The sequence below is a fragment of the Mastacembelus armatus genome, chromosome 1, assembly GCF_900324485.2.
Source record: "Mastacembelus armatus chromosome 1, fMasArm1.2, whole genome shotgun sequence".
Classification (NCBI taxonomy): Eukaryota; Metazoa; Chordata; class Actinopteri; order Synbranchiformes; family Mastacembelidae; genus Mastacembelus; species Mastacembelus armatus.
This window is the reverse complement of record NC_046633.1, coordinates 20,904,238-20,976,326: the sequence shown is the minus strand read 5'-3', so window position 1 is coordinate 20,976,326 and position 72,089 is coordinate 20,904,238. Positions and strand designations below refer to the sequence as shown.

Sequence of the window (72,089 nt, the reverse complement as noted above, 5' to 3'; positions counted from 1 at the left end):
CTTGCTAGTTCCTGTCAGGACTCTGGCTGCGGCATTCTGGATTAATTGGAGGCTTTTTATTAAGATATTAGGACATCCAGATAGTAATGAGTTACAGTAATCTAGCCTTGAGGAAACAAACGCATGGACTAGTTTTTCTGCATCATTTTGAGACAGGATGTTCCTAATTTTGGAAATGTTGCGCAGGTGAAAGAATGCAGTTCTAGAAATTTGTTTTATGTGTGAGTTAAAGGACATGTCCTGGTCAAAAATAACTCCAAGGTTTTTTACAGTAGTGCTGGAGGCCAGGGCTATGCCATCTAGAGTAGCTATAATTTTAGAAAAGTTATTTCTGAGATTTTTAGGCCCAAATATAATGACTTCTGTTTTCTCCGAGTTTAAAAGTAAAAAGTTACTGGTCATCCAAGCCTTTATGTCAGTTAGACAGGCTTGAAGTCTGGTTAACTGGTTTGTGTTAACAGGTTTAATAGATAGATATAACTGAGTGTCATCCGCATAGCAGTGGTAATTAATAGAGTGCTTCCTAATGATATATCCTAAAGGAAGCATGTACAGGGTGAACAGAATCGGTCCTAGCACAGAACCTTGTGGAACTCCATAACTAACTTTTGTTCGTGTGGAAGGTTCATCATGGACATGAACAAACTGGAATCTGTCCGATAAATAGGATTGGAACCAAACCATTTTCAAACATTTTCAATTTGCTTAACACCACATAAGATTATTTTCCACTCTAATGTAAGACAAATTTTAATATCTCCACCTGTCAGCATACTCAAGTACATGCCCACCTCGCCTCCACCCGCGCTCCCCTTGTTTGCCTGTGTTTGGGTTATCATGGAGTTGAGGCAAACTTGTCATCAACATGCAATGCAAAATGATATAGATACACAAATACAAAATAAAAAATAGTGTGTTGTAATTGTTATATTATTATGGATATAAACCCTTATAATGTGCCATATAGTCAGTTATGGTTTACATGTAAAATTACACATAAATTAATGAGATTTACCCCTGTAAAGTGCTTCCTCAGCATGTGAAACATTTTATTTCCCCTCAAAATCAGGTCTTCACTCCCTTCCTGCTCTGCCTTGTTGCTTTACTTGTGAATTTGGTGTGACTTTCTTGCAACGGTATCCAACTACTATACAAATACTTTGACATAATTATACTGAGGTATATTTAAAGGTTTAGAGCTATTTAGATAACTTATTGATTCTTTTAAAGTAAAAACACTAAACATTTCTGTCCTCTAGGTTCTAAAATATACGAATTCACTGCTTTTCTTATAGTTAATGACATATTGCCCTGTATGATTACTGTGGCTGGTACCTCTGAGCCAGAACTAGGTTTCTATAAGAATAAGAGATCTAGCCATGATAACATTTTCCACTGAAGACTTAAAAGACATACAGGACATGCCAGAGCAAACTGTAAATGTTTAAGAGACATGATCGGGAAGCATATTTCACTTATCTTCAGCACAATTGGCTAAGCATCTTCACTAGCAAAAGGATTAAAAAAATGAGTCACTGATTTTTTTTTTTAGGGAAAACTGAGAGGCACAGATAGTGAACAAATGCTTGCTGTGTTTGCGCCTGTGCTGGAAACCAGGCTAAACACTTGCCCAGAGAGAATCGGGGGTAGGGGGCTCTGCAGGGTTGGCCAAGTGACACTGTAAGAGAGTGTAAAGTGTAAGTGTATGTACAGTACAAAAGACATACAGAAATATATACAGTCTTTTTCTGAAACCAGATTACATTTACTATGTTTTGAAAGCATTTTAAATGCCAGACACTGACCATTAACTTTGTATTAGTCAGCTAATTATTGCAGCTCTAAAGTAGTTTATTGAAACTTCGTTCACAGTAACATTTTTTTTTGTATTTTTCAGTCCTAAAAATAATTCATAGGAATATTATTAATCAGTTCATGTGGTATATATTATACATCATGATCTTCCTGGACAGTAGTAGTGACATTGTTTGCTACTAGTCTGATGCTGTTGACTGAAACGCCACAAAGAAATACTTCTAACCCTCTTCTAATCCAAATCGAGTCTCACAAACATCAGGCTTTTAGTTTATAGTAATGTAAAGCCTGCTATGTTTCATATCTAGTATCACTGCTGTGGTTCACTCTTGTGAAGTTTACTATGTGATTCTTTATACAGCAGCACCAACACAGAAGCAGAGATAATTTCACTGAGAAAATCAAGAATCCCCCACACTCCAAAAACCCACACTTCAATTCACAATTACAAGACCGTATGCAAATGAAGACCCCACAACTGTAAACAGCCGTTGACAATTATTAACACCCTAAAAAGCTTGAGTTAAATGTTGTCATTCACACACCCAACAGTAAACCTAATTCAATTACATATAACAACTCCTAAAAAGGGAATAGAAGACATTACTTTAATGGTTTATAATATCATCTGCAAGGAAACACCCCTATTGACCCAGACGTCACGTCTTATCTAAAATCAAACGATTCTGCTATCTTAGCAAACAAACCATTACTACACCCTGACCTACTTAAATAAAACAAACCATTCGTTTACTACTAAAAAAAAGGTCAGACAAATGTCTTGAACCTGCCACATACACAGACACACATACACTCACCTGCACTCTGTCTCTACCTCCAAACTGGTATTTTTTCAATTCAGTACATATACACTGCCTGGCCAAAAATAGTCACCACCAAAAAAAAGGTCAGACACTCTAATATTTTGTTGGACCACCTTTAGCTTTGATTACGACACGCATTCTGTGTGGCATCGTTTCAATAAGCTTCTTCAATGTCACAAGATTTATTTCAGTGCAGTGTTGCATTCATTTTTCACCAAGATCTTGTATTGATGATGGGAGAGTCGGACCACTGCGCAAATCCTTCTCCAGCACATCCCAAAGCCTCTCAATGGGGTTAAGGTGTGGACTCTGTGGTGGCCAATCCATATGTTAAAATGATGCTCCCTGAACCACTCTTTCACAGTTTGAACCCAATGAATCCTGGCATTGTCATATTGGAATATGATCATGCTATCAGAGAAGAAAAAATCCAAAATCTGGTCATTCAGTATATTCAGGTAGTCAGCTGACCTCATTCTTTGGATACATAATGTTGCTGAACCTAGACCTGACCAACTATTGACTTTTTTTGGCCAGGTAGTGTATAAAGGGCTGTTATAAGGTTTTGAACTGAATTGAATATGTCAAGAAAGAGCAAAGTAAACTACAGGGTGAATCACAATGATGAAAGCACAACCAGGACTAGGTCCAGATCAGTTACAGGTAGTGGTTTTTGTGCCTCCTCCGTCCTGTCAAGTCTAGAAAAGCTGTCAGACAGGCCATTTCAGTTGCTTCTTCATACAGTTACAGACTATGACATTCACAGTCCAAAACTAAACAAACAAACAAAACAACATGCCCAAAATCAATATAAAAGTACAACTATGCTGCAGCAATGAGCTGAAATTCCTTTAACCAGGAAGACGGGTTTATCATAATACTTGTCTGCCCTGATTTTGTTCTCAGTGTCACTCTCATAGGTCATCCTATGCATAAGGAAAGAAAAATGTCATGACAAAGCTGGATTTATGGACCAGCTTTCTTGTGACAGGAGAAATGACAGTGGACAATTTTACTGGGATGTCAAAGGACATACACAAGGATAATGTTAAAAGTTAAAAGAGCAGTGACTGTAAATGTCACTGATGTGGATCAAAACTAGCTCAACAAATTCTGCTGTCAATATTGAGAGTGGCACCACATAAAAGAGCAGCTTACTGGATGCTGAGACTAATGCAATTGTTTCAGAAGCTGAACAAATGATGCAAGCTTTTCTTGTCACAAATTACTAGTGAATATATAGGACAAAGGTGATCATCACTCTAATAATAGTACACAATCATATCATTTAAGTGTGGTTCAACGAAGAAAATACTTAATGTTACAGTTATGATTAAAAAGATAATAAACCACATTTGACACAACAATAACAATAACAATGAACAAACATGAACAAAGCTGAAGTAAGCCATGCTCATACTATAATGGCTCTGCTGTATCTTTAAGATATAAGCATGTTAAAAGAATAAATATATGCACATGTACATTTATTGAGTATTTTACCATTAGGGCCCAACAAGTTATAGACTAGAGGTAAAGTGAAAAACGTGCAATAGGCGAAAAGGTAATGGTAATGGTAAGTTTTACTCAGTATAACTTTGTGCATATGTATGTAAAGTATATATATTATTATTTATTACAGGTATAGTGTGACCTCCCTGTCCAAACTATGCCTACAACAGTTTCCCTCTTGATGTAACTCTTGAGCTTGCGAAGAACATTCACGTGTAGCTCAGTAGCAACATCCAGTTGCATCCTGCGCAGATCACCAGTAGATGAATTCACTAACCTGTGTCATTTGTGCAGGGAGAAGGATGGTGATACTATATGGATAACCAATTGTGTTTTTAAAAAGTCAAAGAGCATTCAAACATTATTGTTAGACTGTGCCATATGTGTAAACACAAGTATGTGTGAGAACATTTTGCGTGTGTGTGTGTGTAAGGGAGAATTTCTGAATAATGTCCCTATAGCCCCCCATATTCCTGGGCTGGTTTAGTTCTGGGTCTGGCGATGGCCGAGGACGCTAAACGGGTAACAGTCAGGGCTTCAGTGGGCCTCCACGCTGCAGCTCGCCTCCTCTCAGACTTCTACCTGGAGTGGTGCCAGCAACGCACGATGGACCTGTGGATGGACGGACTCATCCACAATGGCCATATTCCAGTTTGCCTCCCCCCTTGCCACCATTAAGTGGGTTGTCAGAGCCTTGCCTTGCTTCCCTGGCGCATGAGCAGGTGCTGCTGAAATGCCCAAGTGAAAAAAGTGGTGAAGGGGGTAATTTCCGAAGTGCCATTGGAGGATGTGGCCTATGGCTTCTACTCCCATTATTTCATGGTGCCCAAGAAATCAGGGGAGAAGAGATTCCTTCTCAAATTTATGTGGCCCAACAAATCAAAACTGTCCAGGAGTTTTCACACTCTCATGAAAGCGCAGGTCATGCAGTGCAACTTCTCCAAGTGTGTGGAGATGGGGAGAGGGAGTGCGTTTTGCAATTGTTGCTAGCTCACTCCCAGGAGGAGTCGTGGCTGCAGACCACAGAACATCTGCTCACTGTGGACTTCACGATCAACTAGAAGAAGAGCTTCTCCCAACCTGCTCACATTAGCGTCTACCTTGGTGTGAAATGCCCAAGTGAAAAAAGTGGTGAAGGGGGTAATTTCCGAAGTGCCATTGGAGGATGTGGCCTATGGCTTCTACTCCCATTATTTCATGGTGCCCAAGAAATCAGGCCCAGATATGCCATGCCAGCCCAGATATTCAGTACTCAGGGGAATCCCCATATGATGATGCAGGTGATTTCCCTGGGTAGTTCCACATTGGATTTCGGTGTTCACTGATGCCTCCCTATCTGCCTGAGGAGGAAAATATCTCTCCCGAGTGTTGGGAGGCCAGTGGCCACACAGGGAGGTATCGCACATAAACAAGCTGAAGCTGCTTATGGTGTGGAAAGTGGTGCAGCATTTTGGGTCTGGAAGTTATTCTGATAGCTTGCCCCAGAAAGGAAAAGGTCGTTGAATCAACATTGATATAGTGTTGGGCTTTTATGTTGAATCAACGTTGATGTCATGAGTTGGATTTTCAGTTCCGGTTTTGGTTAGTTTCCTGTTTTCTCCTGTGTGGTTTCGGATAACTTTATTCCTCGTCAGTTCATTAGTGTCACCTGTGTTAATTAGTCTTGGTTTGTCTATATGTATCTCCTGTGTTTCCTTTGTTCACCGTCGGAGCATTAGCGTTGTTTGCAGCAGTGTGAAGAGGCAAGGCAAGTTTATTTATATAGCACAATTCATACACAGAGTAATTCAAAGTGCTTTACAGAAATAAAAGACAAGTTAAAAATACATAAGCAAGAATTACAAGTGAACTTAATATTAGAGGAAACTGAGTGCAGATAAATCACTTTGGATAAAACACTGTCAGTTGTCATATGTTATAGGCCACACTAAAAAGAAAGGTTTTTAGCTTGGACTTAAACATTGCCAGAGATGAGGCTTGTCTAACATCATCAGGAAGACTATTCCAGGTTTTAGCTGCATATAACTGAAACGCTGCTTCTCCCTGTTTAGTCCTGACTCTGGGCACGAGCAGAAGGCCTGTCCCTGATGTTCTCAGAGTTCGAGATGGTTCATATGACATCAACATGTCAGAGGCTGAGTGGCGTTATTGCTTGCCTGCCTGCCTGCCAAGTGTATATTTTGTGCCTGAGCCCTGGATGATCCAGGGAAAAATAAAGCCTGATTGTGTCCTGCACTTGGGTCCTCTCCTCTCCTTCACCACCACACCACCATCCAGTTCCTTAACATGGTGAAACTATGTATGATCAACATTGATACAATGTTTGCTGTGGTGACAACATGTGATTGGGGCTCCAGATGGATGAAGACAGGCCTAGAGAAATACAGAGGTTAATATCACTGACTTTGGGGCAAGATGTCAAGTGTTGGATGTTTAAACCCTGACCCGGGCATTGCCACTATGTGCCCCCAGGGCAAGGTCCTTATGTTTGGGCCGCACCAAAAATCTTGTGGCAACAGTCTGCGCTGTCATTAGTCATTGTCAGTTTTTGCGGAAAAGGCAATAAAGGCAATCTTGAAGGCTCACTTTTTTTTGTTCAAAAACATCAATGTGATTGCGAAGAGTCTGGCAATGAAGGAACCTGGACTAGATCATTTGGATCAAAGTTATTATTCTCTGCTGATGGATTTGATGTTGACATATATGACATATAAGCCTATAGGTTTTGGTAACTACGCATGGGTCTTAGCCCTAAATGTTAATGATCTGAGAAACTTTACTACATGAATTAAAGAACTGGACCTTTTTAACACAAGACTTTTTATAAATGCGATATCAGCATTTTCTCTTTAAATGTATGTATCGGCTTTGTATTGCAACAAGAAGTCAACCTACTAACCAGCTTATTTTATTCCATACTTTCAGAAACTTTTATTTTACTTTATGCTTTAAATGCCTCGCCTTAGACCGCTTGGTACGCGCGTGAACGGACTTCGCGTGTGAACGGAATGCGCACGATCAGCGACGGATATGAAACTAAAACAATAAAACTCCATTCCTCAATAAGCTCTAATATCTGGTGCTTGATCTTTATAGTGCAAAAAGCGTTTTCGACAAATTACGCACAAAACTTTCTGCCACGGATTTCATAGTGTGAGCGCTCCCAGCGCACTTACCACAAATGTCAGATGCTGTTACATTTGACTCTTTTTTTCGTCTTGTTAGTACAACAGGTAAAGCAGTTTCATCAACTTTTGAACAGGAAAGATTATAGAAGGCAGAGAAAACTTTCGTTTCCAAATGATATCCAACTGAAATATTATTCCACGTCCACAGCTTTAAATAGTAAACTAGACCAACATGCATTTCATCGAGGAAATGCGTATGTATATATATATATTTGTGTGTGTGTGTGTGTGTGTGTGTGTTCTTTTCAATTACCTTAATTATTTTCCATTTAAAGAGTGACATTTAAAAGGAAAGAATTATCAGTCTTAAAGTGACACTATGGAATATCATGGAATCTAAACTTCACAGATCCAAATTTTAAAAACCCCAAATTCCCAGAAACGGACCTACGAAATAAACTCCGTTTTCAACTTTAGCAGTACTAGGGTTACTGGTAAACATGATATGTCCACATAAAGGCCTATGGATAAATATAAGCTTTTCTTTTTAGAAGGAAATCCGGATTTACGCTGGACTATAAAAGCTGAGGTCTGGGTGTGCATCACATTAAGTGTTCTGGTTGGCTCCTAGTTCCAAGTCAGCGCTGTCTCAGTCCAGCTCTCTGTTGAACTATTCCTTTACTTGTGTTTTTCTTTGCTTTGCTGTAACAAAATGCCTTTAGTGTTTGAGCTGTGTCCCGGTAGAATGGTCGGGGGGGACCATCCGTGCTTCATCATAGCTGAAATTGGACAAAACCACCAAGGAGACATTGAGATTGCCAAGAAAATGATCAAAATGGCTAAGGTAATATAGAAAGAATGTTTTTTCTCGTCTTGTTTTACCTTAAACCTCCGCACACACGCCACAATGACGCTGCGCCTTTTTCTGAACTCAGTTTAAAAATCAAACAATTTCATATTTCACTCGCCAATTTAACTCCTTCTTCCTCGTCTCTGTCATTCATTTGAATGAAACATATATGTAGTCACTGTGTGTTTGTCGAGGTTAATGCTTGCGTTAATAGTTAAGATGCTTATGCGCTGTTTTATGGACCTATATGATGTGGAAGTGTCCAGTCTTATGTCATAGATCCAATCCGTGATGCATTAATCCCCTGCACACTTGTCAAGATTGAAATGTGAATTTGACACCAAACATTCAGTGAAACCGAATTTTCCGTGAGTCTAAAGCTCTGAAGTTAAAAACACCTACGATGAGCACCAAAGAGTGTGGCATCACAAACAGCTTTCAGCAACGCGAGCAAATTTCGTGCAAATCTTAATGAGGACACGCTACTTGGAACAGAGCTTGGCCTAATAAAACACAGATGACTCGAAACATTCAGAAAGTAGAAATAAGCAGAGATCAGTTATCAGCACAAATAAACCCAACAAAGGTCATGCAGCTTTTAAACAGGGCTTTCCCTTAGAAATCATTAGGTTGGAGGTTTCCACCTTAGCGCACATGGTAAATGCAGATGTCAACAGGCAGAACTCAGTCTAACAGGTGTTGATTCTTGTAAAAAGAGATTTAGGCGTGTTGAAGAAAGTTTTTAATGGAGTTTCGCATGTATCCTCCTGCCTAGAACATACTGATTATGCTAAGCTATGAAGCTACTCCTCACTACACAGAATACTTGTGTAGTGCATTATTTTTATTGTTATTATTACTTGTAGTAGTGATATTACTATTATTGTTGTTGTTGTTGGTAGGAGTAGTAGATTGATTTTTATTTTTGATTTATTTATTTTTATATACATCCATCTTCACAGGACTGTGGCGCAGATTGTGCCAAATTCCAGAAGAGTGAGTTAGAGTACAAATTTAACAAGCGGGCTCTGGAGCGCCCTTACACTTCCAAACACTCATGGGGGAAAACCTACGGCGAACACAAGCGCCATCTAGAGTTCAGCCATGAGCAATACAGGGAGCTGCAGAAATATGCTGAGAAGGTGGGGATCATCTTCACTGCCTCTGGGATGGATGAGGTAAGAAGGATTTTTTTGATGAAGCGTTTATGATGATATATGATGAGCAGAAGAGCTTCACCTTCAATGTTTCTGTCTTAAGATGGCAGTGGAGTTTCTCCATGAGATCAACGTGCCTTTCTTCAAAGTGGCGTCTTTGGACACCAACAACTTCCCCTATTTGGAAAAGACAGCCAAGAAAGGTCAGATGAAACTTTCATAAGTAGAAAAAATGCGTCATGCAAGTTTGTCCCATTGTTTCCGTCTTGTCTGTGTCAGGGCGTCCCATGGTGGTGTCCAGTGGGATGCAGTCCATGGAGACGATGCGTCAGGTCTACAAGACTGTGAAGGCTCATAACAAGAACTTTGCTATCCTGCAGTGCACAAGTGCCTACCCTCTGGAACCTGAACATGTCAACCTCAGAGTAATCACGGTAAATCAATTAAAACAACAACAAAAAGCATTTTATTCTTATACACAAAAGTTGGTATGAAAACAATTAATTTGTTGTCCTCAATCTTAAAACAAGTTGAGTTGTCACATTATTTTACCCAGAAACACAGTTTAAAAAAATGCAAGGGCACTGCATTGGTGAAGATGTGATGCTTCATGTTTAATTTTTATCAATATTGTCAAACTGTAGCTGTAACATGATGAAATCTGAGAATAATTAGATATGAAATATTGTTTAGGATTTTTTTTTTCAAATTCTTGTTTAAATGGCAGATGACATAACTTTTCAACTTTTTTTTTTTCATTTTCATTATCTTGTAGTATACATAAACAGAATTCAGTTAGTTTTTTATATCACACACTTGCCAACAACAGGAATACCAGAAGGAATTTCCCGACATTCCCATTGGATATTCTGGTCACGAGTCTGGGATCAATATTTCGGTGGCGGCCGTAGCTCTGGGGGCAAAAATCATTGAGCGTCATGTAACTTTGGATAAAACATGGAAAGGAAACGACCACTCAGCATCACTGGAGCCCTCTGAGCTCTCAGAGCTGGTTCACTCCATCCGACTGGTGGAGAGGGCACTGGGGAGCAGCCTCAAGCAGATGTTGCCATGTGAAAAGCCATGCCACGATAAGGTTAGATATCTTCTCTCTTCAAGAAAATACTGTAGGGTTTCAAGTTATAATTGTGACGTTTTCATTGTTTTGAAAACCTTTGGCTTGTCTTGTAAAATTATTGACTGTTATTTAAGCTTTTACTATTTTTTAAAATTTCTTTTTCCTTTTCCTCCAGTTGGGTAAGTCCGTAGTGGCCAAGGTGAAGATCCCCAAAGGAACCGTCTTGACTCTGGACATGTTGGCGGTGAAGGTGGCGGAGCCCATTGGTGTCAAGGCCGAAGACATCTTCCAGCTGGTTGGTAAGACTGTGATGAAGGATGTGGAGGAGGACGAGAGCGTCACACCAGACTTGGTGGAAAACTGCAGAAAGAAGGCAAAGTGCTGAGGATGAACTAGAGGATTGAAATTGGGATAAAAATTCAGTTCATTTGACTGAAAATAATTGAGTCTTCTGGAGATTTGGGAAAAGCTCAAGCATCAGATTGTCAAGTGATACATTAACCAGAATAGAAGTTTCTGGTACTGAATCAAGCAGTCTGTTTAATCAAACCAGTCCTTATTTTGACACCAATAATGTCTAATAATCAGAATTTAAGGATGAACAATATTAACATGTACTTCTAAATGTTCAGATGTTGACATCTACTCTGTAGCGGTGAAGCCTCCAAATAAAATGCTGCCCAAAATTCCTATTTGATGTTTTCCTTGTTTTTGCAGTATTGTCTTGGTGTTTAGATGGTGGTGATCACACACAGAAGAACTCTTATTGTCCTGGCAGGGTCGTTACGTATAGTAAATATTTTCTGTATATCAGTTGTAGTGTAATGTTTTAGTTTAAATCATACTGCATTATGACAACATTTAGTATGGAAAATGATGTGTGCATTGATCTACATGTATTTCAGGTGCTTTATTATTTGTTCTGTCCTCAGGTTTAAGTTAATTTGGGGGAAATATGTTCGGGAATTGTTTTCTATGGGATTAAATAATGTAGGAGAATATACACGGGGACATTGTGTAAAGGGAAGCGGAACCTTTGTTTCGACATGTGGGAACGTTTTATTTGTGGCAATCCCATGAGTCGTCCACACTGTAAAATGGTAGAAGCACATCTCTGATGTCCCGGGTCAATTCGCTCCTGAGTTTATGTTTCCTCACACCTATGGCAGCAATGTCTTTAAGTGCATGAGTTGTTCGCTCGTAACTTTATTCATGACGTATGCATGCTTTGGATTTGGGCTCTACGGACCTAGTTTGCTTGTTCACTCGTAAATAAGCGTTAGCAGCCACGTCGCTATGCTAATCCACGTTCAGGATGGGAATTTAGCTAACGTAGTTTGATTCTCAGTTAGCTTGCTGGTTAAGATATTGGATTTTTTGGGCTTACAAGTCAGGCTCATGGTTCTTTGTGTCCTGTTTTTTTTTTTTACAGTTTTACTCGCTTTCCACCTGTCAACTGAAAGAAGAAAAATAATAAAGGAGCAAGGCGCTCGCGTTCCTGGCTTGTGAAAACAGTTGACTTGCTCCTGACAGAGACCAAGATGTCATTTTTGTCACGAGCCAGACATCTGTCTGTCATGGCTCTCTTAATGTCTCAGCCACATTTGACCATAAAAAGATGTTCTGCACTTAATCCATCTACTCTACTGCCCACAGCTGAGGAAGGCACACCACATTGTTGCATTGCAAACACTGAAGAGACGTGCAAACCTCGTAGTGATTTGAAAGATGTCGCTCTAGCTGAAGGAGAAGTGTGGTTTGTAGACGACTCCTGCTCTAAAAATAAGAAAGGAGAAAATATGTGTGGGTTTGCTGTAGTATCACAACAGGACGTTTGTACAGCAGGTCAACTCCCCTCACATTTCTCAGCACAGGCTGCAGAGATAATTGTTACAGTGTACACAGACAGCCAATATGCTTTTTCAACGCTCCATTTCTTTGCTGCACAATGGGCTCGCAGAGGAATGAAGACAGCTGGAGGACAATCAGTTAAACATGCCTCCCTCCTAAAAGAGTTATTGCAAGCTATCATGTTGCCAAAGCAGGTTGCTATCTGCAAATGCGCTGCACACACAAATGGCACAGACTTTGTGTCAAGAGGAAATGAGAGGGCAGACGCAGCAGCAAAGGCAGCTGCGCAGGGACAATTCGGCAAATGTAATCTTTATATTATAGAGGAGGTGAAACAGCCCATAGACCATGAGGTACTTTCAGACATGCAGAAAAGAGCCCCACCAGCTGAACAACAACTCTGGCTCAAAGAAGGAGCCACAATAGAGCAAGACCTTTTTAAGATCAAAGATAAACTTTGCCTACCTAGAAGTCTCTATAATACAGCAGCTATTTTGACACATGGGCCTTGCCATTCAATCCAGTTTTATTTGTATAACTTCAAATCACAATACAAATCATTTCAAGGCACTTTACAAAAACAAAAAACCCAACAAATCCCTTATGAGCAATCACTTGGCGACAGTGGAGAGGAAACACTCCCTTTAACGGAAGAAAAAACCTCCAGCAGAAGCAGGCTCATCCGCCTCAACCGGTTGGGGTGAGTGGATAGAGGAGAGAGAAAAGAACAGCAACAATAAACAAAAAATAGACACTGCAGGTTGGTGGGGTCTGTAGGAGTAGGGTAGGGGAGCTCAGTGCAATGATGGCAGGGGGCCAATGAAGAGAAGCTAATATAGGAGAAATATGATCTCTCTTGCTAGTTCCTGTCAGGACTCTGGCTGCGGCATTCTGGATTAACTGGAGGCTTTTTATGGAGATACTGGGACATCCAGATAGTAATGAGTTACAGTAATCTAGCCTTGAGGTAACAAATGCATGGACTAGGTTTTCTGCATCATCTTGAGACAGGGTGTTCCTAATTTTGGCAATGTTGCGCAGGTGAAAGAAGGCAGTTCTAGAGATTTGTTTTATGTGTGAGTTAAAGGACATGTCCTGGTCAAAAATAACTAATGGTAAATTTGGAGCACGTAGGGGGCTGACGACATCATCACCAAAAATGTAATGTCTAATATTTTAAAAACCAAAACAGCACAAACGAAAATTTTTACAGCACAAACCAGCACAAACGAAGCACAAACGATTGAGACTAGTTGTGGTAAATTTGGAGCATGTGGGGGGGCTGAGTGACCGGAGAATGACCTTTAAATAAATCTTTTATATCTAAAAAACCAAAACAGCACAAACGAAAATTTTTACAGCACAAACCAGCAGAAACGAAGCACAAACGATTCAGACTATTTTTGCGAAATTTTGCGTTGGGTGTGTCGCTGAGCGGGGAAAATCTATTAGAAACACTAACAAACAGGTGATGAGCCGTGAGCTTCTGCTTAGGAGTATGATAATTATTATTATTATTACAACATAAAGGCTGTTTTTGACATTACTGTATTCCTTAAGAGAAAATAGCGAACATGAGCTGGCAAAAACAAACTAGGATTTCTCTTACTTGACCATGGCTTTTTGAGACTGAATTACTGAAGAGCAGAGTATGCACAGCATGTTTCTGTCTAATTTACTTTAATGTCCATAGATGGATAGGCCTTTGTTTAAATTTGGCGTAGTGCTTGTTACTTTTGTCCACACCTAAAACAAATGCGGCTAAACAGGCTCTTCAGCCAGGACCATATGCAGAGGGTGTGAGTGATTGTGGAGTATACAGAGGCGTGTCGTACAAATTTGTTTAGGTTATCCTCAAGAACAAACACAAGTGTGATGAATCATCTCAGGTTTAATGATGTGCGCACGGAGAAAAGTCTGACAGAATTCTCTGTCTTTCTCTTCCAGAATTCAGGTTTATATAGTTTAACAAAAAAAGGGTGGACTCATATTGGAAAAGACCCCATATGCTTGTTCAGGTGTCCTCTATCCTCAGGCCTTTACCAGCACTAAAACAAATTGTTGGCAGTTATTTACAGGCCTCTAAAACACTAAAAACATGCATTCTTTAAGTGACCCTTTGACCACCTGTTCCATGCTATGTAGAACCCCCACAGGAGATTAGAGAACAACATCGTCTCAGCTAAAAACATATAGAGGGTCCAGCTCTGAAAGTGAAATTGACTTGTGTAGTCAAGTATGGTGACCCATAGTCAGAATTTGTGCTTTGCATTTAACCTATCCCAATGTGCACACACAGCAGTGAACACACACACCGTGAGCACACACCCGGAGCAATGGGCAGCCATCGCTGCGGCCCCCAGGGAGCAACTGGGGGTCTAGTGCCTGGCTCAAGGGTTTCACCTCAATTGTGGTATTGAAGGTGAACAGAGCGCTGACTATTCACTCTGCCCCACAGAGAAGTTTAAACACAAAACCAGCCCTATTAATAGTCCAGCCTGTTCATGTCCACATTCTTAATGATGCTTCCCCAACAGACCACAGCATAGAAAATTCATGTAGACAGATTTTTAAGTTTTACCTTTGTCAAAGGCTGTTACACTGCAGCTATAGTGGCTGCTTTAATTTTGGAAAAACAAACAAATGTCTTGAACCTGCCACATACACAGACACACATACACACATACACACGATCAGTTATAGGTACTGGTTTTTGTGCCTCCTCCCTCCTGTCAAGTCTAGAAAAGCTGTCAGACAGGCCATTTCAGTTCCTCATCCATACAGTTACAGACTATGACATTCATAGTCCAAAACTAACTTGTTGAGCTAGTTTTGATCCACATCAGTGACATTTACAGTCACTGCTCTTTTAACTTTTAACATTATCCTTGTGTATGTCCTTTGACGTCCCAGTAAAATTGTCCACTGTTATTTCTCCTGTCACAAGAAAGATAGTCCATAAATCCAGCTTTGTCATGACATTTTTCTTTCCTTATGCATAAGATGACCTATGAGAGTGACACTGAGAACAAAGTCAGGGCAGACAAGTATTACGATAAACCCGTCTTCCTGGTTTTTTTTGTTTAAAAACAACAATGTGAGTGCGAAGAGTCTGGCAATGAAGGAAACTGGACTAGATAATTTGGATCAAAGTTATTATTCTCTGCTGATGGATTTGATGTTGACATATATGACATATAAGCCTATAGGTTTTGGTAACTACGTGTAACGGGGGGATATTTAGCCCGTCATGTAGGGGAAATAGATTACAGCTGCCCTGGACATTTGGATAACGAAAGGATCTTGGTCCCCGCTCCCCAAACTTTTTAGTCTCGTTACACACTAATGTGTGTATGTAGTTTCTTACCTTATTGTGTTGGAACACTACTGATTGACAAGGGTAGGCTTCAGTTATAGTGATGCTACATGGTGGCTTTCTGAAATGAAAATGCACCTGTGAGAGTACAGTGTGATATGTTCCTCCCTCCCCAGATCTAATAAGGTAAGTGAGACCTCCCCCACTCCCTGACAGCTTTCAACATAGAAGTAGACTACAAATAAGTGCAAAAAGGAATTAAACAGAATTTATTCTCTTAGCTTTCTTTTTCTTTTGATTCTGCCCCTGTGTTTGTGGCACCCAATCTCCAGGCCTCACAAGAGCTCCAAATGACTTGTGATCATAAATCCTCTTTCTCTTTTTGGAAGCCTGCTGAGATGTGGCATGGACAACCTCCACAGCCGTCTTCAGTCTTGCATGATGACCTTTCACCCATTCATCCAGGTTATCAATCTCATCCTCCTCTAGATCCTTTTCTCCAAAGACATCCATTGGTAAGCACATTAATAGAACAGAGAATAACCAGTGGATGAATGGACGTGACTGTTGTAAGCCATTACCAGCTCTGGAAGGTGAGCCTTCCAATCGCTTTTCTTCTCTGAAGGCAAGGTTCTTAGCAAGTTGTGCATGGTACGATTAAATCTCTCACATCGAGAGTTCCCCTGCGGATGATAAGGACTTGTACGACTTTTTCCTATACCATAGTTTCTACAAAGCTCTTTGATTACGTTGGCCTCAAAACACATGCCCTGGTCAGAATGAAGGCGAGCTGGACAGCACTAATAAACAAACCAGTGCTCGAGCAGGGCTTTGGTTGTTGTGTTTGCTGTCTGATTCCTGGTAGGAACTGCAACTGTGAACTGTAAACATATCGGTAAAAACGAGTACATTTTCATAGCCTCCAGCAGACTGCTCAAGCTGCGTATAATCCATGGCCAGGACATCTAGTGGAGCCGAAAAGATCTTTGGCTAGTGTACACCTCTTGCACTGCCTTATCCAACATGGGACATCTGCAGACATGGTAGGCCAGTTGTAACTTTGTCTCATTCGTGTTAATGTACTTCTCTCTCCGAAATGACCTCCATGGTCATGTTGTCCTTCGTACACTTCAAGCCATAGAGACCCAGGAACAACCACCTGCCAGATCTCTTCTCCATCTCTAGGGTCCAGGATGCGTCTGAGCAGCACTCCCTGAGGCAACTTAAGACAGTCAAACTCTGTGGCAAGCTTCTTCAGTTTAGACTCCATACCACTGTGATCCATTCTACTTGGTCTCTTATTCTCTGATACTGCTTTATAAATTGGCCCAATCGCACAATCATTCTTCTGTTCCTTTCCTATCTCGCTCCAGCTTTACCCATTTATCTCTCCTCTTATTGATGCCTGCACCACAGCTTTACCTTCAGGTTCCTCTTGGTCAATCCCCCTGCCACAAGCATGCTCTCACTTCATCAGCTCCTAGCCAGATGAAATTTTTCCCATCATCATCCATCTCTGGTTCCTCCCTGGAGGGGATCCTTGACAGGGCATCGGCGTTCGTGTTGTGTCGGCCGGGTTTATAACAAATCTCAAAGTCATATTTGGCCAGCTGCGCTACCCAGCGCTGTTCAACTGCGCCAAGGTTAGCCGAGTAAAGGTACTGTAGCGGTTATGATCAATAATCACAGTGAATTTGGATACATAAAGTATTCTCTAAATTTTTCTGTGATTGCCCACTTTAATGTAAGCAGCTCCAACTTGAAGGCACTGTAGTTTTTGTCATTCTTCTCTGAACCTCTTAGTCCTCTGCTCGCATATGTCACAACACGCTCAATCCCCTCATGCTTCTGGCTGAGGACCGCTCCCAGTCCATGACGACTGACGACTCCAGCTAAATCTTCACTGTGGTGGAGCTGGTTCCCTCCCAGACTTGTCAGCTTGTAAGCAATAGCGACTGGTATGTCCAGGTTCACCACACAAATAACAAATGTAACGCCCTTCACTGTCTTTCAACGGTTGTTTCTTTAGACGGACCTGCTGTGGTCTATTCCTTTCTTTTGCATGAATGACTTGATATAATTCCTTATTTCTTGACGAGCAGCTATTTTCTGAATCGCTTCATGCAACTTCTCTAAAGACAGTGTGGACGGAGCATCCTCTGCTGCAGCAGCATTCACTACACCTCTGGCACGGGTACTGGACCTGACATTACTTGAAGGCTGTGCTATTTCCTCTTCTGACCAGATAATTGCCACTTACATTAACTCCACAAAACTCAAATTTGACTCAGCTTTAATTCTGCGCTTCATCTCTCAATGCAAGAAGTCATCTTTAAGGCCCAACACCAACTGCTCTTTCAGAACCTTTTCAGCATCTGCCAATCTAGCTGGCTCTCAGCGCTTAACACGATTAAGTCTTTCCCGAAGGTCATATGCATAGGAGCGTATTGTTTCTCCTGCATTCTAGGCACAGTCGTAGAAGTCTTTCAGCCTTGTACCAATGGGCACTTTATCGCCATAAGTGTCAAGGAGGACAGTGAAAATATTTTCCATCCATCATGAACTTCACTGTGGCTTTGGCCTCATCTTTTAGGTGCTGTTTTACCAGCTCAACCCGGTCCTCGGTGGGTACCCTCATGACCTGGAATGCAGACTTCATTGATGCCACCCATTCTTCAATACTCAGCTCTCCTGGTTTTGACACGCAACCAGTGAAATCAGGGAGCTTCCGGTCCCGAGGAATATAGATGGCAGCTGGTGTGGTTTGCGCAGAGGCTTGGCTCTCCATTACCACCCTTGGTAAGAATAGGGCTTCTCTCTGCTCTGCCTTGGCTTGGTCAGGGGCCCCTGCCTGTTCAGAAAACCTCCTGTGCATCTCTGCCATTTCTCTCAGACATCTTCTTACTTGACAAGAGCTACTTGTGGGCCTAAGGACACGCGACTATTTAATTACGCTTAATTCTATCCTGTACATGATGCCACTTTTGTAACAGGGGTTATTTAGCCCATCATGTAGGGGAAATAGATTACAGCTGCCCTGGACGTTTGGATAAAAAAAGGATCTTGGTCTCTACTCCCCATCTTGAAGGCTCCCCAAACTTTTTAGTCTCATTACACACTAATGTGTGTATGTAGTTTCTTACCTTATTGTGTTGGAACACTACTGATTGACAAGGGTAGGCTTCAGTTATAGTGATGCTACATGGTGGCTTTCTGAAGTGAAAATGCACCTGTGAGAGTACAGTGTGATATGTTCCTCCCTCCCCAGATCTAATAAGGTAAGTGAGACTCTGGGGTTGCTTTGGTGCTGGTAAGGTGGGAGATTTGTTCAGGGTAAAAGGGATTTTGAATAAGGAAGGCTATCACTCCATTTTGCAATGACATGCCATACCCTGTGGACAGCGCTTGATTGGAGCCAATTTCATCCTACAACAGGACAATGACCCAAAGCACACCTCCAAATTGTGCAAGAACTATTTAGAGAAGGAGCAGGCAGCTGGTCTTCTATCTGTAATGGAGTGGCCAGCGCAGTCACCAGATCTAAACCCAATTGAGCTGATGTGGGAGCAGCTTGACCGTATGGTATGCAAGAAGTGCCCATCCAGCCAATCCAACTTGTGGGAGGGGCTTCTAGAAGTGTAGGGTGAAAATTCTCCAGATTACCTCAAAAAATTAACAGCTAGAATGCCAAAGGTCTGCAATGCTGTAATTGTTGCAAATGGAGGATTATTTGACGAAAGCAAAGTTTGAAAGAAAAAATTATTATTTCAAATCAATATTATTTCTAACCTTGTCAATGTCTTGACTATATTTTCTATTCATTTTACAACTCGTGGTAAATAAAAGTGTGACTTTTCTTGGAAAACACAAAATTGTCTGGGTGACTCCAAACTTTTGAACGATAGTGTATATATTACTCAGAACAACGAATTGGGGTGCGTTGTCTTGACGTGGGGTGCGTTGAAATAAACTGTAGATCACGTGGTGGAAATTTGTAGGTCTTATAAAACTATCCGTTAAGCAGTAAGATAAACGGTCTCAAAAAGAATCAACCGGACATGAATCATACGGAGATGCCACTTGGATGGCAGGTCAGTAACACAATCTTCAAACTGGAATTGACAGAAAAGTCATGTATCTGCATTAACTGCGCTATACTGCGATCTCGGTTTCACGTACTCTGACACTTGCGAGATGCCCAATTACACGTTAGCAGTCCCTTTGAACGGTTAGCACTTGGCGTTGCTTTTCATTCAAAACACAAAAAGTGCAAGATGCAGCACAAAGACATGTAGCAAAAATCAAGTGAGGTTTTCAATTTAAACATACTCACAGTTTCCGAAGTGTGAGGGGCCAAAGATAAAAGATTGAATTATTGTAATCACTGATGTATGCCTATGTATATGGGAAGTGGAAAATTACTGACCATATGGTGTAAACCTGCGATTGGACATCAAAAGACAGATCACGTTCCCCTACTGAAAATTCTGGCCAGCCATAGAAAGGTAAGCAGAAACCTTTTTCATCGAATTCTGCATATTGGCTGAGAATTTAAATTAAGAATTTCAGTGCGTGAACTGATCTAGTCCCAAATTATTACATGAGCAATACACGTGGGTAATTTTGGGTTAAAGGTTGTCTGAATTCAGTGTGTTAAAGGGTTTGAGGCCCCACCACCAGGCTGGTTTTGCTGGTGAAACGTAGAGGTTAGAGTCCTTACCAGGTTAGTCTACTGGTAGAAGTCCTTGTGTGTTAAAGGGTTCGAGGCCCCACCAGGCTGGTTTTGCCGGTGAAACGTAGAGGTTAGAGTCCTTACCAGGTTAGTCTACTGGTAGAAGTCCTTGGTTTGGCAACCCCAACAGTACTTGACAAAGGCTGTTTTAGCTGGGACAGAAGGGTCCTGGGGCATTCAGGACCCCCGAACCCTTTGCGTTTAGGCATTTATCCAAATTGAGTGATGGTTTGAAATGATATAGTGCTGCGAATTGTTTATGTTTTGTTTGTATGTCTGAAATCACACAAGTGTCTTGAACACGAAAAGCCGCCCCTGTTGAGCTGTGGATACCTTACGGTGTTAACTAAGCAGCTGATCGCGAGAAAAGTCGTGTTCAATTGGGTCAGTTACTGAAGAAGTTCAATCTTCCACAGACACTGCTGACCCAGTTCTACTCAGCGGTCATCGAGTCTATCCTGTGCTCCTCCATCACTGTCTGGTTTAGTTCTGCCTCTAAATCAGACATCCGAAGACTTCAGAGGACAGTTCGGACTGCTGAGAAGATCATCGGTGTTACCCTACCCACCCTCCAAGTCCTGTTCACCTCCAGAGTGAGGAAAAGAGCTCAGAAAATCACTCTGGACGCCACCCACCCACACACTCACTTGGCAATAAAGCTCATTCTGATTCTGATTCTGATTCTGATTCTGAAATTGGAAGGAGGAAGAGAGTGAGAGGGTAGAACGGGGAAGTTGTATCAGAGAGTGAAGTAATTGGGAAGAAGAAGAGGAGGGCAACAGAGAGGTCCTCCATCAGTCAGGCCAGAAACCAGGGCATACTACTCAGAATGTAGATCAGCTACTCTGGGTGGATGAGACCACCCCCAAGCGAGAGGTACCGCCCAGAGGTAGACATCACATGAAGCTGAGATCCCAAGATAGTCAGGAAGGACCGGCGGGACCTGGCCCTTCAACACTGGCAGGGAATTTCCCTCTCTTTAGAGGAGACGGAGGTAGAGATAGATATAAACCGTTGGCCTTAGGAGACGTTACTAGCCTGGTAGAGCAGATGCCCCCTCCCTCTGAAGGAGGTGGACTGTGGCTTAAGAAGTTGGATAAACTAACTGCAGGGCAGAGGCTCACCTTAGGAGATTTCAGAGCTGTGGCTCCGTAGTAGGTGTTTGACTTTCAGGGATCTTTAGGAAGTAGCGGAACAGGCTGGGACAGAGCGGGAGTCAGATGAAACTCCACTGGTCAGGGTGATTACAGAGATAGGTGAATCCATGCGTGAAAAGTTCCCTCCGCCCAACTCAGTTGGGGTCCCTAAACTGCCATGGGAATCTGATCAGACCCCCAGAGAGTATTTGGATAATTGTAAGGAAGCCTGGGAGAAAACCACTGGATGTCACCCAGGGAAGTGAGGGTTGCAACAGGAATGGTTCAGGCAGGCCGTGATGGAAGGAGTTCCCCCATCTGTTAAATGGGTATTCAAGGGTACAGGTAGAAAGGTACTTATGTACGTAAGTGTGATGCTTGACAACATGGAAAAGAGATATCCAGGATGCAAACAACATGCAGCTGGTGTGGCAAAGCTCATACAAAAAACAGCACACATGGTCATGGGACACCCACTACAGGTTCTCACAAATCATAGTGTAGTGGCGTATGTAAATTCTCAGGCATTCACCATGACTTCACTTAGACCGAGAAGGCTGAGTAAAGCATTAGAAGCACCCAATCTCACCTTCACACATGAAGGGATCAATATGGCAGACCACATGATTGCAGGAGAGCCACATTGTTGCCAGGATAAGGTCACATTAGATGCTAAGGTGAGATCAGATCTGCAGACTAATGCAATCCCAGGGGCAGAAACATGGTTCACGGATGGATGTTGTTTTAAGCATGACACCAAAGGACTGCAAGCAGGATATGCCGTAGTTAAGTGGACAGGACAAGACTTTGAGATAGTGGAAGAGGGAAAGTTGGAGGATAGGCCCTCAGCACAGAGAACAGAGATAATATCTGTAGTAGCAGCATTAAAGTTGGGAGCAGGAAAGAAAGTTAATATCTACACAAACTCTGCATATGCAGTGGGAGTAGCACAGGCTGGGACAGTGGATCAGGACAGGGTTCCTCACCGCGGCTCAAAAGCCTATAAAACATGAAGAAGAAATCAAGGAACTGGCGGAGGCATTGAAGTTGCCACGGGAAGTAGCTATCATAAAGTGCAGAGGACATGATCCCTCAGAAGGTCTCATAGCGAGAGGAAACCGCTGATGAAGCAGCAAAAAAGGTAGCAGGATACCAGGTCCGACTACAGATGGTAAGTATTGAACCTGTTCTCACGGAGCTCCTACCACCCATAACTCTGGATCTGATTAAGCAAGCACAAAAGAGAGTGCAAGGGTACAGGTACGTATTGGTGATAGTAGTTGTCATTACAGGTTGGCCGGAGGCTTGGCCTGCAAAAAGAGAAGACAGCAAAATAGTCATTAAATGTCTCATCAACCATTACATCCCCAGACATGGCTTCCCGAAAAGGTTAGGTCAGATAATGGTACCCATTTCAAAAACAGTGACCTGCAGGAGGTGGAAAAGGCATTGGGGATAAAGCATGCATTCGGTACCGTGTATCACCCACAGTCCCAAGGAAAGGTTAAGAGGATGAATCAAAACTTAAAAACCAAATTGGCTAAAATCTGTGCACAGACCAAATTGAACTGGGTAGATGCACTCCCCATAGCCCTTATGGTAATTCGGAGTTCACTGAACCAAACCACAGGGTTTACTCCATATGAGCTCTTGACAGGGAGGCAATTCTCAGGCCCAAACTCAAGTACCAAGCTAGAAAAGCAGGTTGAACAGTCACACAGGTACCAACCATACTTTAATGAGCTCAACGCTTTGGTGTCAGCTTTTGCATTACAGATAAAGGAGAACCAGGAGGGGGAGAAAGGAGCTGATCCACACACGGCGGAGTGGGTTCTGCTAAAGGTCATCAAACAGAAGTGGACAGAACCCCGGTGGACAGGCCCCTACCGAGTGGTGGAAAGAACGTCCCACGCTGTCCGGCTGGACGGCAAAGGAGAGACGTGGTTTCATTGGAGCCAGTGTGCGCCAGCGCTGGAACCAGGGCGCACCCTGCAGGACATCCAGAAGGAGCAGGAGGAGAGCGCATCTCAAAAGGGGGACTCAGCTGAGTCTCCCATTCAATCTGGTCCCCAACAAAAAGGGCAGAATAATCCCTTGGACCAGGCTCTGGTTGGGGTATGTCAGGTAGTCTACCCCCAGACCAGCAACGCGCCTGATCCGGACAGGTCAGGCTGAAGAAGAGAAGAAAAGAAGCTGAGGAAGCCAACATCCAATAAAGAGACTCATGAGTGTAGAAAAAGGACTTAAATCTCCTGCATTTAAGATTGCCAGGGCAATACATAAGAGGGGAGCACACGAGTCAAGATGGGGATGTGGGGTAGCTGGAAATGGATGGGGATGCTAGGGGGTTTGTCTGTTTTGATCGTATGAATGACTCTTGTTTTACATGGTTTGCAGGATATCGCCACCGAGCCACACCCGCTGGTGTCCGATCCTCCAGGGGAGTATTCACACAATAAGTTAATTGGTCGAACCCGACAGGATAGGGACACAGCAGAGGACAGGATACTGACCAGGTATAAGAGGGGAACTTATCTTGGCATACAGAAAAGAAGCTTCTGGGGCTCACCATGCAGGACGGCAGTACCATGCAGGCAGTTAGTACTTAACTATACTAAAGGTTCGTCCACCACATTTACATTTGACCTATGCACTGTGACAAGTTTTTCTGCATCTTGTTTAGACAGAAAACCTTTTATTCTAGCAATGCTTTTCAGGTGGTAATAGGAAGATTTAGTGATGGATTTTATGTGGTTGTTAAAATTCAGGTCTGAGTCAATGATTACACCAAGGTTTCTGGCTTGATTTGTAGCTTTCAATGACATGGAGTCAAGGTGAGCAGTGACCTTTGACCTTTCATTTTTGGGGCCAAAAACAATCACTTCTGTCTTGTCTGTATTGAGCTGGAGAAAATTCTGGCGCATCCATTCTTTGACTTGATTAATACACTCACATAATGAAATTAGAGGACTATAATCATGAGATGATACTGATACATAAAGTTGGGTGTCATCTGCATAGGTATGGTAGTCAGTGTTGTAGTATTCCATAATCTGAGCAAGGGGCAGCATGTAGATATTGAATAAGAGAGGACCAAGAATAGACCCCTGAGGAACCCCACATTTCATTTTTGTTCACTCAGACTCATAGTTACCAAGTGAGACAAAATAGTCTCTATCGTGTAAGTAAGATTTTAGCCAATTTAACTCTGAGCCAGTAACTCCCACCCAAGCTTCTAGCCTATCAAGCAGCACATCATGATCAACTCTGTCAAATGCAGCACTGAGATCCATTAGTACTAAAACAGAGGTTTTGGATTCATCATTATTTAAATGTAAATCATTTAAAATTTTAATAAGTGCAGTCTCGGTGCTGTGGTGTGCGCGAAATCCAGACTGAAGTGCATTAAAAAGATTGTTTTGCACCATAAGTCTGTGAATTTGTTGAGAAACGACTTTTTCAATTATTTTTCCCAAAAATGGAAGATTTGATATTGGCCTGTAGTTACTTACTGCTGAAGCATCTAGATTAGGCTTTTTAAGAAGAGGTTTTATAACAGCAGTTTTTAAGGCCTGGGGAAACTGCCGTGACTGAAGAGAACTATTGACAATCTGCAATACATCTGGAGCTAAGCTGTTAAAAACATTTTTAAAAAAATTTGTTGGTAAAATATCAAGGCAGCATGATGTAGATTTTAATTGTAGAAGCGTTTCTGCCAGCGCTCTGTGATCAAGGAGATCAAAATATTCTAGATTCACTGGAGAACAAGGAGGCACAGGTGATATTGTCATGTTCCTAGGACTGCAGCTAGAGATAGTTTGTCTTATCTTTGATATTTTTTCTGTGAAAAAGGCTACAAAATCATTGCATGACTTTTTGGACAGCAGTTCAGAAGGAAGAGGGTGCTGGGTTTGTGAGTCTGTCTACAATAGAAAACAATGTGCGGGCATTATTGCTGTTTCTATTGATAACCTGAAAAATGATTGCCTTGCATTTTTTAGTTTTTGGTTATAGTTGTGAAGACTCTCTTTGTACAAGTCGACATGAACCTGGAGTTTGGTTTTTCGCCACTTGCGAAATTAAACTAGGGGAGAGAGAGAGCACAAGGTTAGTGACATTCAACCACTGAACCATCTCGAACTCTGAGAACATCAGGGACAGGCCTTCTGCTCATGCCCAGAGTTAAAACCTGGAACAGTCTTCATGATGATGTTAGACAAGCCTCATCTCTGACAATGTTTAAGTCCAAGCTAAAAACTTTTCTTTTGAGCTCTGCATATATGCACTCATTCTTTTAATTTAAGATTATTTATTTATGTATTAGTGCTTGCAGCAGCATGATGTCTCAATGGTTAGCAATGTCTTTCTTTCTTTCTTTTTTATTTGTTCCTTTCATGAAGCAACAGAAAATACAAAGCTATATGCCATATACAACATATTTTTTACAACTTCATGACTGGAATGGAGCAGTTAGAAGAATAACATTCTTGTTTTTTATCTGCCCCTTTGCTTAATTGAGAAAAATATATATCTTAGCCACCATTAGCCATTCACTACCCACACAATAAGAAAATGAAAAATAAAACAACATAAAACAACATAACATTAATTACATTTAACATAACTCTCAAGTTTGATGTGTTGATACATTTTTTTGAACTGATGAATATGTGTACATCTTTTCAAATCATTTTGTTGTAAATTCCAAAGCTTAACTCCAGTATAAGAAAAACACATTTGTTTTAAAGTGGTGCGAGCAACTTGATACTTGATATAAAACCATAAACTTGGTTTTTTCTAAGTTCAGTGAAAGCTTATTTTTGTGAAACCAGTATTTAAGTTTAACCATTTCATTTTCAACATCTTCTGTTAAATGTGTTAAATTATTTCCTGCACAAAAAAAGTCGTATCATCTGCAAATAAAACAACTTTCAATAGATTTGAAACTTCACAGATATCATTTATATATAAGATGAATCGGACCCAAGATTGATCCTTGTGGGACTCCACATTCAATACCCATGCATTTTGAGGTATGGCCCACAAACTGTATATATGGTTGTCTTTTATGTAAATAACTGGTCAACCAATTTAGTCATTTAGTCATTTAATAATTTATTTTTTTCAACAAAACAATTTAATTTTTTAACTAACAACTTTTCTCAGATTTTAGAGAACTGCGAAAGCAATGATAATGGCCTGTAGTTATTAAAACAATGTTTATCACCTGTTTTGAGAAATGGAATAACTTGAGCAGCTTTCATACCATGTGGGAAAGTACCTGTTTTAAATGAAAGATTGAAAACATAACATAGGGGTGTCAGCTCAGACCAAGATGAACCTGAGTTGTTCTTCAAAGAAATTTTATCAAATTGGTTTAATTTGTCCATAGTGTTTAAAGCCTGTGGTGTGTTAGCTCTGTGATGGACTAACTCTGCCTTTCCCCGGTACATGCTGGGATATGTGCAAGTCATTTTATCACCATGTGTTGCATTTTTCAGTTGTCTGCAGGCCCAGATCTGTCAGTTTTAGAGTATGCCCACTATAGCTTTTCATTAATACACACCTGTTGGGGAGTTAAAGCTAAAATTAATGCAGTAAGTGATAATAGCATTGGATGACACAACAACATATAACCAACAATTAGGAGTTAAATTAGCACTGAGCATTTATTCTTAAATCTGTACACCTATTGTATGACTGGCAAATATTGTGATTTACGAAAAAAAAACATTAATTGTATCATTTTACCATTAAAACACAATGTAATGGTAAAATGATAAGATAAAGTGCATGAAGAGTAAGTAATCAAAATTAATTAATTAATTACACATATTCAGTGAGTAAAATGTCTTTTCAGTTCTTTTGACCATTCAATTTCTATGTAGAACAAATTCTGATCTGATTACATAATTGCCAACACATACTGTAAGTTTGCTGTATCTGACTGAATGTGGATAGGGTATTTGCATAGTGTATCTGTGGACAATTTGATTTCATTAGGATCTCTGTGTTTCTCAATTTGGTTTACTAGGCTATCTAAATAAGGTGACTTGACTAACAGATTCAAGCAAAAAATCAGAAAGCATAAATAACATTTTTACATCCATGTCCAGAATCTGGAAATCATATTGGTTTTCAAACATTTTCAATTTGCTTAACACCACATAAGATTATTTTCCACTCTAATGTAAGACAAATTTTAATATCTCCACCTGTCAGCATACTCAAGTACATGCCCACCTCGCCTCCACCCGCGCTCCCCTTGTTTGCCTGTGTTTGGGTTATCATGGAGTTGAGGCAAACTTGTCATCAACATGCAATGCAAAATGATATAGATACACAAATACAAAATAAAAAATAGTGTGTTGTAATTGTTATATTATTATGGATATAAACCCTTATAATGTGCCATATAGTCAGTTATGGTTTACATGTAAAATTACACATAAATTAATGAGATTTACCCCTGTAAAGTGCTTCCTCAGCATGTGAAACATTTTATTTCCCCTCAAAATCAGGTCTTCACTCCCTTCCTGCTCTGCCTTGTTGCTTTACTTGTGAATTTGGTGTGACTTTCTTGCAACGGTATCCAACTACTATACAAATACTTTGACATAATTATACTGAGGTATATTTAAAGGTTTAGAGCTATTTAGATAACTTATTGATTCTTTTAAAGTAAAAACACTAAACATTTCTGTCCTCTAGGTTCTAAAATATACGAATTCACTGCTTTTCTTATAGTTAATGACATATTGCCCTGTATGATTACTGTGGCTGGTACCTCTGAGCCAGAACTAGGTTTCTATAAGAATAAGAGATCTAGCCATGATAACATTTTCCACTGAAGACTTAAAAGACATACAGGACATGCCAGAGCAAACTGTAAATGTTTAAGAGACATGATCGGGAAGCATATTTCACTTATCTTCAGCACAATTGGCTAAGCATCTTCACTAGCAAAAGGATTAAAAAAATGAGTCACTGATTTTTTTTTTTAGGGAAAACTGAGAGGCACAGATAGTGAACAAATGCTTGCTGTGTTTGCGCCTGTGCTGGAAACCAGGCTAAACACTTGCCCAGAGAGAATCGGGGGTAGGGGGCTCTGCAGGGTTGGCCAAGTGACACTGTAAGAGAGTGTAAAGTGTAAGTGTATGTACAGTACAAAAGACATACAGAAATATATACAGTCTTTTTCTGAAACCAGATTACATTTACTATGTTTTGAAAGCATTTTAAATGCCAGACACTGACCATTAACTTTGTATTAGTCAGCTAATTATTGCAGCTCTAAAGTAGTTTATTGAAACTTCGTTCACAGTAACATTTTTTTTTTGTATTTTTCAGTCCTAAAAATAATTCATAGGAATATTATTAATCAGTTCATGTGGTATATATTATACATCATGATCTTCCTGGACAGTAGTAGTGACATTGTTTGCTACTAGTCTGATGCTGTTGACTGAAACGCCACAAAGAAATACTTCTAACCCTCTTCTAATCCAAATCGAGTCTCACAAACATCAGGCTTTTAGTTTATAGTAATGTAAAGCCTGCTATGTTTCATATCTAGTATCACTGCTGTGGTTCACTCTTGTGAAGTTTACTATGTGATTCTTTATACAGCAGCACCAACACAGAAGCAGAGATAATTTCACTGAGAAAATCAAGAATCCCCAACACTCCAAAAACCCACACTTCAATTCACAATTACAAGACCGTATGCAAATGAAGACCCCACAACTGTAAACAGCCGTTGACAATTATTAACACCCTAAAAAGCTTGAGTTAAATGTTGTCATTCACACACCCAACAGTAAACCTAATTCAATTACATATAACAACTCCTAAAAAGGGAATAGAAGACATTACTTTAATGGTTTATAATATCATCTGCAAGGAAACACCCCTATTGACCCAGACGTCACGTCTTATCTAAAATCAAACGATTCTGCTATCTTAGCAAACAAACCATTACTACACCCTGACCTACTTAAATAAAACAAACCATTCGTTTACTACTAAAAAAAAGGTCAGACAAATGTCTTGAACCTGCCACATACACAGACACACATACACTCACCTGCACTCTGTCTCTACCTCCAAACTGGTATTTTTTCAATTCAGTACATATACACTGCCTGGCCAAAAATAGTCACCACCAAAAAAAAGGTCAGACACTCTAATATTTTGTTGGACCACCTTTAGCTTTGATTACGACACGCATTCTGTGTGGCATCGTTTCAATAAGCTTCTTCAATGTCACAAGATTTATTTCAGTGCAGTGTTGCATTCATTTTTCACCAAGATCTTGTATTGATGATGGGAGAGTCGGACCACTGCGCAAATCCTTCTCCAGCACATCCCAAAGCCTCTCAATGGGGTTAAGGTGTGGACTCTGTGGTGGCCAATCCATATGTTAAAATGATGCTCCCTGAACCACTCTTTCACAGTTTGAACCCAATGAATCCTGGCATTGTCATATTGGAATATGATCATGCTATCAGAGAAGAAAAAATCCAAAATCTGGTCATTCAGTATATTCAGGTAGTCAGCTGACCTCATTCTTTGGATACATAATGTTGCTGAACCTAGACCTGACCAACTATTGACTTTTTTTGGCCAGGTAGTGTATAAAGGGCTGTTATAAGGTTTTGAACTGAATTGAATATGTCAAGAAAGAGCAAAGTAAACTACAGGGTGAATCACAATGATGAAAGCACAACCAGGACTAGGTCCAGATCAGTTACAGGTAGTGGTTTTTGTGCCTCCTCCGTCCTGTCAAGTCTAGAAAAGCTGTCAGACAGGCCATTTCAGTTGCTTCTTCATACAGTTACAGACTATGACATTCACAGTCCAAAACTAAACAAACAAACAAAACAACATGCCCAAAATCAATATAAAAGTACAACTATGCTGCAGCAATGAGCTGAAATTCCTTTAACCAGGAAGACGGGTTTATCATAATACTTGTCTGCCCTGATTTTGTTCTCAGTGTCACTCTCATAGGTCATCCTATGCATAAGGAAAGAAAAATGTCATGACAAAGCTGGATTTATGGACCAGCTTTCTTGTGACAGGAGAAATGACAGTGGACAATTTTACTGGGATGTCAAAGGACATACACAAGGATAATGTTAAAAGTTAAAAGAGCAGTGACTGTAAATGTCACTGATGTGGATCAAAACTAGCTCAACAAATTCTGCTGTCAATATTGAGAGTGGCACCACATAAAAGAGCAGCTTACTGGATGCTGAGACTAATGCAATTGTTTCAGAAGCTGAACAAATGATGCAAGCTTTTCTTGTCACAAATTACTAGTGAATATATAGGACAAAGGTGATCATCACTCTAATAATAGTACACAATCATATCATTTAAGTGTGGTTCAACGAAGAAAATACTTAATGTTACAGTTATGATTAAAAAGATAATAAACCACATTTGACACAACAATAACAATAACAATGAACAAACATGAACAAAGCTGAAGTAAGCCATGCTCATACTATAATGGCTCTGCTGTATCTTTAAGATATAAGCATGTTAAAAGAATAAATATATGCACATGTACATTTATTGAGTATTTTACCATTAGGGCCCAACAAGTTATAGACTAGAGGTAAAGTGAAAAACGTGCAATAGGCGAAAAGGTAATGGTAATGGTAAGTTTTACTCAGTATAACTTTGTGCATATGTATGTAAAGTATATATATTATTATTTATTACAGGTATAGTGTGACCTCCCTGTCCAAACTATGCCTACAACAGTTTCCCTCTTGATGTAACTCTTGAGCTTGCGAAGAACATTCACGTGTAGCTCAGTAGCAAATTCACCAGTAGATGAATTCACTAACCTGTGTCATTTGTGCAGGGAGAAGGCTGGTGATACTATATGGATAACTGTTAGAGAAATTAAAATGTTTACTCTCCTGTGACCTCCTATGACCTGATCCACCTTACTTTAGTATAACTGAAGCACTTCTGAATAGGGCCTATTGTGCATTGTAGAAATATAATTGTTGCTCTCAGTGAGCACAGTTTACTCTAACCTTGACTATTTGATAAGGGCCCAGATGTCTTTCTGTGAGAAATCCCCTCCCTTTTGTATTTCCATGAAAACTGATGTGTTAGGCTGCAAGCAGCCAGTGATCCTCATGCTGTACTAAGGTGCTGTGTGACTGTTACTCCTTGCAAGTAAAACTTCTATATAATCTTACCGAAGTTCGTCCTCTGAGTCTATTTTTTAAAAAGAATTTACCTAACAACTTGGGGGCTCGTCCGGGATCGCAATATCTCCTCTTCCTTCCAGGCTTGGACCTACAAACCGTGCACGGGGGAGTCTTAAGACTCCTGACTGAAAGCCCTCCGCCCCGGTCCCATAAGGGAACGGTTTGGAGCATTGAGAGGCTAGGATCTGCTGTGAGGGGAGAGGAGTGACGCGATTGAACTTTAAAAGAGAGACCAGAGACGGACTCCTGTAAGGTAAGAGAATTTTAATTTGGTAAAACTGAGTACAGTCTCAGTGGGTCTAATTCGAACAAAACCGTCACCTGAGTAGAGTCTCAGGGAATCTGTGAGATTCAAATAAAACCGTCACCTGAGTGGAGTCTCAGGGAATTAGAGCCCAAACAAAACCGGTGCGGTGTCCCTAGGAGTTTCTGGCTCTCTGGGAGCCCCGGGTGGTCCTGGGTCCTTCGGGTCACGCAAGCTGAGTAGAGTCTCAGTGAATTGCGGTCTCATATCGGGCTGAGGGGTTGGTGATTACAAAACGGATCATTGACTAAAAATATCATTGACTTGACTTGAGTGCTGAAATTCAAACAAAACCGAAACTTGTGTGGCCTACGGGACACTGGGTCAAACATGTTCAGGTAAAACCGAGCAGGGCTTTCAGGAAATCAGAAACTCGAGATGAACCCGTGGTCTGTGGGAGACCCAAAGTAAACTAACCCCGCGGTCTGTGGGAGACCCGGAACAAAAAGAACCCCGGTGCAGCGTCGATAGTGCTTTTGAGCATAAGGCCAAGAGAGAGTATTGGTACTATAAAAGAATATAAAAGCATAGAAATAATTGATGTGACATAAAGTGAGTTAAACAGCTGCTCCATCTCCTCCAATCAGATCAGTAACTAAACAATAACAATAATTAAAATAATTTAAAAAACAAAAAAAGGGGGGATAAGGAGCCTGTTAAAATAATAAGTGTAGGCCTACAATAATAATAATAATAATAATAATAATAATAATAATAAAATGGGTAATAAGAACACTAAATTAGAAGAACTAGTCACCGGTGACAAAAAAATTGATGCATTAAAAGGATCCTAAGAAATATAGAAAAATTAGAAAAATGGAAAAATAAATATGGTCTTTTGGGGAAGTTAAACTGTGAGGACTGAAGAAACTTAGTAAAGGACATAAAGAGTAAGACTAAGGGAAATCAGAAGGATCAGAGAATGGTTTAAAGGAGGCAGAGACAGAGAGGGAGAGAGAGAAAGGAAGGAGAAAAGAGACAGACGCAAATAGAAAAACAGGTAAAAGCCTCTTCACCAACATTGTATTTAGGGCAAACTTGCAATCGCAGATGAACAAACTATGTCATGCTGTAGACCACCTCCTCAACCTAATAATCCACCACTGGCTCAGCTTCCTCCGTACGCCCAGGGAGAAGAGGGTGCTGTTGGTGGAGCAAGATTTCCTCCCACAGCTCCTTCTGATCCCGTGCCTCGGCCTCAACCTCCTTATGCTGAAGACAGTGAGGGAGTGCTGGCTTATTTTAACAGACTGAAAGATGTTTAACACTCACAGTGGAATATCAGTACCTGAAGGTGCTGCACAGAATGGGGATGGGCCTTATGCACAGCAGTTAAGAAATGCCTTCATTAATGGCTTCAAACTTGAAATTTCAGGATTTATTTGAAAGCATCAAATTGGCTGGTGAACTTGTGTCCTAACAGAGACGAAGAATTATGCTGTGCATGTGACCACTGTTCTCCAAAAAAGAGCAAAAGCACAAAAGAAAGTTAGAAAAACAGCTGAAGTGTATTTCACTGACTATGACAATGAAATGGTTTCTGAGTGTTATTTTCAGGGGGACAAGCTATGGCTTGATGGCCGGGGCAGGGGGCGGGGACGAGGTCGTGGCCGAGACCTGGCAGACAGCAGATAGTTAATCATGACTACTGCTACGTCTGTGGAAAAGCAGGACACTGGGCCAAGAGCTGCCCACAGAGAAAGACACGCCCTGAACACCAGGAGGGAGGAGCAGGCTACTCTGCATGACTAGACAGCAAAAAAGGTCAGATGCAAAATACACACACTGAACAGAATAAAGAAATACGAGACACATCTGACTGAAGCTAAGATTTTGAACTTAGAAGGAGTAACTGAACTCATGCTGTATGAAGAAAAACCAAAAGTGACATTGTTGGTGCAATGAGTTAAAATAAAATTCCTGTGTGACACAGGAGCTTGTAGGTCAGTTCTTAGTAATCCACCAGACAAACTCAGACTGACTACAAAAGAACACATTTTAGTAAAAGATGTAGGAAAGAATTAGGAGCATTTGTAACCAGGGCTGAAGAGGTGGGGACCGCCTGGGAGCCAGTTCCAGGTAACCCTCATGTTTTCTACAACCACACTGTAGACACTTATAGCAGAAGACTGAACTGGTGTACAATCACAACAAAAGCTAAACATCTAAGTGTAAAAGAATGAGTAGAAGTGTTCACTCTAACAACAGGAAGAAGATCAATTAAAGGAAATTCCTTCATACAGTGGGTACGGAAAGTATTCAGACCCCTTTAAATTTTTCACTCCTTGTGTCATTGCAGCCATTTGCCAAAATCAAAAAAGTTCATTTTATTTCTCATTACTGTACACTCAGCACCCCATCTTGACAGAAAAAAACAGAAATGTAGAAATTTTTGCAAATTTATTAAAAAAGAAAAACTGAAATATCACATGGTCATAAGTATTCAGACCCTGTGCTCAGTATTGAGTAGAAGCACCCTTTTGAGCTAGTACAGCCATGAGTCTTCTTGGGAATGATGCAACAAGTGTCTCACACCTGGATTTGGGGATCCTCTGCCATTCTTCCTTGCAGATCCTCTCCAGTTCTGTCAGGTTGGATGGTGAACGTTGGTGGACAGCCATTTTCAGGTCTCTCCAGAGATGCTCAATTGGGTTTAGGTCAGGGCTCTGGCTGGGCCAGTCAAGAACGGTCACAGAGTTATTCCGAAGCCACTCCGTTGTTATTTTAGCTGTGTGCTTAGGGTCATTGTCCTGTTGAAAGGTGAACCTTCGGCCCAGTCTGAGGTCCTGAGCACTCTGGAAGAGGTTTTCTTCCAGGATATCTCTGTACTTGGCCGCATTCATCTTTCCTTCAATTGCAACCAGTCGTCCTGTCCCTGCAGCTGAAAAACACCCCCACAACATGATGCTCCCACCACCATGTTTCACTTTAGGGATTGTATTGGGCAGGTGATGAGCAGTGCCTGGTTTTCTCCACACATACCGCTTACAATTAACGCCAAAAAGTTCAATCTTGGTCTCATCAGACCAGAGAATCTTATTTCTCATAGTCTGGGAGTCCTTCATGTGTTTTTTGGCAAACTCTATGCAGGCTTTCATGTGTCTTGCACTGAGGAGAGGCTTCCGTAGGGCCACTCTGCCATAAAGCCCCGACTGGTGGAGGACTGCAGTGATAGTTGACTTTGTGGAACTTTCTCCCATCTCCCTACTGCATCTCTGGAGCTCAGCCACAGTGATCTTTGGGTTCTTCTTTACCTCTCTCACCAAGGCTCTTCTCCCACGATTGCTCAGTTTGGCTGGACGGCCAGGTCTAGGAAGAGTTCTGGTTATCCCAAACTTTTTCCATTTGAGGATTATGGAGGCCACTGTGCTATTAGGAACCTTGAGTGCTGCAGAAATTCTTTTGTAACCTTGGCCAGATCTGTGCCTTGCCACAGTTCTGTCTCTGAGCTCCTTGGGCAGTTCCTTCGACCTCATGATTCTCATTTGCTCTGACATGCACTGTGAGCTGTAAGGTCTTATATAGACAGGTGTGTGCCTTTCCTAATCAAGTCCAATCAGTTTAATTAAACACAGCTGGACTCCAATGAAGGAGCAGAACCATCTCAAGGAGGATCAGAAGAAATGGACAGCATGTGAGTTAAATATGAGTGTCACTGCAAAGGGTCTGAATACTTATGACCATGTGATATTTCAGTTTTTCTTTTTTAATAAATTTGCAAAAATTTCTACATTTCTGTTTTTTTCTGTCAAGATGGGGTGCTGAGTGTACATTAATGAGAAATAAAATGAACTTTTTTGATTTTGGCAAATGGCTGCAATGACACAAAGAGTGAAAACTTTAAAGGGGTCTGAATACTTTCCGTACCCACTGTATTTATGGTCTACAGGAGCAGCAGATGTAGGGAAAATCAAAGGAGTAGAACCAGTTAAAATAACACCAAAAGGAACCTTCAGGCCCTTTCAAAGACAATATCCACTAAAACCTGAGGCTGCTGCAGGAATTAAACCAGTATTTGACTCATTACTAAAAGCAGGCATTATCAGAGATACCTAGAGCTCCACTGGTACCAGACCCACACACCCTGCTGAATGACGTCAAGCCCAGCTCAAAGTGGTTCACTGTCATTGATGTGGCAAATGCATTTTTCTCTACTGAAGTTGACAAACAATGACAATTCTGGTTTGCATTTGAGTTTTCAGGCAAAAGATGGACTTGGACGTGGATTCCACAGGGTTATTGTGAGTCTCCTACCATCTTTTCCCAAGTAATGTCTGCTAACTTAGCTAAGTTTTCACCCCCGGCCAGAAGTCAAATACGTATTTGTATGTAAATTAAATTTTGATATGCTCTGAAACACAAGAACAATGCAAAACAAACACCATAGCTCTGCTTAAGTTTCTAGCAGAACAGAGACACAGAGTGAGTAAGAGCAAACTAGTTGTAAAAAAAAAACAAAACGGTTAGTTAGATACCTAGGTCATGACCTTTCACAGCAAGGGAGAGCTCTAGACTCAGACAGAAAAGAAGCTATACTTAAAGCACCAAAACTACAACCTAAAAGACAGATGATGTTTTTCTTAGGTATGACAAACTACTGCAGAGCATGGATACTAAACTATTCAGAGTTGTTTTGTCCATTATTGAAATTGATTTATGACACACCTATGGCAAATCATGATAAAATAAAATGACTGAAATTGCAGAAAAAGCCTTTGATGGTCTTAAAAAGACCCTGAGCAGCACCTCTGTTTTAGGACTGCCTAACTATGAAAACTGTTTTATGCAAACTGTTGATTGTAAAAATGGTCACATGACTTCAGTGCTGACAAAACAGGCCTATTGCTTATTATTCTGCCCAATTGGATCCAATAGCAATGCCTGTGTGTATTCAAGCTGTTATTGCAGCCTCCATGACAGTCCAAGCTTCAGCAAACATCAAGTTGTTCCATCCTCTGACACTAAAGGTCCCACATGCAGTCTCTGTCCTGTTGTTGCAAAACAAGATAGCATACATGTCACCAGCTAAACATCTGTCCTCCATGACTACATTTCACAGCCACATCTCACAATTGAACGATGTACAACTTTTAATCCTGCTACATTAATGCCTATAGCTGAGGACTGTGGGCCACGATTGTATTGCTGAAACTGAGAACAGAGTGTTGACCAGGGTTGACCAAACTGACACACCTTATAAAGATGCTGAAATGACAATGTTTTTAGATGGATCTTGTTAAAAAAAAAAAAAAAAAAAAAAAAAGAAATCAGACTGATCTAATTCTACAGGAGATACTGTTGTAACCCTTAAAGATGTTTTAAAGCTGAATCACTACCATCTCATTTATCATTGCAGGCAGTGAGACTTATTACCTTAACAGAAACTTCTATATTAGGAAAAGGAGAAGTAGTTAATATCTACACTGATAGCAATTATGGATTTTCAACTGTACATGTGTTTGCTCAGCAGTGGAAGAACAGAGGAATGATTATATCATTTGGTAAGCCCATCACACACAAAGACTTTCTTTTCCAGCTGTTAGATGCTGTGCAGCTGCCTAAAGAGGTTGCTAATTGTAAGTGTGACATAAATGTGAGGACTAGATATGATTTCTTTTGGTAATTGTAAAGCTGACGAAGTTGCTAAATCAGTAGCACAGAAACCACTGCCTTTACAAGCTACAGTTATAGTTGAACATCCTGATGAGCAGATACTTAAAGACATGCAGAACAGTGAACCTTAGAAATGAAAAGACTCATGAGTAACAACAAAAACAAAGGGAAAAGAGTGTAAATTATGTAAAGATGAAAAGTAGTGTTAGCTAAAAGTTTATTTAGATACGCAGCTGTACTGACGCATGCTAATGTGCATATGTCAGCAGGAGGGATGGTAGGATTAGTAAACATAGTGTTTACAACATATGGTTTTACAAACTACTCTAAAAAAAAATTATTAACAATGTGAAATATGTGGAAAAATAATCCACAGGGACAGATAGTGACAAGAAATAGTGGAAAGTTTCCACTACCTGAATATCCTTTCAACACATTTGCATGGATGGAATTAAATAACTGTGAGGGAAAGAAATACTGTTTAGTGATCATTGAATCATTAACTAAATAGACTGAAGTGTTTCCAGCAAAGCATCCTGATGCACTAACAGTAGCTAAAACACTGGCAACTACTATTATTCCCAGGTTTGGAAATCCAGAGAAAATCTATTGTAATAATGACACATATTTTGTAAACCAGGTAATTAAACATCTTACTGCAGTGTTACCATCTACCTCAGCTAAAACCATTCATTAAGGAGGATGCTCACATGACTGAGACCATTGCTGATTATATGGCAAAAATGTTGAATAATAAAAATGTTGTATCTGTGATTAATGCACAACAGGAGGGTCCTGAGCCTGAACCAGACTCCAAAGTGACACCAGGAGACTGGGTCTTTGTAAAAGTCATAAAAAGGAAGCACTGGCATTCCCCACGCTGGGAAGGACCTTACCAAGTATTGCTGTCCACTCCCACTGCTGTGAGAATTGCTGAGAGAACTTCCTGGATTCATTTAACACACTGTAAAGAGGTAAAAGTACTGTCTGAATAATTCTGTCAAACCAGCAGGGACTCACTCTAAACTCCAACTAACCTGTGGTGAAGTCTGGCTACAAAGGGGGGTGGGACCAATAGGGACCACTCGTCTCAAACCAGTGAAGAAACCAACCACACCCAGGGGAATTAGGTGAGTGAGGAGTGGAGTGACCTGGGGAGAAGACTGCTCAGAAGTACATTTTGCCATGGAGGGTCCAATATATCGACCCTGGCACCCCTTTAGACTATTTTGTGGGGTGACACTGACAATAACCATATTGACTGTCATATCGCTGACCACAGTTATGCTAATTTTGTTTCTCTTTGAGAAGGGTTTGCAACAGCCAGAGAACGCTACTGACTCCACTGATATAAGACCTGGTATCTTTTCCTCCCTTGAGAAGGAATTGCTACAGCCAGGTAATGCCATGAACAACACCAAAACCAAACCTACCAAACCTAGGACAAAGAGACCTAATGATGTGCCCACTTTTATCTTTTGGGCCAATAAGATTCAAACTGTCCAGTTTGATTTTTGTAAAGTAGTTAACTGTGTTAATGTGTGACAGGAACAGCTAACATGAGCAGACAAGTATATTTATGTCACTAAAATATGTAGGTTACACTGATAAGACTCAATCCACACAATGATCCAACAGGCAGCTGTTTACTTCCACCTGCCCTCCAGCCAGTAAACAATGTCTGCATTATTTGACGCCACCTATTTCTGCTCTTACTCCACCTTTCCTTACACCTTATAGTGCTAATTATACCTGTTTTTGAGAAATTCCACTTCAGGGAGAAAGGTCGGTGATCTCCACTGGTGCAGCTCTACCACCAATGTGACCACTCCTGGGGCAGGCTATGACCCTTCCTGGTTCACGGACCATGTTACTGCACGTGCTGACCTGTGGTGGTATTGTGGGGGAAACCAATTGAGACCAGTGCTCCCACCTGATTGGCAGGGAACCTGTGCCCTTATACAATTGGTGATGCCATTTTATGTGTTGCCGCTGTCTGGTTCTTCCCTAGACAGCCCACATCGTGTGAAAAGAGACACTCCAGCAGCCGGCAGTTTTGATAACAGTGTATATATTGATGTCATCAGAGCCCAGAGGAGTCCCCGACAAGTATAAAGCTAGAAACCAAGTTGCAGCAGGGTTTGAATCTTTTCTGTTTTGGTGGTTAACCATTTATAAAAATGTTGACTGGATAAATTACTTGTATTATAACCAGCAGAGATTCATTAACTACACTAGAGATGCTGTTTGAGGCTTAGCAGAGTTTAGGTAAAACTAGTCTTATGACCTGGCAGAATCGGATGGCATTAGACATGTTGCTGGCTAAGGAGGGAGGTGTTTGTAAAATGTTTGGATCTACCTGTTGTACCTTTATTCCTAACAACACTTCCCCAGATGGATCTGTCACTCGAGCTTTACAAGGACTCCAAGCCTTATCTGAGGAGCTCGCTGAGAATGCTGGTATTGACAACAACTTCACTTCTTGGCTGGAAGGAATGTTTGGTAAATGGAGTGGTCTGATCCAGTCCATACTCATCTCAATGGCTGTGATCACTGCTATTTTGGTTACCTGTGGTTGCTGTTGCAGTCCATGTATTAGAGGCCTTTGTCAAAGCCTTATTGATACAGCAATAACAAACAAATGTATCAGTCCATTTCACAGGATGACCAGGACCCTGAAACTCCTCCAGAGCCAATGAAGGAAGACCTGACTGTCTTTTACCGACTATGATAAATTTGTCTTAACTTCTGAACTGTAAGGCATGAATGACTCCAACATTGAAAATTCCTACAGGAAGTGATGTTGTGCTGACTGTTTGCCCATAAAGACAGAACGTTATGACATTTATTTCTCACTTCTACAAGTTATATTTAGCATGCTAATCATTTTAGATTTGTGATTGTTTGTTTGTTTGTTTGATCATAGTTATGATTTATGATTTTACTGTTTTTCCTATAATAGTAATAATTCTCATCTTTCTGTGTGTTTTACCAGAATAATAATCATTAATGATCTGCTAAACATTTTCATATAGTAGTTATGCTAAGCATAAACAGGAGGGATGTGTTAGAGAAATTAAAATGTTTACTCTCCTGTGACCTCCTATGACCTGATCCACCTTACTTTAGTATAACTGAAACTCTTCTCAATGGGGCCTATTGTGCATTGTAGAAATATAATTGTTGCTCTCAGTGAGCACAGTTTGCTCTAACCTTGACTATTTGATAAGGGCCCAGATGTCTTTCTGTGAGAAATCCCCTCCCTTTTGTATTTCCATGAAAACTGATGTGTTAGGCTGCAAGCAGCCAGTGATCCTCATGCTGTACCAAGGTGCTGTGTGACTGTTACTCCTTGCAAGTAAAACTTCTATATAATCTTACCGAAGTTCGTCCTCTGAGTCTATTTGTTAAAGAATTTACCTAACAATAACCAATTGTGTTTTTAAAAAGGCTAGCAGTCAAGGAGCATTCAAACATTATTGTTAGACTGTGCCATATGTGTAAACACAAGTATGTGTGAGAACATTTTGCGTGTGTGTGTGTGTGTGTGTGTGTGTGTGTGTAAGGGAGAATTTCTGAATAATGTCCCTATAGCCCCCCCATATTCCTGGGCTGGTTTAGTTCTGGGTCTGGCGATGGCCGAGGACGCTAAACGGGTAACAGTCAGGGCTTCAGTGGGCCTCCACGCTGCAACTCGCCTCCTCTCAGACTTCTACCTGGAGTGGTGCCAGCAACGCACGATGGACCTGTGGATGGATGGACTCATCCACAATGGCCATCATCCACAATGGCCATATTCCAGTTTGCCTCCCCCCTTGCCACCATTAAGTGGGTTGTCAGAGCCTTGCCTTACTTCCCTGGCGCATGAGCAGGTGCTGCTGAAATGCCCAAGTGAAAAAAGTGGTGAAGGGGGTAATTTCCGAAGTGCCATTGGAGGATGTGGCCTATGGCTTCTACTCCCATTATTTCATGGTGCCCAAGAGGTCCCTTCTCAAATTTATGTGGCCCAACAAATCAAAACTGTCCAGGAGTTTTCACACTCTCATGAAAGCGCAGGTCATGCAGTGCACCTTCTCCAAGTGTGTGGAGATGGGGAGAGGGAGTGGCTGCAGACCACAGAACATCTGCTCACTGTGGAGTCACGATCAACTAGAAAAAGAGCTTCTCCCAACCTGCTCACATTAGTGTCTACCTTGGTGTGGAGCTGAGCTTAATCAGTATGAAGGCTCGCCTCTCTGTGAAGAGGGCAACTGCCCTCTCATCACTGTGCCTGCTGGGGATACCAGCTACAACTAACGGTTCCACTTGAACATGACATGGCTTCTTCAGTGGTGGTTTCACATCTGAGAATCAATCTAGTGCGCCATTGGCTGCCCCTTCCACTGTCTGCCATCCCAGATATTCAGTACTCAAAAATAAAGCCTGACTGTGTCCTGCACTTGGGTCCTCTCCTCTCCTTCACCACCACACCACCATCCAGTTCCTTAACATGGTGAAACTATGTATGATCAACATTGATACAATGTCCGCCCTGGTGACAACATGTGATTGGGGCTCCAGATGGATGAAGGCAGGCCTAGAGAAATACAGCAGAATGAAGGAACTGTAGCAGCTGGGCAGCTCAGAAGTTAATATCACTGACTTTGGGCCAAGATGTCAAGTGTTGGATGTTCAAACCCTGACCAGGGCATTGCCACTATGTGCCCCCAGGGCAAGGTCCTTATATTTGGGCCGCACCAAAAATCTTGTGGCAACAGTCTGCGCTGTCATTAGTTATTTTCAGTTTTTGCGGAAAAGGCAATAAAGGCAATCTTGAAGGCTCACTTTTTTTTGTTCAAAAACATCAATGTGATTGCGAAGAGTCTGGCAATGAAGGAACCTGGACTAGATCATTTGGATCAAAGTTATTATTCTCTGCTGATGGATTTGATGTTGACATATATGACATATAAGCCTATAGGTTTTGGTAACTACGCATGGGTCTTAGCCCTAAATGTTAATGATCTGAGAAACTTTAATACATGAATTAAAGAACTGGACCTTTTTAACACAAGACTTTTTATAAATGCGATATCAGCATTTTCTCTTTAAATGTATGTATCGGCTTTGTATTGCAACAAGAAGTCAACCTACTAACCAGCTTATTTTATTCCATGCTTTCAGAAACTTTTATTTTGCTTTTTATGCTTTAAATGCCTCGCCTTAGACCGCTTGGCACGCGCGTGAACGGACTTCGCGTGTGAACGGAATGCGCACGATCAGCGACGGATATGAAACTAAAACAATAAAACTCCATTCCTCAATAAGCTCTAATATCTGGTGCTTGATCTTTATAGTGCAAAAAGCGTTTTCGACAAATTACGCACAAAACTTTCTGCCACGGATTTCATAGTGTGAGCGCTCCCAGCGCACTTACCACAAATGTCAGATGCTGTTACATTTGACTCTTTTTTTCGTCTTGTTAGTACAACAGGTAAAGCAGTTTCATCAACTTTTGAACAGGAAAGATTATAGAAGGCAGAGAAAACTTTCGTTTCCAAATGATATCCAACTGAAATATTATTCCACGTCCACAGCTTTAAATAGTAAACTAGACCAACATGCATTTCATCGAGGAAATGTGTATGTATATATATATATTTGTGTGTGTGTGTGTGTTCTTTTCAATTACCTTAATTATTTTCCATTTAAAGAGTGACATTTAAAAGGAAAGAATTATCAGTCTTAAAGTGACACTATGGAATATCATGGAATCTAAACTTCACAGATCAAAATTTTAAAAACCCCAAATTCCCAGAAACGGACCTACGAAATAAACTCAGCTTTCAACTTTAGCAGTACTAGGGTTACTGGTAAACATGATATGTCCACATAAAGGCCTATGGATAAATATAAGCTTTTCTTTTTTGAAGGAAATCCGGATTTACGCTGGACTATAAAAGCTGAGGTCTGGGTGTGCATCACATTAAGTGTTCTGGTTGGCTCCTAGTTCCAAGTCAGCGCTGTCTCAGTCCAGCTCTCTGTTGAACTATTCCTTTACTTGTGTTTTTCTTTGCTTTGCTGTAACAAAATGCCTTTAGTGTTTGAGCTGTGTCCCGGTAGAATGGTCGGGGGGGACCATCCGTGCTTCATCATAGCTGAAATTAGACAAAACCACCAAGGACACATTGAGATTGCCAATAAAATGATCAAAATGGCTAAGGTAATATAGAAAGAATGTTTTTCTCGTCTTGTTTTACCTTAAACCTCCGCACACACGCCACAATGACGCTGCGCCTTTTTCTGAACTCAGTTTAAAAATCAAACAATTTCATATTTCACTCGCCAATTTAACTCCTTCTTCCTCGTCTCTATTATTCATTTGAATGAAACATATATGTAGTCACTGTGTGTTTGTCGAGGTTAATGCTTGCGTTAATAGTTAAGATGCTTATGCGCTGTTTTATGGACCTATATGATGTGGAAGTGTCCAGTCTTATGTCATAGATCCAATCCGTGATGCATCCATCCCCTGCACACTTGTCAAGATTGAAATGTGAATTTGACACCAAACATTCAGTGAAACCGAATTTTCCGTGAGTCTAAAGCTCTGAAGTTAAAAACACCTACGATGAGCACCAAAGAGTGTGGCATCACAAACAGCCTTCAGCAACGCGAGCAAATTTCGTGCAAATCTTAATGAGGACACGCTACTTGGAACAGAGCTTGGCCTAATAAAACACAGATGACTCGAAACATTCAGAAAGTAGAAATAAGCAGAGATCAGTTATCAGCACAAATAAACCCAACAAAGGTCATGCAGCTTTTAAACAGGGCTTTCCCTTAGAAATCATTAGGTTGGAGGTTTCCACCTTAGCGCACATGGTAAATGCAGATGTCAACAGGCAGAACTCAGTCTAACAGGTGTTGATTCTTGTAAAAAGAGATTTAGGCGTGTTGAAGAAAGTTTTTAATGGAGTTTCGCATGTATCCTCCTGCCTACAACATACTGATTATGCTAAGCTATGAAGCTACTCCTCACTACACAGAATACTTGTGTAGTGCATTATTTTTATTGTTATTATTACTTGTAGTAGTAATATTACTATTATTGTTGTTGTTGTTGGTAGGAGTAGTAGATTGATTTTTATTTTTGATTTATTTATTTTTATATACATCCATCTTCACAGGACTGTGGCGCAGATTGCGCCAAATTCCAGAAGAGTGAGTTAGAGTACAAATTTAACAAGCGGGCTCTGGAGCGCCCTTACACTTCCAAACACTCATGGGGGAAAACCTACGGCGAACACAAGCGCCATCTGGAGTTCAGCCATGAGCAATACAGGGAGCTGCAGAAATATGCAAGACTGTGAAATGCTCATAACAAGAACTTTGCTATCCTGCAGTGCACAAGTGCCTACCCTCTGGAACCTGAACATGTCAACCTCAGAGTAATCACGGTAAATCAATTAAAACAACAACAAAAAGCATTTTATTCTTATACACAAAAGTTGGTATGACAACAATTAATTTGTTGTCCTCAATCTTAAAACAAGTTGAGTTGTCACATTATTTTACCCAGAAACACACTGTTTAAAACAATGCAAGGGCACTGCATTGGTGAAGATGTGATGCTTCATGTTTAATTTTTATCAATATTGTCAAACTGTAGCTGTAACATGATGAAATCAGAGAATAATTAGATATGAAATATTGTTTAGGATTTTTTTTTTCAAATTCTTGTTTAAATGGCAGATGACATAACTTTTCAACTTTTTTTTCATTTTCATTATCTTGTAGTATACATAAACAGAATTCAATTAGTTTTTTTATATCACACACTTGCCAACAACAGGAATACCAGAAGGAATTTCCCGACATTCCCATTGGATATTCTGGTCACGAGTCTGGGATCAATATTTCGGTGGCGGCCGTAGCTCTGGGGGCAAAAATCATTGAGCGTCATGTAACTTTGGATAAAACATGGAAAGGAAGTGACCACTCAGCATCACTGGAGCCCTCTGAGCTCTCAGAGCTGGTTCACTCCATCCGACTGGTGGAGAGGGCACTGGGGAACAGCCTCAAGCAGATGTTGCCATGTGAAAAGCCATGCCACGATAAGGTTAGATATCTTCTCTCTTCAAGAAAATACTGTAGGGTTTCAAGTTATAATTGTGACGTTTTCGTTGTTTTGAAAACCTTTGGCTTGTCTTGTAAAATTATTAACTGTTATTTAAGCTTTTACTATTTTTTTTTTTCTTTTCCTCCAGTTGGGTAAGTCAGTAGTGGCCAAGGTGAAGATCCCCAAAGGAACCGTCTTGACTCTGGACATGTTGGCGGTGAAGGTGGCGGAGCCCATTGGTGTCAAGGCCGAAGACATCTTCCAGCTGGTCGGCAAGACTGTGATGAAGGATGTGGAGGAGGACGAGAGCGTCACACCAGACTTGGTGTAAAACTACAGAAAGAAGGCAAAGTGCTGAGGATGAACTAGAGGATTGAAATTGGGATAAAAATTCAGTTCATTTGACTGAAAATAATTGAGTCTTCTGGAGATTTGGGAAAAGCTCAAGCATCAGATTGTCAAGTGATACATTAACCAGAATAGAGGTTTCTGGTACTGAATCAAGCAGTCTGTTTAATCAAACCAGTCCTTATTTTGACACCAATAATGTCTAATAATCAGAATTTAAGGATGAACAATATTAACATGTACTTCTAAATGTTCAGATGTTGAACTATTTGAAGATTTTCAATCAGGATTTAGAGCACATCATAGTACAGAAACAGCACTGTTGAAAGTTACCAACGATCTTCTCTTAGCCTCAGATAATGGACTTGTTTCAATACTTGTCCTCCTAGACCTTAGTGCAGCATTCGACACCATTGACCACAACAACTTATTACAGAGACTGGAGCATGTGATTGGTATCAGAGGAACAGCGTTAAAGTGGTTCCAATCCTATTTATCGGACAGATTCCAGTTTGTTCATGTCCATGATGAACCTTCCACACGAACAAAAGTTAGTTATGGAGTTCCACAAGGCTCCGTGCTAGGACCGATTCTGTTCACCCTGTACATGCTTCCTTTAGGATATGTCATTAGGAAGCACTCTATTAATTACCACTGCTATGCAGATGACACTCAGTTATATCTATCTATTGAACCTGTTAACACAAACTAGTTAACCAGACTTCAAGCCTGTCTAACTGACATAAAGGCCTGGATGACCAGTAACTTTTTACTTTTAAACTCGGAGAAAACAGAAGTCATTATATTTGGGCCTAAAAATCTCAGAAATAACTTTTCTAAAATTATAGCTACTCTAGATGGCATAGCCCTGGCCTCTAGCACTACTGTAAAAAACCTTGGAGTTATTTTTGACCAGGACATGTCCTTTAACTCACACATAAAACAAATCTCTAGAACTGCATTCTTTCACCTGCGCAACATTTCCAAAATTAGGAACATGCTGTCTCAAAATGATGCAGAAAAACTAGTCCATGCATTTGTTACCTCAAGGCTAGATTACTGTAACTCATTACTATCTGGATGTCCCAGTATCTCCATAAAAAGCCTCCAATTAATCCAGAATGCCGCAGCCAGAGTCCTGACAGGAACTAGCAGGAGAGATCATATTTCTCCTATATTGGCTTCTCTTCATTGGCTCCCTGTAAAATATAGAATAGAATTTAAAATCCTTCTTCTCACATACAAATCCCTTCATAATCAAGCTCCTTCATACCTTAAAGACCTCATAGTACCATATTATCCCAATAGACCACTTCGCTCTCAGAGTGCAGGTCTACTTGTGGTTCCCAGAGTTTCCAAAAGCAGAATGGGAGGCAGAGCCTTTAGTTATCAAGCTCCTCTCCTATGGAACCAGCTCCCAGCCTGGGTTCAGGAGGCAGACACTCTCTGTACTTTTAAGGCTAGACTTAAAACCTTCCTCTTTGACAAAGCGTATAGTTAGGGCTGGCCTCAGGCAACCCTGAACCATCCCTTAGTTATGCTGCTATAGGCCTAGACTGCCCGAGGACCATTGGTGCACTGAGCTCCCCTACCCTAACCCCCTCCTTTCCCTTCCCCTCCCCTCTCTTCTCTCCTCCCACCTCATGTATATTCCACCATTGAATATTACTAACCTTGTGTTCTCTCTCTCCCCTAGTTTGTGCTCTCTCCCTCTCTCTCTGTTCTCTCTGTACCTTCTGCAGGTGTCCCTGGTCCTGGAGCTGTATATCACTGATGTGCAGTTACTGGTCCCACCAACCTGCAGTGTCTATTTGTTGTTTATTGTTGCTGTTCTTTTCTCTCTGCTCTATCCACTCACCCTAACCGGTCGAGGCAGATGGCCGCCCAAACTGAGCCTGGTTCTGCTGGAGGTTTTTTCTTCCGTTAAAGGGAGTTTTTTCCTCTCCACTGTCGCCAAATGCTTGCTCATAAGGGATTTGTTGGGTTTTTAGTTTTAGTTTTTGTAAAGTGCCTTGAGATGATTTGTATTGTGATTTGGCGCTATACAAATAAAATTGAATTGAATTGAATCTACTCTGCAGCAGTGAAGCCTCCAAATAAAATGCTGCCCAAAATTCCTATTTGATGTTTTCCTTGTTTTTGCAGTATTGTCTTGGTGTTTAGATGGTGGTGATCACACACAGAAGAACTCTTATTGTCCTGGCAGGGTCGTTACGTATAGTAAATATTTTCTGTATATCAGTTGTAGTGTAATGTTTTAGTTTAAATCATACTGCATTATGACAACATTTGGTATGGAAAACGATGTGTGTATTGTCTGGAGGAGTTTACACTGTTGTTGATCTTGAACTGCTCAGATGATGTACATGTATTTCAGGTGCTTTATATTTTAAAACATAAAGCATATGTAGTATTTTAAAGTAGGATTTTTTTCTTATTGTTGCTACGTTTTTGGGGTTTTACATCCAAACTGCAGCAAAATCTGCTCCAGCATCTTTGTGGCCACTGAAACTGAAATGGTTAAAATGAAGAGCAGATTCGTAGATACAAAGTGAAGCAATTCTCTAACTTTATGCCACTGTCTGTGCCCAATTTGAACATTTTTGATTCTGTGGTGATATTAAAAAAAGACAGTGGCAGACAACAAAGCACATTTTAAATGTCCATGTGCTCAGTTCATGCTCCATTTTTTCTCATTATTTACATTATAAATCCTCTCAAAATGATTACAAACTACAAAGCTGTTTAAAACTAATTGTTACTACTTCACTTTCCTTCATGCTTATGACATTTTGCTTATGACATACTACAGTAGAGACTGTTAATTTAGAGTTTCACATTTTTACAAGCTCTAATTTCTGAGGATTTTTCAAAGCTTCCAAAACTAAAAATCCTTTTACATCACAGACTGGCACAGGTGATAGAACGTCCAGCTGATTCTCTATAAGCATCTGCTGATGAAGTAAAGTGTTTGTTATCGCAGATGTTAATGGTACATGGATTCTGTTTATTCAGTACACACAGAACAGTTTATACAAATTCATGTAATGATGTACCTGAACCACTAGATAGAGCTGTTTTTCTGTTTGTTGTAATCCTTTGACCCACCAGAGGCTGGATTTACAGATTTTCAACCCATTACTGTCTGTTTCTGTCTCAGGTAAAGTTATAAAGACATAAAATCCACAACATGCTGTCGTGTCTATTCAGGTTAGTAGTAAACTGTCATTAACAATCATCATTACTGTTAAAAATATGTTTTTCACCAAGATGATGGTTGTTCATGTCTTCCAACATACTCACAAACCAAACGCTGCTGCAGCAGCGACTGGACTGGGTATAATCTTACTTGGTCTGTTTGAGGATCAGATAATTTCTCCAAGATTATGTCCAGATAAGTTGCTGAAATTAGTGTTCCCAATTGAATGTTCTGCCTCAACAAGAACTCTAGTTTATGTCAAGTCTAGTGTCCACTGTGTCATTTCAGTGAAGGACTCACCCAATCTGCATAAACAAAACAAAGAACAATTCCAAGTCTTAAAGTTAAATTGAACATTTATATAGCCTATATATCCTTATTGAACATGGTGGTTTTTCAAGTTAAACATACTCTGTAACTTGTAACACCAATATCCATCCATTCAAATTTCTATACCCACTTATTCCTTAACCAGGGTCCCAGGGATCTGCTGGAGCCTATCCCAGCTCTCTTTGGGTGAAAGGCAGGGGTACACCCTGGACAGGTCCCCAGTCCATCACAGGGCCACATAGAGACAAACAACCTCACACACTCACACTCACTCCTATGGGCAATTTAGAGTCACCAATCAACCTGACATACATGTTTTTGGACTGCGGGAGGAAACCAGTGTACCTGGAGAAAACCCACCTGATGGGTCACGAACCCACAACTTTCTTGCTGTGAGGCAACAGTGCTAACCACTCAGCCATCATGCTGCCCAACACCAATATAATACAATTTAATGTTTACTAATATAAGATAGACAAACATATATTAGCTCGTATAAACATCATAATGTTGTTCAACAGTGAGTGTGAGTGTGTGAGGTTGTCTGTCTTTGTGTGTCTATATGTGGCCCTGTGATGGACTGGTGACCTGTCCAGGGTGGACCCCTGCCTTTCACCCAAAGAGAGCTGGGATAGGCTCCAGCTGATTCCCGTGACCCTGAGCCAGGAAAAGCGGGTATAGAAAATGGATGGATGGATGGATGTTGTTCAACATGAGTTTATGATTTTTCTCATATATCAGTATAATATGAGGACTGTCTGCATCTGTGTAGACAGATTATGATTTGTTGTCAGTTTGTGTGACGTTTTTAAAATCATATTATTTTGTATCAGTTTTGTAATTGGTTTGCGCCTCTTTGTAGTAATTTAGCACCTAATGCTCATTTTTTAATTCTTTAGCATATTTTTGCAGTCACTTCTCTATTGTTCTAGGTATTTTCATTATCTTTTAAGTGATTTTTTACTCTTTTTTGAAGCTTGACAGGCATTAGTAACAGTCACTGATGGGGTGGGTCATTTACTTTTGCACTGTATGTATTATATTGTATAGATTGGTTGATGGTACCTTGGCTGTCCCTGCTAACAGATAAGGGGTCTTTTGCTAACTCATATGTAACTTAGTAGCTATTTCCGACAGGAGATTTAGCCAGTAAGCTGCTGCTGATCCCAGCTTCACCAAACAGAACATGAATCTCTTTCCTTTCACTTCCTGGAGAGTGAAAATAAAGACAACACACTTGGGGGCAATGCAACAAAATCTGCTGTAGAATCTAAATATATGTTTATAATTAGCTTGGCCGAAGTTTAACTATCAATCAATGTCCAGTCATTGTAATTAGGCCATGTCTGTCTGCATTTACCCCAGCCATCTTAAAGCCAACAAAGCCAATAAATAGTATTCTTAACCTTAAAAATACACCAACAGTCTGGTGAGGATTCTTTTTCATGCCAAGAGACTTTATTTGAATTTCTGCAGGGACTATACCTTGGCCTCTCTAGAAGGAGGGTTAGGTGAGCTTGGTTGATTATGTAAGAACTTGAGCCTTTTCAGGACTGTACATAGCCCTTAATTACGAGCTACATCTCAAATACACAATCCTTACTGAGGTCAAACACCTCTACGCTGTCACCTCTGTCCATGGCATTGGCTTGTTACTCTAAATTGTGGAAATATAGAAATTGTACTAAATAGAGAGAGGACGCAACACCTTTTATTGAAGTCATTTTGGCACAGTTTGTAAATGATGATGGTGCTTTTAAGTGTTGAGGAGACAGACTGGATGTAAACCATAAGGAGCAGCAATTTGCTTGTGAGGGAAAGTTTGCATGCCACTCCATTAAATATGCTCCTGTTAAATAGGATAAGAACAGTAGGAGGTGTTACACCATTACATTTAATCTCAGCTGGGAATATGTGGTTTATCAAGGAACTTTTAGATCTTTTCTTAAACACTTACACTTCACAGGCTGCCCAAAAGCTCAGTTTTTTATTCTGTTTATTTTTATGTTTTTTAAATAATGAATCACTTGTTATTCAGAATAATTATCAAGCTCCTTAACAATCCTCTTGCCCATTCATTCCCTGCTGACATGTGGCCAACTTGAAGTCTCCAATGACCCTGTAATTGATTGCATGTCTTTGGACAGTGGGATGAAGCTGGAGTACCTGAAGAAAACCCACACAGACACAGGGTGTACATACAAACTCCACACAGAAAGGCCCCAGTTGGCTGCCAGGTGCAAACCCGGGACCTTCTTGCTGTGAAGTGACAATGCTAAACACTGCACCTTCATACTGTTCCCTAGTTTAGAAGATATAAATATGTAGAAATGCCATGTAGTATCTGTTTTAAGCTTTGTCACTGGACCTTATATTAGAGAGTCATTGGGATCATATTCAGTGACTTTTTGCAAGGAAGAAAGATACGCATTGAAAGACAGCACTGATCACCATCCTTGGACAGTGACATGGAGAGAGAGGGAGGACAAGATAGGAGGACAAAAAGGAGGAAGGCAGTGTCAGAGGGGGGAGGCACATACAGAGGGAGGAAGAGCCCTTGCTCTTCAGCTTTTAACGTGGAGCTCCACCTCTGCTGAGGGAAGAAAATCTCACTGAGGGTTTACTGTAGAGAGCTTCAGGCTGAACACCGAGCCCTCCTTTTAGATTCAATTTAGTGGAACATTCCTTTGGAGACACTGGACCTCTTTAGCTGCCAGAGTCCTTCCTGTTGAACGGGACATATCCAAGACTGGTATGAGAACAAAAATGATATTTGTTTGTTTTTTGTGTGTAGCTGAAATTTCACACTGCTCTAATTTCCCACATAGTCCAGGGTCTTGCTTGAGTAGCTGCTGTTACAGTGCATTGGATTTGAAATTCTTTGAAAATGTTTTACATTAACTAACATTGGTGTTTGATGTCAGATTAAGAAAGTTTAAAGTTTAGAACTTGTAAGATTGAATTCCAGTACTGTAGTTTATCCCATTGTACACCATTGTTGAATAACTGATGTAAACATGAACTAGTTGTCATTCAGTTCATTTTATTATTGTCTGCTTTTTGACTTTGTGCAGTGGCATCGGTGTGCAGGGCCTGAGGCTAATCTAAGTACATCTTCTCACGGATTAAATAGCTTCCTAATAAGCTTTCACTAATGTCCAAGCCACACTTATAGAAGAGCTCTCAATGCAGATGCTCAGCACAATGTCAAAAAGGCCACAGCACTTTAGCAGAATGGTGGCTATTAATACTGTAAACTGCTAATAGTAGATACAATAACTTCAACTACGCGACAATTCAATTTCAGGGCTTTCAGATACAAGAGAACTTTTAGTAATATTTTTAAAGTTTATTTACTTGAGTAATTGTGTCATTGTCACATAACTATTCAGTGTATTAACAGATAATCATCAACAGAGAAAGAAAATCCTGCTGAGTATCTGGACCTCTGAGTTTACATAAACTCAGCAGGGCTCAGCATGAGCAATTATGTAAAGTTAACAGTTCAACAATGTTCATTACTCAGCACTATTTAATTATACAATAAAAATATTTTATGTGGTGTGGATGGAAAATCAAGTGTTTCAAGTGTTAAACGTGAGTAAGCCATCTTAACAAGCTCAACAATGAAAGAAATTTTCAGATCCTTGTTTAAATGTAACAAAAAGAACACAACCAAATTGAATACACTGACTTTGAATTTATGGTAAGTGTTTAAATTTTCTCTCTGGCATTAAAATTTATATAACTGTTTTCTCTGTTTTTTGCAGGGAGTAACATGAGGAAGCCTTTGAATGTGTTAGATCCTGGAATCAGACTGCTGGACTTTTGTTGTGATTAAATCAGGGAGCAGCATGCAAACAGATCGGTGAACCGTTGAGGCCTGTCAAACCCCCACCCTTACAGCTACCAGCACCACAAGTTCAGCTTTGGGGGCATTGGAGACACTTGTAGACTGCCTGACAACCTGAGCCAAACAAGATGGGTTTCATTCTACCCATAAGAAGCCAAGACACGATGACTTCCTCCAGCTCTGCTCCTGCTCTGCATCCTCACAGCAGCTGCACCAGGCACTATTACCTGGGAGTCAAGAGAAAGCTGCGGCCTGGACGGATTCTGGGTTTCATCATCAGCCTGGTGGTGGTTTGTACGGTCTGTTCATGGAGTGCCTTTTCACTGGCCACAACAGTGGCCACTGAACTGAAATCGATGGTCGAGGGCTCAGCAGAAGCAGCAGTGCCCCAAAGAACTCTTCTACAGTACCACAACCTCTCAGCTGGGCCAGAGAGATCGACGGACATGTCATCTTCTGAGCTAGAGATGAATCATGGGGACTACCCAACGGACTACTTCAGCGTAGAGGAGAGACGTCAGGGCTATGTGTTACTTCATATGTTTGGCATGTTGTACATGTTCATAGCCTTAGCGATCGTCTGTGATGAGTTCTTTGTCCCTGCACTCACTGTCATCACAGAAAAGCTGGAGATCTCTGATGATGTAGCGGGAGCCACCTTCATGGCGGCAGGTGGCTCAGCCCCAGAGCTCTTCACCTCCGTCATTGGAGTCTTCATTTCCCATAGTAATGTGGGTATTGGTACCATTGTGGGCTCTGCTGTTTTCAACATCCTGTTCGTGATTGGGATGTGTGCCCTCTTCTCCAAAGAGGTGCTTCATCTCACCTGGTGGCCTCTGTTCAGAGACGTTTCCTTCTATATTGGTGGTTTGCTTTTGCTCATCTACTTCTTTCTGGATAATCAAATCACACTGGCGGAAAGTATTGGCCTGCTAATGTGCTACACCTGCTACGTGACATTCATGAAGTTCAATGCCAAAGTAGAATTCATCATCAAGACTAAGCTGGGCAGCAACCAGGTGGACGAGCTGGAAAATGCAGCAAAGGTGGGTCTGATTCCAATTTATTCATCCATCCATCCATCCATCCATCCATCCATCCATCCATCCATCCATCCATCCATCCATTCATACAACCATCTATATATCCATCCACCCATCCAACCTTCCAACCTTCATCCATCCATCTATATATCCATCCATCCATCCACCCATCCACCCATCCAACCTTCCAACCTTCATCCATCCATCCATCTATATATCCATCCATCCATCCATCCATCCATCCATCCATCCATCCAGCCAGCCAGCCATCCATCCATCCATCCATCCATCCATCCATCCATCCATCCATTCATGGATCCATCCATTCATCCATCCAACATCCATCCATCCATCAATTCATCCATCCATCATCCATCCATCATCCATCCATCCATCCATTCATTCAACTGAAGTGAAAATCTCTTAAAGTTAAAAATATCCAATTGAAGTCAAAATCTAAAAAATGCAGTTGTTTTTTCTTTGAATGACCATTTCTGATTCATGACACGAGTTCCCAATAACAAGGAAGTAAGGAAACAAAAATTTTTGTCATTGCTTGATGGCTGATCTGAGAAAATAGCATTTGGTATTCACAATGTATTAGGTCACACTGAAAACCAGCCATGGCTACTGATCCCTTTTCTGGGAATTGGAGAGGGTGTTATAATAGAAACAACAAGGGTGTTAAATCAGAAGGTGCTGATCAGACAGCACTCTGTCAGGCAGCCAAACCTTCCTGAATTCCCCTTGGAAGTATATGAAGATTTGTCTTAACATGCCACCTGTATAGTTCAGACAGTGCCAGACACAGAGCCAAGTCAAGGAATGGGCCTGATATTCAGTCACTGCTTGTGTAACCAAGTCCAGAAATTGTACAGGTCCATTTATAATAGGGTGTTGATTACTTATAAGTCTGTCTAAATCAACACTATGTATGTAATTATATATGATAATGCCTATTACACACATTTTTAATCATATTCTATAATTTACAGTTGTCTCCCCTATGAGAGGACAATTCAATCTGCCAAAATTTAAAATTATAGGATTATATCCAACTTTCAATTAGAGTTCACTTACCAATTTATTCATCCACTATAAAAATTATATTATTCTAGCAGATGAGGGAATCCCATTAGTAGGTTGCTATTGTGTTCATTAAAATGATCTCATAACTGCAATCTCGATAGACAGTAAATAGCATTTGATAAAACTGCAAATAAATTTTACACTCCTCTATTCTGTGGTTCTCAGTGCTATTTTTAAATTTTTTTTAAAATCTCATGCACACTCATGCACCTCCAGCTCCCCTCGTCTTTGTCCAAACACTGGGTAAAGAAGCCAGAGGCTCTTGACTCTGTAGCTGTGAGTGTTTCAGCTCATTCACACTAAACATCATTTAGTCCTAATACTAATTACACACATAAGCCTCCCTATGACTGGTCACAGTGTTAGGAAAGTGAAAACGCCTGTGAGTTTTTAAGAATTAAATAGCAATCAGAGGACACAGACAGATCACATAATTAATCTCTCTGGAAGTGCAATCTCAGTAATTCATTTTTTAGTTAAGTTCAAGGCCCTTGCAGAGTGTAAAAATTAAGATTCTGATACACATGTAATAAAAATCACTTCACAGTCACTAAAACAATCACTTCATATTGGCCAGAATGAGATGGTGGAAGAGTATCATTCTGAGCATTTTGATTATAATTAGTTTGAAGAGGTCTTTCTGCAGTTCTGCACAGCTGTTAGCTGATCTGTAGTTCAGACCAGCAGCACACATCACCAGTTCTTCAGAGTGTAAATTAATTACAGATTATATACAAATTTTATTATGATCCAATGAAATAAGGTCAACTGTTTAGATACAGCAGTGGTTAAAATGTCTTTGTAGAATTTTCCTAAAAGATTTGTCACAGCTCCTTCAGGGCTCTTTATTTTTCATTATCTTCTGTGATATCAAAACTGAACATGACAATAACAATAAGATTCTTCCCAGGACCCCAAAAGACTTTTCTTTATCTTAAATTTCATAAACTTTTGTTTCATGTTCTTCTGCACTCTGTTTGTGTTGCTGCTGAGGATCAGTTTAACATTTGTGCATTTTGGGATTCAGTTGTTGTTCAGGTTTCCTCACATAAACCTAGGATCAGCTTTTACCTTTGTGTCATCCAGCCATTGATGTCCAGCTGCCATGCCCTCATGTGTCAGTAGGTTCTAAATAATCCCCTGGATTTGTACTCTGTAATCCCATTACAGCAGCTAATTATAGTCATATGCCATGCTCCCTGGGGGTGCAGGAATCAACAGATCACAAAGAGAAAAGACTGAATTCTCGTTTCTCAGCAGGCAGTCATGTCGACAGAGTGGTTGTTTTGTACTTTGTGCATAATTTGTTTTCAGTGAGTACCCACATTGCCCTTTTTGTGTAATAGGAAAAGAATTTGAGACGATCTGCTGGTTTTCTAGTTAATGGCACTAAGGACACCAATCCTCTCTGATCCCCTTATCAACTGCTTACCTGCAGTGACGACAGCAAACATGCAGCCCATCACTCTGTCACTCTGTTCCTCTGCAGAGCCCAAAATGTCTTGAAATCTGAAATTTTCTTCTGCATGGATCAGTGTTGTAGTGTGAATTAACATAGGATGTCTTGGGATTAATATCTGTATGCAAAAGGAAGGTTTTCTTTGCTTATATGGTTACATATTGTAATTCTACCTGTATATAAGGACTTTTGATATTCACAATGAAACATTCATATTGAAATGTTGATTTATTTATCTCTTTTGAGCTGAAATGAAAAACGAATCTTTTAAAGATCGCAACACTTTTTAAAATTCAGTTGGTTCTGTCCTGGGTTCAGCACAAAGCTGATTTTAGCCCTGCAGTCATTTGCTTTCAGTCCCATAATAGTTTTGATCTTTGTATTCTGTATGAATATCTGTTGTCCAGAAACCCAGAAACGATTCAGCGAATCGAACTGTATCTGTAACTGATGAAATTCGAGAATTGTATAGGTAAAGTTCTTAGAAAGCATTGATAGTAACAGTGATTTGCTGACAGATGAGTGTGCAAGAGAAATGTTTGACAGTGACCTGTGAAGGTTGCTGCAGGACTTCATGCTCAAGCTTTTAAATTACCAGTCTAAAAGAGGCGATCTCTGCCGATTAATCCTGGCTAAGTCCCACAGCTCGGACAGTCAGGTGGACGCTGGAGAGAGGGAGAACAGGAGTAGGGGAGAGAGACAGGAAACATGGACATGTTCAAATTTTGATTAGGTGATCTGATTTGGCCTTAGGGATGACAGTAATGATGATAATTGGAGTGAGGGGTCCAGTCCAGCAGCCACAGTATTTAACATCCTGGTATTTGTCCAGGGTGAGTACCTTCCGGTCTGGACTAGGGATGAGACCACTGAACTGGAACAGCAGCTCAGTTCAAAGTGAACTAATTGTACAATGAAACTTTCACCTTCTTCAGGTCTGCGACAACTCTGTGTTATAAAATGACTAAGCCAAGATCTGCTGGTGATACTGTTTTTACTATGTTTTAAGTTTAGGGATTGTTTATTATAAAATGCATGAAAGTTGTCCAGGTGGATATGTGCTGTATATGTGATACTGTACATATCAAATTGTAAATTACCCAACATTCTTAACAAGGTATCTTTACATAACGTCATTGCTTGTTTTGTAACCTGTCATTCTTTATTATTATTATTATTTATCCTGTAACACTTTTTTAAAAAAGTGGATCATTTAGCAGTTACAGCTGTACGTATATGCATTTGGGAATGTGATCCTGCAACCTGCTCCAAACAGCAGATTTTGCAGGATGTAACCAGTATTTAGGTGTGAATGACATGACTGGTGTGGGATTAGTCTGAGACAATTTTGGTGATTCACACAGGACACTTAAGGTTAGGTCACAGGTCCACCACAGGACCAGTAGAGCCTCACAGATAAACAAGATCTAGAGAAAGATTAGAGCTGAAAGAAAGACATTACAGTAGGTCATAAAAAAATGTAAATATTTTACAAATAGAGTTAACTGTGTAAGGATTCTGAGAAAAGCTTAATAACAACAGCGATCAGATTATGTAATGTAATATGTTACCAGAAGCATAAATATTAAAATCAGGATTATGATTAAAAGCAGGTTATGAGTGTCTTATGTCAAGAAGCTCTTAGGAGCCGTGTGAGCATTAGCCAACATGAACTAATGCCAAGCTACTGTGCAGACAGCTTGAGCAGGCTCCACGTTGCTTAGCTGTCACATGGACAATACAGACAGGTTTCCATTACCATATTTAAAATCACCATATAGTGGTATTTTTAATATTACAATGTGTAATGATTCCATCTTTAGAAAGTGTAAATCAGATTTGGTTTCAGATGGATGGTCATACCTACCTGAAATAAAATCAAGTTTGAGTTTTATAAGTCACAATCAGTGAACTTTACAGTATGTAAGCTTACATCTGAATGAAAATTATGAGCATCAGCTACATCCAAGGGTGTTTTTATGCAACTGAATCAAATAAATACCAACTGAAATCAAACAGGATTGAGCCAAGTCAACAGACATGAAGAAAACGTACCGCTTTAGCCTTGCTTCAGCTGCCATAACAGCAGCAGGTGATTTGTCAGATGCAAGCTAAAGGGATTATCTGCTCAAACTCTGAGGCCTCCATCATGAAAACGTGTCAACAACAAAACCGTCCACTTCTGCTTGGGGGTTGTGGTTGATTGCTCTTTGAAGGGTCTGAAACAGATACCTTTTTGTAGCATATTGGAATTCTGTTACAGTATATGCATTAGCAAGTATATAAAAACAAAAGAAAAAGTTACTGCAGCTTAAAGAAAAAGAGAAGGCACATAGGGAGAGTTTACCTTATACAAAATAGTGCTTATTGCAGCTCCTTACTGCTACTGATCGACCAGTTCAAATCTTCGTTATTAATGATATAGAGTATTAGGGAACAGTTACCATATTTGTCTCCATCCACATTTTTCCAAGATGTAAAAGTAAGAAAAAATGCTTGTAAGCCAGTGTTTTACATTACATTATATCTAGCTCACATTCACACCCTGACCAATAGCTGTCCCTCGTAATTTGAAGTTTCCTTTGCTGAGATCTGATCTTATCACTCTGGCTTTTATTTGTTTGTTTGTCACAAAATATTTTAGTGAGTGGGCTTGATCAATTAAAATGTAGATCATTACTTTAGGATCTCACAGATGTTTTTATAAGTGATACTCCATTTATATTTCAAATATTAGTACTGATTCGTAGTTCAATGAGCCATGTAGTAAAGGCATAATTGATTGATTCTGTCACTTATCCCCTCTCTGCCCTGTAGCAAAAGGTCCAACAGCATAAACTCAAAAACTGCTGTTGAATAAATATATTGCTGAAATACTTTGAACAAAAATTGAACATGATATTTTATTTTGCATTATATTGCATACAGGTATATCACACATATTTGTGTACTCATTCTCTGTATATATTTTATATGTAAGAAAACTATTTTTTCTTTCTCTGTGTTTCTCTCTAAAGGTAAATGTACCTGCCAATGATGACAACAAGCTGACAGTAAGTTTTTTTTCTTCATGCCAACTTTTCATGCTGGGTCTCGTACTGATCATGAAAAAGAGAGGTTTTTGTGTCTGCATATATTTACATTAGACAGTATGTATCAGAGTCAGTCAACACCAGTTGTATAGAAAAGGGGGTTTACTGCACCTAGAGAGAGATTTACTGTAGGTTGCATGAGAAACATGAAATCAGGAATTTAAACAGCTACTTATCAAGTGTTCCCCCCACCCTTTATATTTTGTAGTGATTTTTGATGAATGCATAAAAATGATGAATGGTGCCAAAATGTGGAATAATTAATTCAATATTCATATTTGATTTCATGTAAATATTTTGGCATTTGTATTTGTATTTTTAAAGGCAAAACCTAGGCTGCAGAGAGAGGGCAGCTGTGCTTCTCTGCACAACTCACTGATGAGAAACAGCATCTTCCAGCTCATGATACACACGCTGGACCCGCTCAGTGATGAAGGTACGGGTAAGAAAAAAACTCACACAAAAACACATTTACACAAATAGAAAATTGATAAACCAAGATATAATGTTCATATTTCAGTCAAATGGACACATGTTGAGAAGTTATGTCATAGAAAAACTCAAGTTTTGCTTATGTCTGTAGCCATAAAACTGTTTTGCTGTGGTTATATTTTTGGATTGTTGGAAAGTTGGATTATTCCTGATGACAGTGAACATGGACTGACTGAAATATCTTATTTCCTCTGCCTCAGGACGTTTCAAAGAGAAAGCATCAATCCTTCATAAAATGGCGAAGCAGAAGTGTAAAGAAGATGCTGTCAGTGCCAATGGTGTAGGTGAGTAAACAGGGATGTGTGAAATTAGGAGCCCATTTGACCCACACAGTAATCAACTGATAAATCAACTCACAAAGATAGATGGTAGATGAGCAACTAAAAGGGTACACAATTTAATTTACAATTTATTAATATATGAAAGAATGACCAAGGGGCAGTTTAAGAATAATCATGTTTATCAAATGTGTTCTTTTTTTCAGATTTTTCATTATTATTTTAAATATATACAGAGCTGTAATTTATTGTTGATTTCCATCTATAGAAAGTGTAAATTAGATTTGGTTTCAGATAGATGGTCATGGAGGCCTCAGATGATTGATCTAGATGTTACATAAGCTGTAAAAAGATGAAAGTTTTTATCACATCTTGCCAATCATGTTATTATATAGATCATGATTGCATAAATCTGCATTTTCAGTATTGCAAAAGGGCATGCTACATGTGCAGTAACATATAAGCTCATAAAATGAATGAGCATATTTTGGTTCTGGTGCATTAGCCCTCTCTCACAATCTCAGAGAAATTGAAATTCTACAAAGCTTCTGCTGAGTGTCCATTTGTGTTTATTTTAAACTAGCACTCCCATTGTAAAGAAGTCAAACTCTATTGTCCGTCTCTCTTTTTTTAGTTTCTCAAGTTGATAAGAACATCCCCAACAGCTCACATGTTGCAGTGGAAGTCACACCACCCATGAACGGTGTTGCAGGAGGATCTGAGGTATGGCTTTTATTGGCTGCATTTCTCCCAGTTCACACTTTAAATGCTCCTTCGTACTGTAGTCAAACACTTTTTAATCAGTAAAAAGGGTGTGAGAACTGTACAAATTCTAAAAATGACATAATAAGGAGGTTTTACTCATAGATGTTTTTCCTCCATCAGCGTGTGTACATAAAGAAAAGTAACAAACTCCTCCACAGGGTGGTGAGGAAGATGAAGATGAAGACCAACCTCTGAGCCTAGCCTGGCCTGACACCCCCAGGAAACAGTTCACCTACCTCGTCATCCTGCCCATTGTGCTTCCACTGTGGCTCACACTGCCTGACGTCAGGAGAGAGGTGACAACCCACATGCACACAGACTCACAGTGAAATGAGATGGTTCATTTATACAAATATGTGCAATTGCACCCAAAAAAGTAAAGAAGCTCTTCTGTAATGTATTCTTATATACATTATATACACGATTTCAAGATACATTTACAATTTTAGATATTAACATACTTAATTCAAGAGTTAATTGAAAATATAAGGGTGTTTTACAATCATTTATGGAAACAAACTCATTAAGACTGCAAAAACATTGATTTTACATTTGTTTAGTTTACTACATGATCATTTTGGGAATGACACAGTGTTTTTCTTCTATATTAATTTCTATAATATGAATATACACTAGCATTGTTTATGTACAATATTTGGCATCCTCTATGTGATATATCAGTTATGTCAGTGTTTGACTAGACCTGACTGATTCGATTTGTCGATTTACTAAGTAGTTGTATTTTTAAAATGTCTTTATTTTCAGACGTCATCAAGGTTTTTCCCCGTCACTTTCCTTGGTTCCATTTGTTGGATTGCTTTCTTCTCCTACCTGATGGTGTGGTGGGCTCATCAGGTACAGAAAACCACTTGGATGGAAAGACACACTCACGCAACACGCACATACCTTTTTATGCAACACAATTCCAAAGCTGTACATGAACTCCATAGATCAAAATTCATATATTTGTTAATTTTTGTAGTTGTATATCACATACACTAATTCCATATATTCTCTTCTATTTTATTCTATTTCTGAAGCAATTTTCTACCAGAGTGCAGCAGTCAGGGTGTTGAATGTGTGACCAGAGCAGCTAATCCTGATAAACCAGCCTTGATCCACAGCCAGATCAACCTGTAACGCTCTATTTAGACAGTGCAAAGGCAAAGACAGACCTGAAGCAGGAGGTCATGTGTTGCAAGGTCACTGTGGAAGTCCACCTGCTTTTCTAGTTCCCATAGGTGTACAGCATATTGCACAACAGTAAGTCAGGGTGTGCTCTGTTTAATCACTACCCTCAAAGCCTGTCCATTTACTGGACACATGCTTTTTACTGTAAACCGCTCTGACAAACACATTGAAGCTCACCTCCTAAAGGATCAGAGTGGCAGCATGTATGTCCAAGGCTTTGAATTAGCTCTTTAAATAAAAACACTTAGGTCTGATTATATCAGTTTTTTAAAGTATATATTTTTTAATACTGATCTGTGAGTGGCAGAGAGGCAGACAGGAATCAGGGGAAACAGGGAGACAGACAGGGGACAGACCTGCGACAAATGTCAGAAGCAGGATACTTGTACACTTACTTTACTTGTGTATACTTGGGTATTGGGGCACTGCCATAGGCAAACAAATAACAAAGAAAGGGGAAATTTTTATTTCATAAGATCAACATGTTTGAAGACTTTTTGCACTCCTCTCTGTTCTGTCACAAAATACCTGCAGCGTAGAAATTTTGCTGTGAGGCTCAGTCAGGTCACTGAAAGCCGTTCTACTAATTATAACCTCAAACCAGGTAGATTCTTAGTTCTTCTTGTATTTGGTGTGTGAACTGATTTCATTGAAAGAGTAACGTGATTCAGTTTCTGACTTAGATAATATTATTATTATTGTCTCTTTAAGGTTGGAGAAACTTTCTGGATCACAGAGGAGATCATGGGTCTCACCATATTAGCAGCTGGCACGTCAATCCCTGATCTGATCACCAGTGTGATTGTAGCACGAAAAGGCCTCGGTGACATGGCTGTGTCCAGCTCTGTGGGCTCCAACATCTTCGATATCACTGTGGGGTGAGTCCAGTGAACAATATAAAAGCTGTGTAGGCTGGTGTAACATCCGTTTTTAAAGGAAAATGTGCAGTTAAATTCTCATATCCAAGCTTATCTCTTGTGCTTTCTCCTCCCTTCCTCTGCTCCCAGTCTGCCGTTCCCCTGGCTCATCTACAACATCCTCAACGACTTCAAATCAGTAGAGGTGAGCAGCAATGGCCTGTTCTGCGCCATTGTTCTCCTCTTCCTCATGCTCCTCTTTGTCATCATCTCCATTGCACTGTGCAAATGGAGAATGAGCAAGTTTCTGGGCTCTTTCATGTTCCTCCTCTACTTCGTCTTCCTCATCATCAGTGTCATGCTGGAGGACAAAGTCATCACTTGTCCTGTCACCGTCTGACGGAGCACTGCTCCTGCTGATTGTCAGGATGCTGAAATGAAGCATTTATGTGCTCACGTGCACCGTGATTTACTATGAGAGTGAGAGCTCATACAGACACAAATGATCTCTTATCTGTCCTCCACATACACACAATAGTAGACTGCCTGCACACAGACACACACTCATGATAGCTCAGGTTTTACCTGCAGACACTAATGAGGCATACAGATATGCAGGTTGTTGACGGTGTAGACTGATGAATTACAGCTTGGCAGCAGCGTGACTAACAGCAGAAACTGCTCTCTCTATGAACCATGTGACTACATTCAGTAGCTGCTAATCACTGAAACCTGCTAAAGGTAACTGATGGATTACTTACGGCCTCCAGGAGTAGAAATTTCAATCAAAGATGGTCATTTTTTTCTAACTAAACCAACTGTGTGGCAGTTTAAGAAGTACATCCACCACTTACACAAGCAGCCATGTTAAGCACATGAACTGAATATGGGAGCTCAAAGAGACTTCTTCTGTTATTTCAAAGGCCACCAAAGCTCTGGAGGGATCCTGTATGTCAAGAAAAAAAAAGAAAGAACCATGGTTACACATAAGTGTTTAGTAGACCTTTATATTTTAACTGTGTCCATTCCACCACCTGTATGGCTTTGCATTGTCTAAAGAGAAATATTCAGTGTGTTTTCAAATACAGAGCATCACATTTAAGGTCATATTTGACAGAAATTGTTACTTCATATCCCACCTATGAATTTCTGTTATAGGGCACATTAAATGCAAAATAGTGACAATAGATACTAGTACACAGATAGCATGGACTGAGATTATACTGGCTAAGGTTTTATCTTAGGTTTTCTGCTTTACCTGTTCATTCCAACTAACTTATTTGAGATTTCATATAATATGCTTGTAAGCATGACTTTTTCTGTTTGTTTTTTTTCCCCTCTGCCTTTTCATGCACCACTTTAGAGAGAGATTACAGCAGTACTGTGACTAAAGATGGGCAATTTTTTTGTTGTTTGCCATGCATATCCCCTTAGTGATAAACAGGTCAGTATCACATTTGCATCTTAGTAGATGATGCAGTCTGGACATCAAGTGGTGGACTAAAGAATAGTGTATATTTTTCTTTGGAGTTATTTATGAAAAGGAGTGTTCAGTATCAGCAGTTATCACTGGGTTTCTTCTGTAACATTTTGATGTAAACAAATCATGTACTGTATAACAAATAACACTTATACCTATATATAAATATAAATGAAAGCATATAATAGCAATATTTCTGGACTTTGTCCTCATTCATTCCATTTCACTACTGTAGGCCTTCTCTATTGTCTCAAAGGCCTAATATGGGGCCATCATTGCTATGTACACATACTTTCTTGTGATCTGTGTGTGATATCAGGGGACATAATCATAGACATTGTTATAAAAAAACAAAGTAAGCCCATATTTTTATTAAAAAGCAAAACATGGACTGTTGAAGAGATTAAATTTGTTACATTTCAGTATTTCAGCACTAACTTTGCTCTCGTCTAATGCCTGTTTCTGTTAGAGTTACTGTTTTAAGTCATTGCTCAGCTAGTGAAACAGCAGAGGAAGTCCTGCTGTAGTAGACAAATAAAACAACAGGTATACAATATTTTCTTTAAAATTTTCAAAATGTGAAAAAAATGTTTCCATCAATGAACCCATTACAAATATTAAGAGTTTTCAAAAAGATTAAGTAATAGAATACAACAATAAAGAGCTTTTGTTATTAAAAAAAAAAACAGTTTCCATTTAGGTTTTTATGAGCAAACTCAAATTCCCCATAAAAACAGATGAGGGGAAACATCATGATGTGAAGCACATGTAGTAGTGACGCCTTTATGGCTTAATTGAATTATCACATCTCTTGGTTACTACTTAATGTGAGTGACATTTAATTTTTGTCTGATTAAGAACCTCCTAGGTTTTGTTTCTCTTTTAGTAGTGCAGGAGTCAGAAATTATGCAACTTGAAGGAACATGGGGCACAAATAAAAGCAAAACTCATGTCCTGCTTAAATCTTTTTTTTTTTTTTTTAGATTTTTTTACATTCTGTATGTTAACCTTGGAAGAAAAATACAGTCAGTTTCACTCATTTATAGCCCTTGTAATAATTTGTCTTTTTTTCTATTTAATATAGAAATTTTTCCTTTTAAGGTAAATTGATCTGATCATATTTCCTTCATAAAAATATTAATATATATCTTTTGAGGTTAATCCAACGGTTTGTTTTTTTATTTTTACTTTGTCATGAATTGCAACATTCTCTCAAATTAATATAAAAAACTACCTGAAATTTATAAATTGACCCCACTATTCCCAGTTTTGTGATGTTAAAAACTTGTTTTGTTACACATCTATGTGTATAAAAGATTTGTGAGCCGTAATACATGACTGTACAAAAAGCTCCTGTATGAACTGATATTCAGCACATAGTTTATGAACATCAGCACAATATATAACCTCAGTATCCAGGTTCAGATTTAGCTCGTCTTTGCAGTAACATGTCTAAACCTTTTCGTTTTTCTTGGATCACCTGAATGTGAGAAATGTGTATACGGATGAATGCATATAGAGATATTTCAATACCATAACAAATGCTAAAAAGCTTTTGTACTTTCCTTGTACGTTATGCACATATGTAATCATGTTCATTTACTACTTGAATCATGTATTCTACTGTAAAACCTATGATATTCAACTCTGTATAAAGTGTTACATCATCAAATAAATGAAACCTCAAATTATTGTTTTGAGTTGATGAACAAAAATAGGTTTACTGTTTTAGAATAAACCAAGTTAACTTTAGAATATTTGCAACTGATGATCTAAGGCTGTATGAAAGATTTTACAATTTATGCGGTTTAATTATAAGATGCAGTTACCTGTACAATGGTTAAGGCAGTATTATCATATTACTATTAAACAGAATTCTATGCCATGTTCTCAATGTCATTTTATAACTCTTTAACTATATCTTAAAGTCATTTCACGTTACCTCTCAGGCTTCCTCACAATCAGATTTGCAGTGTCATCTATCAGGATGTGATCTGCTTTACTTACTCAAGCCTCTTACCGCAGCATGCATGGCCTGCTGCCATGAACAGTGTGATGCAACAGGGATTCACTGGACACCTGAGGACAACAAATAAAGGACATACTCACCTGTCTGTTATGTATCTGCACTCCGGTTCCCTGGAAACTGAGGTCATACACACATTGTGATGTCTACCAACCTGCAAGCCAGAGACAGTGTCCTGCAAACCGGCTAATCATTATTTTCTCATGTGGAAATGCTAGAGCTACGGATAGGTCTACTAGATGTACACGAACACTAGAACTGATGGAAATAATCTGATTCAAACTCAAACCTTGAGCATCTTGTGGAGAAATAAAATCTATCCTGATTCCAGCCTTGTAACTAAGTCGCACTACAACTCCAAATAAAGCAGTTGGTGACTAACCCAAATTGTATGAGGGGAACATTTACAGCAAGCAAAACAATTTCAGTATACATGTTGGCATTTTTATTTTCAAAAATGTGATGCTATCATTTTATTTAACCATTTCAAGTGAATTCTATCAGGTTGAGGAGCCTGTTGATTTCTAAATCATGCAATCATGGGTTGTGCTAGATATGATCAGAAGGAACCAGCATATAAGAGTCTAAAGATGGAAATCAAACTTTAGCTATGAAGACAGTAATGAACCTGAGGTGTTTTATTTTATGAAGCAGAACATAACACATTCTGAATTTCCCCCATGGGGAATGAATAAAGTATCTATCTATAAAGGAGAACTAGCAGCACTCACGAGGATTTAGTCCCTGGCATATTGTCTCTGGTCCTTCACAGCACGCTGCCGCTAGGCGGCGGCAATGCTCTTTAAATGCTGACAATAAAAGAAGAAGAAGAAACAACCGGAAAGAAAACAACGGCTTTGCGCTGAGTTTGGTGGTGAGGCAAACACGCCAGGTCTGCACAGTCATTTCATTTATGTCTATGTGATGATCGTGATTTGAGGTAACACAATGGAAAGGTCGGAGGCAGAGGGGGTGGATGCTACCGATCCCGGCCCGGAACAGAGACCCAAACCCGAGCTGTCTGCAGCGATGCGGGCCAAAATCGAGAGGAACCGGCAGCGCGCGTTGATGCTCCGGCAAGCCCGACTAGCGAGCCGACCTTTGTCCGCTGCGGAGGGCGCAACCTCGGCCAAAGTCTCCAAGACTATCGACTCCGGTGCCGGCTTCTTTATCGAGGAAGAGGAGGACGGAGAGGAAGAGCAGAAGACCAAGAAAGTGGTGCATCAGCCAGGTGTGCGTGTGCGCGCGTGGATACTTTTTACTCTGATACCATCCTTGCGAGGACATTTTAGCAGGTCCTCACAACTTTAAATGGTTTTTGAGGGTGAAGAGGGTTAAGACTTAGGGTTAGGATTAGAATCAAGTTTAGGTCAGGGTCTTGGGAATGCATTGTGCCTAAGAGTTGTGTCCTCACAACTGTCGTGAGACGTGTGTGTGTGTGTGTGTGTGTGTGTGTGTGCGCGTGCGCGCGCACGCGTGTGTGTTGAGTTTACCATGTGTGTCTTTTGTTCGCAGCTCCAGTGATTGAACCAGACTACCTGGTGTGCGATGACTGCCAAAAACCCTTTATGGACTCCTACCTCAGCAACAGCTTTGACCTGTCCGTGTGTGACAAATGCAGGTACACACACACACACACACAAATACAAATTGATTGTGAGCCAGCTTGTCTTGTTGTAGGGCACACTAATATCTGAGGTTCAAGAACAGTTTCCTGTGTGTTTCTGGAATAGATTTTATGATATTACAGAATTTGTTGTGCTTGTTTGTTATAACGGTTCACTGCATATGTACAAAATCAGTTTCTGGAGCAGGTGACTGCACTCTCTGGACTTGAGTTTGTTTCAAGCTTTAGAGAAAACATCTTGTCTACGAGATCTGTTCAGAAACACCAGGTTATATGTTGTGAGTGACTATACGCTATGACTCCTAGTGTTTAAATTATCTATGAATATGACTTGATTTTTGTCTTCAAATCTGACATTCTTCTCTGTCCACAATCCCCAAAACAGTCACATTCAGGTACAAAGCTGGCAGTCTGAAGAGTTACAGTCAGTTACAAACCCAATCAGTCAGATCCACTATGAGTTTGCATATTCGTCTCTTAGAAAACCTCAGGAAGATAATGTTGTTCTGTGCTTAAACCAGCATTATGTTCTGTAAAACTTACTATCCTGCAATACTTATGTCCAAGGAAAGATGAAAAGTGGGGCATGGGGAATTCAAAGCCGGATTTATCAGAATCTCAGAAATATCTGAATAAAAATGAGATGATAGTATTTTCTGAAACTGTTCTGTTCTGAGGGTTCTGAAGTGTGGGAGAATAATTGTGCAGCACCACTGTTTCAGTCTAAAGAAAACAGGAATTTTTTATAACAAAAAAGAACAACAACTTTCTGACATTCAGACACACTAGTTTTTCTATTTTCCTGCCTTTTCTCCTCCAGTTTATCCAGTCCGTTTTTTTGTGTAATTGCTAACTAAAAACAATGAAACTAATAGTTATAATGTCTTCCTTTTCAGAGACAGCGAGGAGAAACACAAGCTGATCTCCAGAACTGAGGCCAAGCAGCACTACCTGCTGAAGGACTGTGACCTGGACAAGCGAGAGCCTCCACTCAGGTTTATACTGAAGAAAAACCCTCACAACCCACACTGGGGAGACATGAAGCTCTACCTAAAAGTGCAGGTACAGACCGGACTGGAGCTGAACAGTAACCACTGAATTGTACTAGAATGGCTTTATATCTGTAAATAGATAGTGAGGAGCTTAAATCAGAAGTAAAACACAAAGACATAACACAGTAACCACTTAGCCATAACTTTATGATCACTGACAGGAAAAGCGAATAATACTAATTATCTCTGATTAGGTAGCAAGTGAATTAAGTCCTGAAGGTCGATGTGTTGGAAGCAGGTTAGTACCGACCAAAAGTTGTCTAAGGAAGGACAAGCAGTGAACTGGGGACAGGGTCATGGGTGCCCAAGGCTCTCTGATGACAAGGATGACCTACTGTAGATTGAACTTTAAATTTGATCCATCCTTTGCAGAAGCTTCCATATTGTTTGAATCTGTTTTAACATGAAGAAGAACAGTGGCAAGGCTGTTAAATTTGGCCAGAAATATTATCTTTAATTTGTTCTCTTGACTGCAGTTGTCACTCCTTTTATATCTTTGCATCTTTCTTTGCATGGCAGAAGAAACAGCAGTGCTGTTCCTGACAGTATCACTGTGGAAGCAAACAGATACACAAGTGCCAACAAACTGCTTCAGTGACTCCTGTGTACACAGTATTTGGCATGTGGTCATAATGTCATGGCTGATCAGTGTGTTAGTTAAGAATAAAGAAAATAGGCAAGCTCATATTACAGTTTAGTTTTTAGTGATTTAAATGTGAATGTAAGGTCATGATTATTCAGTTAATTATGGCTTTGCATCTTTTAGTAGAACAATATTTGTTCGTTCCATTTTTTTCTGCTTTTCTCTGTTTCATATCATTGTAAATTCTATATTTTTAGATTATGGGCTGTTTCTTTGACGAAGCAACATAGCTGAAGAATTGACAATTGGCTTAGGGAAATTTTACAACTTTCTGACATTGACAGGAATGAAATGAATCATCAGTTTCAGCCTTAAACCAAACCCACAGGCCAAATAATCTCTGTTTTGGTTTTATTTACCCCATGTACAGTATTATTCAATGAGTCTGTCTGAGCTGTGTGTTTATTTGTTTGTATGTTGGTGTGTGTACCCCAGGTGCAGAAGAGATGTATGGAGGTGTGGGGCTCAGAGGAGGCTCTGGAGGAAGCCAGAGAGACAAGAGAGGAGAACAGAGAGGTGCAGAAACAAAAACGCTTCAACAAGAAAGTCAAAGGTTTGTTCCTTCTTTGGGCTAAAACTCCTAAATGGCAAGTGTTTTTTTACACTGTGGATTATTAAATATCAATATTTGTGTTTGTGTGTGTCAGAGCTGCGCAGGGCGGTGCGGAGCAGTATGTGGACTAAAGACACCAGCGTTCACCAACATCAGTACGGACCAGAGGAGCTGGTTGATCCAGAGGAGGACCTCTACAAGACAACCTGCACCACCTGTGGACATGAGCTCACCTACGAGAAAATGTAGATAAACACATACATGTATGTACTGTACTGTACTGTACTCTAATCCACTGACTGCTAGTTCAGTCTACCAGGACAAGTTCTACAGTGGTTCTGGGGGAATCCACAGCTCTCACAAAGCCTCACTCCCACCGGTCGTGTAATTTTATTTCATCGAGTTCCGTAAAGAAAACGCTCAATCCTGATCGCATACACAAGGCCAAAATCACTTTCCTGTGTGACACATACTGACTTTTCTTTGTCAGTAGTACTTTCTCTGTTGGATGTTACTGACTGCAGTTTTTTTAAACACTGACTCAGAAATACAAAATTATATTTTTAGCAATAATGTGACTTTCTGGTTCACTAATATTGCTACACTTCCTCTTAGGGATTGCCTCCAGCAAGGCACAGTATTGAAACTTTAAAATACTATCTTGTGTGAAAGTGTGAACTGTTGGGCCCACTTTACAACTTAGATATTAGTGCTAAGAATAAACTGCCTGTGAGGAAAAATATGAATTTTGACAGCGTGGACTCATTTTGAGGATTTAATATTTTTGGGCACAAGTCTGACTGAATCCAAACGTCCCTGCAGATTTTTGGTCATACATACTGTGATGTGTTCACCATCTAGCTCTTAAAGTTTGCTTCTTATTCACATTGACTGCATTTAGCTTATGGGTCATATCATTGCTGCATCATGCACAAGGTGTTCTGGTAGCACAGTAGATTCATTGCCATGGGCTCAGTTTTCTCTCACCATTTATTCGGTAACATTAACTTCAAAATGTTTGTTAGGTGCATTCATTTACATCTGTAATGCTTTTTGTCAT

General features: G+C 40.1%; 3 protein-coding genes and 1 pseudogene across 3 annotated transcripts; all 4 read left to right on the top strand.

Annotated features, from left to right (window-relative positions):
* Window positions 1-7,897: 7,897 nt before the first annotated feature.
* Window positions 7,898-11,056, top strand: LOC113127660 (sialic acid synthase-like). The gene is made up of 6 exons (XM_026302335.1): window positions 7,898-8,123; window positions 9,092-9,307; window positions 9,390-9,489; window positions 9,566-9,720; window positions 10,116-10,382; window positions 10,540-11,056. Exons 1-6 carry the CDS (start codon window positions 7,992-7,994, stop codon window positions 10,747-10,749), a joined length of 1,080 nt encoding a protein of 359 aa, XP_026158120.1. The 5' UTR covers window positions 7,898-7,991; the 3' UTR covers window positions 10,750-11,056.
* Window positions 11,057-43,527: 32,471 nt separating this feature from the next.
* LOC113128381 (sialic acid synthase-like) lies at window positions 43,528-46,257 on the top strand (annotated as a pseudogene).
* Window positions 46,258-53,510: 7,253 nt separating this feature from the next.
* On the top strand, window positions 53,511-64,048 carry slc24a2 (solute carrier family 24 member 2). Its single transcript, XM_026303718.1, has 9 exons — window positions 53,511-54,428; window positions 59,991-60,026; window positions 60,390-60,507; window positions 60,758-60,841; window positions 61,479-61,558; window positions 61,759-61,896; window positions 62,366-62,455; window positions 63,503-63,669; window positions 63,799-64,048. The coding sequence occupies exons 1-9, from the start codon at window positions 53,511-53,513 to the stop codon at window positions 64,046-64,048; spliced, it is 1,881 nt and encodes a 626-aa protein (XP_026159503.1).
* A 3,946-nt stretch (window positions 64,049-67,994) lies between these two features.
* On the top strand, window positions 67,995-71,883 carry xpa (xeroderma pigmentosum, complementation group A). Its single transcript, XM_026304389.1, has 5 exons — window positions 67,995-68,385; window positions 68,670-68,775; window positions 69,678-69,843; window positions 70,912-71,029; window positions 71,124-71,883. The coding sequence occupies exons 1-5, from the start codon at window positions 68,103-68,105 to the stop codon at window positions 71,276-71,278; spliced, it is 828 nt and encodes a 275-aa protein (XP_026160174.1). The 5' UTR covers window positions 67,995-68,102; the 3' UTR covers window positions 71,279-71,883.
* The last annotated feature ends 206 nt before the right edge of the window (window positions 71,884-72,089 follow it).

Excerpts from the sequence above, each read along its gene's own strand:
- LOC113127660 (XM_026302335.1), top strand. The coding sequence starts at position 7,992 with ATGCCTTTAGTGTTTGAGCTGTGTCCCGGTAGAATGGTCGGGGGGGAC. Across the intron at positions 9,308-9,389 it reads CTGCCTCTGGGATGGATGAG|ATGGCAGTGGAGTTTCTCCA; the intron begins GTAAGAAGGATT and ends TTCTGTCTTAAG. Across the intron at positions 9,490-9,565 it reads GGAAAAGACAGCCAAGAAAG|GGCGTCCCATGGTGGTGTCC; the intron begins GTCAGATGAAAC and ends TGTCTGTGTCAG.
- slc24a2 (XM_026303718.1), top strand. The coding sequence starts at position 53,511 with ATGGGTTTCATTCTACCCATAAGAAGCCAAGACACGATGACTTCCTCC. Across the intron at positions 61,559-61,758 it reads GTGTTGCAGGAGGATCTGAG|GGTGGTGAGGAAGATGAAGA; the intron begins GTATGGCTTTTA and ends ACTCCTCCACAG. Across the intron at positions 62,456-63,502 it reads TGGTGTGGTGGGCTCATCAG|GTTGGAGAAACTTTCTGGAT; the intron begins GTACAGAAAACC and ends TGTCTCTTTAAG.
- xpa (XM_026304389.1), top strand. The coding sequence starts at position 68,103 with ATGGAAAGGTCGGAGGCAGAGGGGGTGGATGCTACCGATCCCGGCCCG. Across the intron at positions 68,386-68,669 it reads GAAAGTGGTGCATCAGCCAG|CTCCAGTGATTGAACCAGAC; the intron begins GTGTGCGTGTGC and ends TTTTGTTCGCAG. Across the intron at positions 69,844-70,911 it reads AGCTCTACCTAAAAGTGCAG|GTGCAGAAGAGATGTATGGA; the intron begins GTACAGACCGGA and ends TGTGTACCCCAG.